The sequence below is a fragment of the Phyllostomus discolor genome, chromosome 2, assembly GCF_004126475.2.
Source record: "Phyllostomus discolor isolate MPI-MPIP mPhyDis1 chromosome 2, mPhyDis1.pri.v3, whole genome shotgun sequence".
In the NCBI taxonomy this organism is placed as follows: domain Eukaryota; kingdom Metazoa; phylum Chordata; class Mammalia; order Chiroptera; family Phyllostomidae; genus Phyllostomus; species Phyllostomus discolor.
This window is the reverse complement of record NC_040904.2, coordinates 74,211,822-74,283,910: the sequence shown is the minus strand read 5'-3', so window position 1 is coordinate 74,283,910 and position 72,089 is coordinate 74,211,822. Positions and strand designations below refer to the sequence as shown.

Genomic DNA, 72,089 nt, shown 5'->3' with positions numbered 1-72,089 from the left:
AATCTTACTCTGAATAATTATGAATAAGCATATATGAATCAGAAGTCAATAACTTATTTTGGGATATAGGAAATTATTGGGTCACTATCAGAGTTTAAAGAGCTACCTAAAATACCAATTATTCCAGTAGTCTAATAATAATATGGACATCTTTTCAAATACTTTTTTAGAAATGCCAACTCAGTTGATTGCATCAAACTCTAATATGCACTACATATTTTAAAAGCCTAACTAGTAATCCATAAAAACAATTACACATGTATTACCAATAATTTAATTATTATATGAATCAAATCTTTCTTATTCCCTTACCCTATTGTCTACATTTGAGAATTGAAAGAATTCTACATTTAATTTTGTGACTTGAATGAAGGCAGGCTAAAATGCATCTACTGACCAATGAAACTGAAACAATGCAAGCATCCAAAAAAGAGTCATTCAGTGTAACTTCATAAATAATCAAGTAAATGTATGTTCTTTATTCATTACAAAATTTTAGTTAATAAATTTAGAACTTACACTGTTATAGGCAAATACATATAATTTTACATAATTTTTAAAATATCCCCATATGTTAATTACCCTTATCTACATGAGGTTACTGAGGCTCAGATAGTTTATGTAACTGGATGTCAGGAGTTTTATTCCAATGTTATTTTCCTTTGCCTCCTTTCTAGAATAAGACCTTTGAGAATAGAGGCATACAATGGCTGTTCCAACAGTACCACTTTCTGCAACATATATGTGTAAGAAACAGCAGTTTAAGTCCCATTACCATGACTCCAACAGAAATTCATGGCACAATTTATGAACTGACAGACTGGGTCTATCACATATCTTTGATTTTATAACTTATGTTTTCAAGCTCCAGAATTTTCTGATTTTATCTTGTTTTCCAAATCAAAGAACCCTTCCCATTTCCTGAGCTTTTGAGAACTTATCCAGTACAACAGACATCTAGTCATCTGATTATTGTCTTAATAGCACAAGTTATATTTATCTAAAATTTTTAATACATGAGGTAAAAATATACCAGGATTATTCCATTTCATTAAAATGAAGCACTGAAATAAAAATATCTCAGTGTCCTCACTATCAAAGGTTATAGGGCAGTTTTCATCAGATGTTATACAGATTCAGTATAAAGACAGAAATAGTGATGACCATGTAATGGAACCTCAGTAAATATTTTTCCTTTCTGTGTCATAGCTAATTGTGAGGAATAAATCAAAGCTGTAGAAGATGCATGGAAAAGAAGCTACGGTATAAACTTATCAAAAATAATAAAAATATATAATTTCAACAAAGAACCCTACTTAATTTATTGTATGGCAAAACCAAGTGCTTTATAGGACCTAGAAACTGGGTGATATTTTCCAAGGAAATAAAGCTATTTCAATATTGTCATTGAAACATTATTTCCAATAAAGGCACTTAAAACTCAATAGTTTAAAGTACAAGCTCACATTTTCTCCCCACCACAATATGCCCACTTACTCCCATTGCTCATAGAGAATGGTACCTACCCCACATCTTGTGCCATGACATTTATAGGGGATTGAATACTACCCCCGCTCCAAATTCATGTCCACCTCAGAATGTGATCTTACTGGAACTAAGGTCTTTGCAAATGTAACGCATTAAGATGAGGCCAAAGTGGATTAACATGGACCCTAAATCCAATGGCCAGTGTCCTTATAGGAAGAGGCAGGGACTCACAGAGGCACAGGAAAGAAGGCCATGTGAAGACGAAGGCAGATGTTGAAGTGACACAACTACAAGCCCAGGAATTCCTGAGGAATTCCAGGAGCCATCAGAAGCTAGGCAGAAGCAAGGAAGGATTTTTACCTAGAGGCTTCAGAGGAAGCATGGCCTCACTCATGCCTTGATTTTTAGACTTCTAGCCCCCTCAAGTGTGAAATAATACATTTTTGTTGTTTTAAGCCACTGCAGTTGTATGATCATTATATGTTCACTGTAATACATTAGCACTCTAAATGACACTCCTTGTATCACCATGACCAGAAATAGAAAGCCCGTATAATGGACACCCAATGGCTGTGAATGCTCTTCTGAGAAATCTCTATCCCTTCCCCACCCACCCCTGCAAAATTCTGAATATTCCTTTGCCTCATGAATGCTTAGCCCCTAATTAAATAAACCTCAATAAAGGAAGCCTACTAAAGGGGGGCTTTTCTGTTTGTGGGGTAGCCCACTCTGTGTCTCACTGCTTCACTATTAAACTCACTTTCACTTTAAACTGTATGCTGGTTCAAATTTAAGTTCTTTCTTTTGTGAAGCCAGGAGCCCACTGTGGGTTGCAAACCCTCTGGTCCACATTCCCCGCAACACCTGCATCAATAACACATAACTTAGTACAAAGTCCAATAGTGATGATCTGTAATTGTTATGTACATATTTTGTCTCCCCACTAGGCTGTCAGGTTAGAGGAGAACCAGTTCTTTACAACTTAGTAATAATTTGTCTCCAAAGTCCATTCTTGTAGTTACACTTATTTGTTTAAATTTGTAATTCTTATATAATTATAAGCCCTTTAATATAGCAAGGGTGCCCTAGACATTAAAATATCCCTCCTAGACCATTTAAGTAAACTTTACTTTAAAAAAAATTCAGGAGTGGTAATTTAACCATTGTATTGGGCCCAAATAAAATTTTGTTTTAAATATATATGCAGAATGATATTTTGCCCTTTGATAGTTATGTATGTAGAAAAGTAATGAGAAAGAGAATGCTATGAAAGAAGTCCAAAGGAAAGTTTCAGAGAAATGAAATTATTTATTGCAAATGCATTATGCACCAAGCACAGCTCTAAGTATGAGGGATCTACTAGTACACAAGAAAGGAAGACAGATGGATTAAATATATGAGGTTAATCTTTTTTTTTAAGATTTTATTTATTTATTTTTTAGAGAGGGAAGGGAGGGAGATAGAGAGAGAGAAAAACATCAATGTACGGTTGCTGGGGGTTATGGCCTGCAACCCAGGCATGTACCCTGGCTGGGAACCAAACCTGCGACACTTTGGTTCACAGCCCACGCTCAACCCACTGAGCTATGCCAGCCAGGGCCCGAGGTTAATCTTATATTTGATAAAAACTTGAGCTTGGGAGGGGTCTTGAAGATGGCCGCCAAGTAGGTGGAAGTTGAGTCCACTTGCTCTTGCCCCCAGTTCAGATTCTCAGCTGATCATCCAACAGATAACATGAACAATCAAAAGTAATCACAAAAGCCCTGGACTGGATGGCTTCACAGGTGAATTTTACCAAACATTCAAAGAAGAACTAACAACTATCCTTCTGAAACTATTCCAAAAACTTCAAGAATAGGGAAGACTCCCAAACTCTTTTCGAAGGCCAGTATTATCCTAATTCCAAAACCAGGTAAAGACACAACAAAGAAAGACAACCAGGCCAATATTGCTGCTGACCATATATGCTAAATTCCTCAACAAAATGTTGGCAATCCAGATCCAGTATTCATTAAATTGATTATATACCATTATTATATACCATTATTTACCCCAGGGATACAAGGATGCTATAACATTCACAAATCTATAAATATAACACATCACATAAACAAAAGGAAAGACAAAAATCACATGGTCATATCAATAAGTGTTGGAAAAGCATTTAACAAAATCTGGCACCCATTTATGATAAAAAACACTCAGCATAGTGGGAATAAAGGGAGCATACCTCAACATAATAAAGGCCATATATGAGAAAATTACTGCCACCATCAAACTCAGTGGGCAAAAAAATAAAAGCATTTTCCTTAAGATCAGGAACAAGACAAGGATGACCACTTTCACCACCCTTATTCAACATAGTGCTGGAAGTTCTTGCCACAGTGATCAGACAAGAAAAAGAAACAAAAAGCATCCAAATTGGAAAGGAGGAAGTAAAACTGTCATATGCAGATAACACTATAGTTTACATAGAAAACCTGATAGTCTCCACCAAAAAATTATTTGACCTAATAAGTGAATTTAGCAAAGCAGCAGGATATGAAGTCAATATTCAGAAATTGATGTCATTCTTGTACACAAACAATGAAATATCAGAAAGAGAAACTAGGAAAAAATCCCATTTAATATAGCAACAAGAAAAATAAAGTACCTTGTAATAAATTTAACCCAGGAGGAATAGACCCATACTTGAAAAACTATAGTCCACTGAAGAAAGAAACTGAGGAAGATACAAATAAATGGAAGCATATAACATGTTCATGGATTGGAAGAATTAACATCATTAAAATGTCCATGCTCCCAAAGCAATGTATGAATTCAACACATTTCCTATTAAAATACCATTGGCATATTTAACAGACCTAAAACAAATATTCCAAACATTTGTATGGAACTATAAAAGACCCCAAATAGCCTCAACAATTTTGAGAAAGAAGAACAAAGTAGGAGAGATCACAACACCTGATATTAAACTATACTACAGGGCCACTATAATCAAGACAGTCTGGTACTGGCATGAGAACAGATGCATAGATCAATGGAATGCAATAATAATATGTTGGAGCCCACAATAATAACTTGGAACCCAGAAATAAACCCAAGCCTGTATGGTCAGTTAATATTCAACAAAGGGGTACAAGCATACAATGGAGGAAAACCTGTTCCTTCAATAAATGGTATTGGGAGAACTGGACTAGTACATGAAAAAAAAAAAAAGAAACTAGACCATCAACTTACAACATACACCAGAATAAACTCAAAATGGATAAAGGACTTAAATATAAATCATGACACCATGAAAGTCCTAGAGGATAATATAGTCAGGAAAACTTCAGATATCCCACACAACAATAGTTTTGCCTCTATTATCTTCTAGGGTAAGGGAAATAAGGGAAAAATAAACAAAAAAGACTACATCAAATTAAAATTTTTCTGCACTGCTATACACACCATCATCAAAATGAAAAGGGAATTGACTGTATGGGAGAACATTTGCCAATAATACATTGGACAAGGGTTTAATGTCCAGGAGGACATACAGACGACCCAGAGACATATGAAAAAATGTTCAATATCATCAGCCATCAGAGAGATGCAAATTAAAAACACAATGAGTAAAAATGGAACTGCCTTTTGACCAGCAATTCCATAGCTGCGACATATCCTAAGAATCCTAAGTCACCAATTCAAAAGAACTTAAGTACCCCTATATACGTGGCAGCATCATTTACAACAGTGAAGTGCCTGTCATTAAATAAATGGATCAAAAAACTGGTACATTTACACAATGGAGTACTACACAGCAGAAAGAAAGAAGGAACTTCTGCCATTTGCAACAGTGTGGATTGAAATGGAGAATATTATGCTCTAAGGGAAATAAGCCAGTCAGTGAAAGACAAATGCCATATGATCTCACCTATAAGAGGAATCTAATTAACAAAATAAACTAATAAGCAAAATAGAACCACGGGCATGGAAACATAGAACAAACTGACAGTGACCAGAGGGGAGTAGTAAGGGAATAGTGGTGGAAAAAGGGGAAGGGACTAGTCAAAAAACATGTATGAAGGACCCATGGAAATGGACTAAGATGTGGGGATTGAGTGTGGGAGCTTGGGGTGGGCTGGGTGGTGGAGGGCAAAAGGAGGCAATTAGGACAACTGTATATAATAACAATAAAAAACAAAAAAAAAATTAAACACAAGTAGTGGCCTTTAAAACATAGAAAAAAAACTTGAGCTTAATTTTTTGCAGAAAAGAGCCACATAATATATATGAAAAATAATGTATAAAGGTAAAAATTTATAAACATAAAACCAAAAGAAAAATAAACAAAGATTCTTCTATTTTAAAACTATTGAAGAAAATTATCTACTGAACAAGGTATTTTACCATTCTGCTGTAAAACCTGGAGATGACTAGGGTGGTCTCTTCCATAAATCTTGAAATTCACTTAAAAGAAACATATTAAACATGTCTGGTTAAAAAAAAAACTTACCTGTAATTTTACTCCTCCTGCTTTTCCTCAGAGAGTGATGATTAAAATCAATTATTTAACCTTTTTAATTACAGGAAAATAGGCAGCTTGATTACACATAATGGGGTAAAATACAGTGGGAAAGTAGCTTCAGTGGTTGGATTTGAGGTAGAAAAAGAAGCAATAAAGGCATTACAAAAAAACAATATTCATGAAACCAAATAAGTAAGCTCATAGACAAGAAGAGAAAGAAAATATTCATCTATTCTGGATTAATTTGATATTGTAATTAATTAACAAACTTAGGGAAAAACTCAAAATATCTTAAAGCTTGTTAACTAATTTTGAAGTAGAATGATGCTTCTTTTCACTAGAGTGCAAACTTTTTGACAACAGAGATATTGTCGTGCTACCTCTTCTATCCTCATCCCCTAGTACAGCCCTTGGAACTTCTGTTGCCACCAAAGAGAATTCAGTTATACAGCACCACATCCCATCTGAACCCAGAGAAGAAGCAGGAAAGTCTCAGTGCAATGAAAAAGATTACAGAAGCAACACTTAAATAAAGGTCAGTCTTTTACTCATTGGATAGCCCTTGAATCTACCTCAATGAAGAAAGTGTGGCATTTATTCATATATAAGTATTTATTACAAACCCATCATGCACTGAGCTCAACTCTAAGTACTGGGGACACAACAATACATAAGTGGAAGGCCAGCCTTAGGTGCAAGCATCCACATTAACAAGAGGGTTGGCAGGGTTTGTGGGTACAGGCGCACAAGTGCTGGATGTTTGGTTGCTTCTATATTTCCAATGAAGTAATAGGAAGCAGACTCATCAGCTAAGAGAACAAGAGAGAAGAAAGTAATGGACGTTTAAGGATAAAGAAGAAACTATGAAATAGCCATCTCAGAGAGTGGGAGAGTCAATGAGTTGGAAATAAAGTCCAACTGCCAAGAGCCCATGGAGTCCTGAATTAATGAAAAATCACTCAGCATGGTTGGTTACTTTCTTCCAACCACACTCAGTATTTAGGGGCAGGTATAGAGAGCCAGAGAGTCATACTGAACAAAAATTTTGGTTTTACCAGACAAATACCACAGATAAAGAGAAAAGCAAACAGTCAGTGGGTAACAAAAAGCAAAATAAAACAGCAACAAAAAAAACAGTCTCTCAAATGGAAAAGAATAGCTCTAACATTATGCATAATTTTACTCAACAATAAAATTTTACTAAAATAAATTTATTTTCTATTTTTAGTCATGGTTATTTATTGGCTTTTATTAATTTAACATTATTCATAGTTGACATCTGGCACCTTCTATTGTACAAGGGGACTGTCTCTATTAAAATAAGAAAATTAGCAAGTCATTTAAGGCAGAAGGCAAGTATAAGAAGAAATAAAGTTCTCCACATGAAAATCAAAGTATGATGTTTAGACATAGGTAGAAATAAAGAAAATTGAGCCAAACTGAGCCTCAAAACACTACTTCAAAATTTTTTTCCAGATTTTCAAGTTTATCAAATTCCAGAAATTAAAATGTTCAAGGCTAATTGAGAACTCAGGGTGTTGCACCCAAATCTGCCATATCTCTACTCATTGTTCATATGTAATTGTTTTTAATCAATGATAAAAGTAAAATATTTGTATTGGACCTTAGAAAAAAAGAATATTTGGACAATGGAAACAACAAGGCTGAACTGAATGACAGGAGGTTAGAGAACTACATTTTGTGGAAAAATTAAGAAAAATGACTAATTCTTGTGTGATTTAGGGCACACATGTGAGAGAGCAGGGTGATCTCTTATCAAAGTCAGTATGGGCAGAAAGTTGGGGCGAAAGATAAATTTTATAATTTACAAAAATCTTGGATACCCCAACCGTCTTTTACAAAGAGTGAAATGGCAGTTTCTGTTAATTTTATGTAGCTCATAACACCCAGAATAACATTATTTTTCCTTGGAGTTACATGATTAACACTTATGAAAATCTCATTTTTTCCCCCACAAAATGAAGGTTATTAAACTAGGTTATATGTAGGTGCTCTTAAAGCTTGAACATTCTGTGAAATGAAGGTTTTCCCAGAAAAACACAGTAAATTAACCTCTGTTCCTTCACCCCCAATCTAAAAGCAACGAACTGAGTACAGCCCAACTGGGTTTCATTGCTACATCCTTAACTGCCCTCTCTTCCCACTGGGATGTATGTCTTAATGGAGAAAGGGCAACCCTCCAGCTGTCCCCATAAGCTTGTTTTGAAGGATCATCACTGAGTCAAAAGGGCATCAGGAGGCAATCACATGGAGAGTGGCTCTCCAAAATACAAGACTCTCTGAATAAAGTCACTGACTATGTGGTCAGCACTCTCTGCTGGCCCTAACCAGTTATTTATGCCTTGAAAGTATAATTTTCATGCCTTGAGTAATTAAATGAATATAAAAACTATGTTCCAAAGGTTAATTGCATGGTACAGGAATACATGTTATATTACTGGCTCTTTGATTATCTTGGACTTTTAACACCACTTCTTGAAAATGTAAAGCTGCATATTTTCCATTACTAAGTAACAAAGAAGTTGATTAAAAGCTATGAACTTCATCTACTAGATATAGCATCTGGGTGAAGGATTTAAGAATTAAGATAGTTTCCAGGTGAAATAAAACAGATTCTTCAAGGAAAGGAATCTTATACATCTACAATATTTACAACACTTTTATCAAGACATTAAAACAGAAGCAGATGCTTTTCTGTAATTTTGAAATATTAGTTACACATGGTATAATGCATTTCAGAAAACATAATAATAATAGATAATAGCAGAAGGCCAGAGCAGTTTTCTCTTGGAGTTGGATACAGAACAGATCCCAAATATTTTTGAAGTTAAACTTAATACAGATGGAACAATTCTAAGTGTGTTGCAAAATGAATAGCATACTAGGAAGATAAGAAACAGTATCAATTATTTTAAAAGTATCAATGTTGAGGGCATAGTATTAACACTTATACTTAATGAGTATGAATTATTTAAAGCATCAATATTGTAACAATACTTAAAATTTTCTTGGTGATGTGCTTATACTATTATATTTAAAAGCCTATTCTAAATCTGTTTTGGGGGTTCAGGTAATGGAAGAACCATATAACTATGACCGGATGAGTAAGGATGGGCTCCATAGACTAAGCACTTGACCCCAGTGATTATTATCCAGGCAACACAAATTGAAATACTGCTCTGTGCCAGACACCGTATGAAATAGAGGAGATACCGAGGCACAGCTCTGTGCCCATTATAATTTGGGAGATCATTTATGAAAGGGCAAGGGGATCTCTCATCAAATTCACTATTGCCGTGAAATTAGAGCCAGAAGTAAATTCAAATTCACAGATATCTTGGGGCAGACAACTGGGCTTTCCATGAACAGCAAAATTGCAATTTGTGGAATTCTCTAATGGAGAAAACAGCCATATACTATAAGAATAAGCATATAATAATAATGTGATAAGGACTTTATTTCAGTTGTGTGTGTGCGTGTGTGTGTATTTCTGGTAAAAGTTTGCCTTAGTGTGGTTTATTTCATTCTGTATACACCCAGGAGGCCCAGCAGAGGGAGCCACAAAGCAATGGATTGCTGATAGCTCCAAACAGGTTGCCCCAGACATCACAGGTAGTGTCTGACATAGACATGAAGCAGAGTTTTTGCAGATCTACATAATACATAGAAATAAACACAAAGAGACAGCCAAAGTTTGAAGGCAGAGAAACAGTCCCTAAATGAAAGAACAAGAGGATTTTTGAGAAGAAGAGCTAAATGAAATGGAGGCAAGCACTTTATCTGATACAGAGTTTAAAGTAGTGATCATAAGGATGCTCAACAGAATGTAAAAAGACATAGAAACCACAAAAAAGACCAGTCAGAAAAAAAGAATAAATATCTGAAATACATAATACACTGGTAAGAATAAACAGTAGGTTAGATGAAGCAGAGGATCAAGTCAGTGATTTAGAATACAAGGTAAGAAAAAACACTCAAGCAGAGCAGAAAAAAAATACATTTAAAAAAGAGGAGAGTTTAAGGGACCTTTTGGGACAACATGAAGCATAATAACATCTGCATCATAAGGATGCCAGAAGGAGAAGAGTGAACAAGGGACTGAGAAACTACTTGAAGAAATAATGACTGAAATCTTCCCTAACCTGGTGAAGGAAAAAGACACATAGGTCCAGGAAGTGCAGAGAATCTCAAACAAGATGAATCCAAAGAGGCTCACACCAAGACACTATATAATTAAAATGTCAAAGCTTTAAGATGGGGAGAGAATCTTAAAAGCTACAAAAGAAAAGCAATTAGTTACCTGCAAGGGAACTATGATTGGAGTGTCATTTAGTTTCTCAACAAAAACATTTCAGACCAGAAAGGATTAGCACAAAAAGTTTATATAGAGGTTTTTGCTGGGTTCAGTCATTGTAAAGACCATACGGACTCAGCAACACAATACTCTCTTCAAGGCTTTGTCCTTGAAAATGACTCCTATTGTGTGAAATGGTGTGAAAAGAATACATTCCAAAGGACAGAGAAGGGGGTAGGCAGTGTTTGATTACTCAGGTCCAGCTTGTGGGTCAACAGGCAGTCACAGGCGCTCTATGACTTCCTTAAACAAAGAGATATTCTTCACCTGGGTATTGCCCCCCAAAAGGTCTTAAATGAATTTTCTCCATGTACTATACCAATTTCCTTAACAAGTAATACAGCCTCAGAACTGAAATATATAAAAAAAAATTATTTAAGATTCTCTCATACTAGTACCATCGACATGGAATTGTTTCATCTTGTTAATAAAAAACATTTCATTTACACTTGAGAATTATATGTATATGACATATATTTGTGTGTGTATATATATACACACACACAAATACTTGATATTTAGAAACTTTTATAGCAAGGTGATAAAGTATTTTATTTCTGTTGCATATAATTTTAAAAGTAGATGGTTGTTTTTAAATTTTCTTTTTTTCTGACATTAAAAAAATTATTACAGCAACTGTAATTGAACAATAAAATAAATTTAAAAAACATTATTTTATTGTTGTTCAATTACAGTCATTTGCATTCCCCCAGCCACCGTAGACATCTCCACCCCCCTCCCCTGATTCCACCCCACCTTGGTTTTGACCATGTGTCCCTTATAGTAGTTCCTGAAAACCCTTCTCCCCATTGTCCCCTCCCACCTCACCTCTGGTTACTGTCAGCTTGTTCTTAATTTCAATGTCTCTGTTTATATTTTGCTCTCTTGTTTGTTTTGTTGGTTAGGTTTTAGTTAAAGGTGAGATCATATGGTATTTGTTTTTCACTGCCTGGCTTATTTCACTTAGCATAATGCTCTCCAGTTCCATCCATGTTGTCTCAAAGGGTAGGAGCTCCTTTTGTCTTTCTGCTGCATAGTATTCCATTGTGTAAATGTACCACAGTGTTTTGATCCATTCATTTACTGATGGGCACTTAGGTTGCTTCCAGCACTTGACTATTGTAAATTGTGCTGCTATGGACATTGGGGTGCACAGGTTCTTTTGGACTAGTATTTCAAGGCTCTTAGGATATAATCCCAGCAGTGGAATTTCTGGTTCAAAAGGCAGATCCATTTTTAGTTTTCTGAGAAAATTCCATACTGTTTTCCACAGTGGCTGCACCAGTCTGCATTCCCACCAACAGTGCACTAGGGTTCCCATTTCTCCGCAACCTCTCCAACACTTGTTTGTTGATTTGTTTATGATTGCCATTCAGACTGGTATGAAGTGGTATCTCATTGTAGTTTTAATTTGCATCTCTCTGATGGCTAGTGATGCTGAGCATCTTTTCATATATCTCAGGGTCCTCTGTATGTCCTCCTTGGAGAATTGTCTATTCAAATCTTTTGCCCACTTTTTAATTGTGTTGTTTGTCTTCCTAGAATGGAGTCATGTGAGTTCTTTATATATTTCGGAGATATATACCCTTGTCCAAAGTACCATTGGCAAATATTTTTTCCCATATAGTTAGCACTCTTTTCATTTTAATGTTGTTTTCTTTAGCCATGCAGAAGGATTTTAATTTGATGAGGTCCCATTTGTTTCTTCTTTCCTTTATCCCCCCTGCTGTAGGGTACATATCAGTGAAGATGTTGCTGCATGGAATGTCTGATATTTTTCTGCCAATGTTTTCCTCTAGGACTTTTATGGTGTTGTGACTTATATTTAATTTGTACTATATTTTACAAAAGTATCAGTCTAAAACAAAATAGAGACATAGACATAAAAAAGCAAAGATCTGGACTTCACAAAGATAGTTTAAGAAGTTCTATTCTAGAATATGTTTTAACTTTGCCAACAGACCAAATGTTACCGATTTAGATCATCTGGACCCCTACTGAGGGGACCTAGTCCCCAGGAAATACCCTCAGCCTTTTCAAGGCTCTTTCTCCATTTGGTGTCACCAAGCCAAAAACAAAACCAAAGCTGAGCATTTAGCAGCACAAGCTTTATTCAATGGCCAGAGAATGGAGAAGCAGGAGTCAAAATCACAGATTGATATCTCCTTCTATGGGTCTTTTGTGGCCTTTCAGGCCTTGGGATGAAAGCACAGTTTCAAAGGCTTTCTTTCCCAGATAGTGGAGACCATATATAGAATTTCAAGGGCTTCCCTCCTTCCTGACTTTATTTCCCTTCTGACTGCTCATTCTACTGTAATAGAATAACAATAAAAACAAGTAGATTAAAGATAATTTTTTTTTTATTCAACCTTTCTGAAGATCTCACCAGGGTGGTGACATAGGAGGCTCCAGAATTTACCTCCTTGAATGGATGCATACAAATACGCATAGATCAATTTCCTCAGAGAAACCCAGAACTAGTGGTTCCTACACATCAAGACACTGAGAAAATACCAACATAAAAATGGGTAGGAGAGGCTAACATATACTCTTATCATTAGCCCCACCCTTTCCACAGAGCCTTTCCATTGGAAGGACCCCCAGCTTTCATTTTTTTAAAGATTTTTATTTATTTATATTTAGAGAGAAGAGGAGAGTGGGAAGAAGGAGAAAGAGAGGGAAAAAACATCAATATGTGAGAGAAATATCAATTGGTTGCTTCTCTCATACCCCCAACCATGTCCTAGCCTGTAACCCAGGCATGTGCCCTGACTGGCAATCAAACCGCCAACCTTTTAGTTTGCAGAAAAATATCCAAACCACTGAGCCACAACAGTCAGGGCAGGATCCAGAATTTTTAGCTTCTCCCTGAGGCACAAGGGATTTGGACCACACATCCAGTGCCCCAACTGTTAAGTACCCTGAGGAATGGCCCCAAATCACCTAGCTTTTAGAGCTAATGGAGCTTGCATTCACAAGTCCCACCTGACTTTAGCAAACAAAGAAGTTAACAGACACCTGAGCACTTGTCATGGCTATCCCCTCTAGGCTCAGTGCAGAAGAAGCAGACAAAACTCCCTCTCTCTGGTGTTTCCCTAAAAGAGGTTTGTTGAATAGTCACCAGCTGCTGCCTGCAGGTCTGGCTGTTAATTAGCCCACTTCTAGAAGCTGACTGAAATCCTCCCCAGAGCCCAAAAGAGCAGGTCACTCCCCCCACCTTCTTCCTCTGGCTCACTTTCTCAATAAAATCAAGTCACAAACTTCATCCTACAAGAAAGAAGCTTGTCTACACATTTAGCACCCCAACTTTTATAGCTGCCACTTGAGGGATTGGCCCTCCTATCACCTAGCTCTGATAGCCAACTGGGACTTGCATTCACAAGTCCTAAAGGACCATAGCAAACAAATAAGCAGTTGTTAAAGGATACTGCCAATGACTATTTGCTCTGGGCTAAGCATAGAGAGAACAGGAAAAAACACCCACCTCCTAGTTTTTTCCTGGAGGGGTTGGACTGTACTCTCCCAGCTGCTTCCTGCAGGGCAGTGGGCACTTTCCCTGCTCTCTCCCTCTGCTCACTCCAGCAATAAAGCCGTCTCCAGTTTCTCCTTGGAAGGAACTTGTTCATATGCCTAGTCCCTCAACTTTGGTAGCTGTCACCTGAGGGAGAGGCCCTGAAATTACCAGGCACTAATAGGCAACAGGGCTCAGTGTTCATGAGTCCCACAGGACCATATTAATTAAACAAACAAAAAACAACAGTTTTCAAACAGATATGCAAGCACTTCCTACAGATATCTCCCCTGGAGGAAGCAGAGGAAGCAGATAAAAAAGCCTACGTCCCAGTTTATCTCTGGAAGGGATTTGACCACATACATTCCCAGCTGTTGCCTGAGGGCCCTGCTTCTAATTAGCCTGCACAGGGAAGGCTGATGAGGAATCTCCAGAAGAAGCTGGATGGGCACTCCAATCTCTCTCTTCCTTACTAACTCCAATGATAAAACCAAGTTTCTCCCGGGACGAAACTTGGTCCACTACATTCAGCACCTCGACTTTTAGAGCTGCCACCGCCAGGGATGGACTCCCAAATAACCAAGCTCGTGGAGCTAACACAGACCTTGGAATTTTAACAAATCCCCTGGGACCACACAAGGTGAACAGGGCAGTGGCTTTCGGCTGTCACACCAAGCACATGAGCAGCGAATCCTCCTGGCTTAGCACAAAGAGAATAAGCAAAAACAACCAGCTTCTCCTTTCTCCCTAATAGGAAGTAGAGTATATATGTAACATTTTGACTTTCCCAGCTGCTACCCAAAAGTTGGGCTTCCAATTAGCCTGCATCAGAAAGCTGAAAGGAGAGGAAATTAGTAATCCTCTAGAAGCAAAATCAACATACAAAAATCAGTTGAATTTCTATACACTAACAGCTAATTGTTAAAAAGAAAAATTAAGAAAATAATACTATTTACAATAGTATCTACAACAATAAATAAGAATAGATTTGACCAAGAAGATGAAAGATCTGTACATGAAAAACTAGAGTACTGATGAAAGAAATTGAAGAAAAAAGAAATAAATTGAAAGATATTCCAGGTTCATGGATTATAAGAATTAATACTATTAAAATATTGGGTTCATACTACCCAAAGTGATCTACTGATTTAATGCAACCTCAATAAATGCTCCAATGGCATTTTTCATAAAAACAGAAAAAAATCCAAAAATTTGTATGGAACCACAGATGATCCTTAATAGCCAAAACAATCCTGAGAAATAAGAATAAAACTGAAGACATCACACTTCCCGATTTTGTATGATGTTACAAAGCTATATAATCAAAATAGTATATAATAAAAACAGACACATAAGTCAGTAGAAGAGAATCAAGAGCCCATAAAAATGTCCATGCTTATTTGCTCAGTTGCTGACAAAACAGCCAAGAATATACAATAAAGAAAGAATACTCTCTTCAAAAACATAGTGTTGGGAAATCTAGATATCCACATGCAAAAAAAAATTAATTAATAAAACTGAATGCCTATCTTACCCCATTCACAAGTCAACTCAAAATAGATTTAACACTTGAATAAAATACATGAAACCATAAAATTCTTAGAAGAAAATATAGGTGATAATCTGCTTGATGTCAGTCTTAGCAATATTATTCTTTTTATTTGACACCAAAAGCAAAGTCAACAACAAAAGCAAAGATAAATAAGTGGAGCTATTCAAACCAATCAACAAACTGAAAGGAATGAGAGAAAATATTTGCAAACCATGTAACCAAAAGGGGTTAAGTTAATATCTGAACTGTACAAAACTCACCATGTGACCACAATTAATGTAATAAAAATAATATAAATATAACAATAAAAAAAAGAAACTCATACAAATCAACACAAAAAATAAATAACCCATTTCATAAATGGGCAAGGTATCTTAATAGACATTTTTCTAAAGAACACATTCAAATGGCCAACAGATGTATAAAAAGATGTTCAATGTCACTAATCATAAGGGAAATTGCAAATCAATCAGAAGTACGATGAGATACCACATTACACCTATTAGTAAGTCTATCATTAAAAAGACAAGAGATAACAAATGCTGGCAAGAATGTGGAGTAAAGGGAATCCTTGTGCACTGTTGGTGGGAATGTAAACTGGGACAGCCATTATGGAGGTTCCTCAAAAATTAAGAAAAAGAAAAACTACCATATGATCTAGCAATTCTACTTCTGGGAAAACAAAAATCACTATCTCAAAAAATATCTTTACTCCCTTTTTCACTGAAGCATTATTCACAATAGCCAAAGTAAGGAAACAATCTAAGTATCTGTCAACAAATGAATTGAGTAAAGAAAATTTGTCTGCAATGGAATATTATTTGGCCTTTAAAAGGAAAGAAATCCTGCAATTTTTTTATAACATGGAGGAACCTAGAAAGCATTGTGCTAAATGAAATAAGTCAGAGAGAGAGAGACAAGTACTACATAATATCACTTATATGTCAAATCTCATACTGTAGAAAAACTATACTGACAAAGTAGTTTGTCAGTGGCTGGGGGGAAATTGGAAAAGGTGGATAAAAGTATAAAAACTTTTAGTTATAAAATGAATAACATCTGAGGATCTAATTTATAACATAATAGATAAAAATCTATTGTTCAACCAAAATTTGATTAAAGAGTAAAACTTGTGATCGCAATGGTCCTGATAGTGGGGGAGCATGTTGAGTTTCTCTAGGGCGCACCAGCAATGGGCCACATTTGCTTGACTTTGGTATGTCTTGGATGGGAAAATGCAGCCCCCTGGCAAACTTGCTGCTCTGACCTCTGTTAAACTTCAAAGATTACATAAACCAATGTATCATCAACTGAGTGACTGCAGTGATCACGTTGTCATAATTAACACAAGGCACATTGCATTTTCTGGAAACAAATGGAAACAAAAAGTATACTCTTCACATACCGGGTAAGACAGTGCTGTTGTCATGGAAAACAGGCAGTTGAAATGGATAGCTTTAATCACACCACTGACCTGATTTAAAAGAAAAATGGTTTTCAAACTTTGGCATTTAAGAAATACTAATTTTACTCATGCTACATATATAATTTACTCAATCAAAAAAAAAAAAAAAAAGCAAACCTGACTTCTGGCCAAGATGGAGGCATAGGTGGACGCAACATACCTCCACGCACAACCAAAATAGGGACAACAACAATTTAGAAACAGAATAACATCTAGAAATGACAGAAAATTGATCTGAATGGAAGTCAGACAACCAAGAAGTTGAATTAGACCCGTGCGTCCAGACCGGTAGGGACAGAGAGGAGCAGCGCTGGTCGAGGCACAGAGAGCAGAGAGCGGTAGGAATGGGCGCGTAAGGCATCCGGGGTATGCAAGACCACAGCAGGTGGGCCCTGAGTGTGCAGATGGCAGCTGGCAGACCCCTGCCCAGGGGTGGCAACTGGCAAACAGCAACCAGCAACCAGGAACTGGCAGCCCCAGTGAGGTGGCGATTGTAAAGTAAGGCAGTGCATGCAACCCAGGATCCCAGTGCTGGGAAATAGAGCCTCGGGACACTGATTGAGATCACCTATGGGAGCTGAGGAACACAAAGAGACACCCAGCCTCACAGGGGAGGTCCTTGGAGGGCCCCACAGTGTGCACAAGCCCACCGACATGGGAATTGGCACCAGAGGGGCCCAGTTTGCTTGGGGGAAGGAGCAGAGGGGACTGAGGCCCCACAGAGAATGGAGCAACCACCATTGTTCCCTCTCAACCCCACCCCCACATACAACGTCACAACCCAGCAACTGGGGTGCCTTGCCCTGGTGAACACCTAAGGCTCTGCCCCTTACTGTAACAGGTATGACCAAACCAAAAGAGAGAGAGAGAGAGAGAGAGAGAGAGATGGCTCAAACAGAACAAATCAAAACCCTGGCATCCATCATTTTAAGTGACTGAGAGATAGCCAACCTATCAGATGCACAGTTCAAAACACTGGTGATCAGGATGCTCACAGAATTGGTTGATTTTGGTCGCAAATTAGATGAACAAATGCAGGCTATGATAAGAGAAATGAAGGAAAATGCACAGGGAACCAATAGTGATGGGAAGGAAACTGGGACTCAAAACAATAGAGTGGACCAGAAGGAAAAAGAAACAACCAAACAGGAAAGAATGGAGAAATAAGAATTCAAAAAATGAGGAGAAGCTTAGAAACTTCCAGGACATCTTTAAATGTTCCAACATCCGAATTATAGGGGTACCAGAAGGAGAAGAGGAAGAGCCAGAAATTGAAAACTTATTTAAAAAAATAATAAAGGAGAACTTCCCCATTCTGGCAAAGGAAATAGACTTCCAAGAAGTCCAGGAAGCTCAGAGAGTCCCAGAGAAGTTGGACCCAAGAAGGAACACACCAAGGCACATCATAATTACATTAGCCAAGGTAAAAATGAAGGAGAGAATCTTAGAAGCAGCAAGAGATAAAGAGACAGTAACCTACAAAGGAGTTCCCATCAGACTATCAGCTGATTTCTTAAAAGAGACCTTACAGGCAAGAAGGGGCTAGAAAGTATTCCAAGTCATGAAAGGCAAGGACCTACATCCAAAATTGCTCTATCCAGCAAAGCTTTCATTTAGAATGGAAGGGCAGATAAAGTGCTTCTCAGATAAGGCCAAGTTAAAGGAGTTCATCATCACTAAGCCCTTATTTTATGAAATGTTAAAGGGACTTATCTAAGAAAAGAAGATTAAAAATACATGTATAATAAAATGGCAGAAAACTCACAATTATTAACAACCACACCTAAAACAAAACCAAAAGAAACTAAGCAAACAACTAGAAAAAGGAACAGAACCACAGAAAGGGAGACCACATGGAGGGTTAGCAACAGGGGAGTAGGAGGAGAAGAGAATAGGAAAAGGTACAGAGAATAAGTAGCACAGACAGTAGGTAGAAAATAGACAGGAGGAGGGCAAGAATAGTATGGAAAATGTAGAAGCTAAAGAACTTATGACAAATGGACATGAACTAAAGGGGGGGAATGTGGGTGGGAGAGGGTATACAGGGTGGAGGGGAGTGAAGGCGGGAAATAGGACAACTGTAATAGCATAATCAATAAAATATATTTATAAATAAATAAATAAATAAATAAATACAAATAGGTACTTCTTTATAAGAGCCATGGGGTTGTAAAGAACAGTATAGGAAATGTGTGACCCATGGACATGAACAATGGTGTGGAGATTGCCTGAGGGAGTGCTGGGTGCTGGGTAGAGGGGGAGCAAAGGGGTTGGGACAACTGTAATAGCATAATCAATAAAATATAATTTACAAAAAGGTAAAAAAGGTAAAACTTGTGTTCTCACAAAAAAAAATAAAGTAAATATGTGAGGTGATGAATGTGTTAATTAACCCGATTGTGGAAATCCTTTCACAATATATACATACATCAGATCGCCATGTTGTATACTTTAAACATATTACAATTTTATTTGTAAATAAATGAATGAAATGATTTTTCTGGTAACTCAAAGATATGAATTCCAGCCCTGCTCTAATCAGTGATTTTACATCAAATTGTTGCTCCAGATTTTATTAATAAGAATCCATTAGCAGATTGTTATTTTTAAGATAAATAGATCTCTTTAAATCCAATAAAGAAGGTACACTGACTTCCATCTCCTTGTGTTTTAAAAATTAAATGAAGTCAATTGCAGACTGTATAGTGTCCATTTTTGGGGGTGACCTCATGATAGATTGACCAAATACACTAGGGTATCTGGTTCACTCATTGGGTAGATGTCACCGGTGTCCTATCTGCTTTTCTATCCTGTAATTCTGTCTATCCTAGAGGATTATGTTAGGAAAGATATCACCATTAATTGAATTCCTAGCAAAAATCCAGACATTTACTCTGATTTTTCCAGCTTAGGTCTCATGCCCACAACTAAACAAGAGGAATGAAACATGATGGTTAATTAAAATCAGCTTCCCCCAAACATCATAGCTGTGAAAATCAGTATAAAAAAAAAAAAGAGGAAACAATTGGATGCTAGGGAGACAATCAAATAATGTCCTTTACTCAAATATTTCCTAAACATAGGCTATAAGCATCTTGAGAGCAGGTACTTATCTAATTCACTATCATATTTCCAGATCATATACAGAGCCGGTAACACTGCAGGCCCTCCAGGGATGTCTTACATCATGTAGATATCAAGCATACATGGGTAGATGGATGGATGATGGAATAATAAGACTTTTTATGTCCATCCACGATAAAATGTTTTTCAAAAACCTAGTTTAAAAAACACTTGATAAATCATGTTTCATCATTACAATTAGTTGACCTTTTCTGCTACTAGTAGAAAATAATCAAATGATATATTTCCCATAACTAAATTTAGACATAAGTAAACTTAGAATTAATGTCCCTACTCAGTGGTTTATATAAGTTAACATTAGCCAAGATCATGGTCCATTACCCTACTTATACTCTACCTTATATTGTACAGTCTTTTATTTCATTATCGGTCATGTGTCTAACTAAACAAGAGACATAAACCATACCCTGTGATAAGTTCAGAAATTTCCTTATATGAGTAGTGTTAGAAAGCATCGTGTTTTTCGAAGGAGGAAGGATCACATCTGAGGAAGATCAGTGGTGATTTCTGTTTAATTTTAACCATCATGAGACTGTGCCATATAGAAACAGGCAATTCTATTTTCACTAAAGGATTAAACTTCCGTTAAATAACTAGAAAATTGGCAAAACAGGCCACATGGCTGTTTTTCTCTGGGCCACCTTCAGTATCCCAAATATCTTTAAATTACTTTAGAATATAAGGAACCAGAAAATATCTATTTGGTGAATATGATACTCTTTTCTCCTTAACTTCTCATTAAAACTGAGACCTTCATGAACATTGTGGTAACCTTATATAAGAAAGAGAATATAGCACTAGATTAGTAGATAATTGGTTTTAATATCTTGTTTAAGATAAGGTACTCAAAGTACCTTGCCTGGATAATAGCAGCTGAAGATTTTAACTTAAAGTAAAATGGACATAATAGAATATTTCTTTTTAGTCCTTCATATACCCTTGAAACAGAATATTTAATACTGAAGGAAACAATTTATAAGCTTAGTTCTAAATTATAACATTGAAGAGTATGTTAGGTCTAGTTCCCACTCCAGGCACCAGTTTGGAAAATTTCTCTGCGCAGAGCAAATGGAAGGAAAACACTTCGATGTGGATGTGAGGGTGTCAGATTCCACATAAACTATTTCGGCACCCTCACAGTGATAGGAATGTGGGTTTATTTCCTGTAATCAACATGTGTGGAAATTATGTGAGCCTGAGAGCCCTAAGGTAGACAGAAAGGTTAGAGAGGAGCTGAACCTTCAGGTGGACACTTCTCAGGCCTCAGGAAGAGGGGGCTACATCCAGGGTTTAAATAGATAGCTAATTACATTATTCACAGGGTCCTGAAGTTATGCTCTCTTCCTCACTGAAAAACCATACCATATTTACGATTCACCTTCATAAGTCACATGACAAAATCCTATTTCCTCTGCAATAATCTATGTTCTATTAACTTAATTTAAACTTTTATACTTGACCCAGGCACCCTGTAATAAAGAACAATGTAAGAACTCTGGAGATAGAGGCTAGAGAAATACTTATACTTTGCTTTGATCCCCAGAGCAGGGGAGACCTTAGCTGAGAATAAACAGATCAAGGTTTAGAAGCCCCTCCAGATTCCTGGAGCAAAGCCCTACTGGTCAGAACTTGCCTGACCCTAAAACTCAATTTTAGTGCCACTGACTGAAATTCACATAGTTGCTCATTTACTTTTCATCTTTCTATTCAGTGGTTCGGCACCTCTTCCCCCTTAGTTTCTTGGCCTTACTTTGTCTCTAAGCATTCACTGTATTGAAAATTAAACAGCCCATTCCAATGAGCAGAGCGCAAGTGATTTTTATGGCCCTTCAATAACTAGTGTCTTAAAGCTCACCACCAGCACAACTTGAGTTCTACTTCTTCCGTCTGGTGGGAGGCAGATCAAGGGGTTAACCTTATGACTACATGACATTTAAATAATCTCAAAAATATTATTATACATACGTTTTATGTATAATTATAGATATTATTATAAGTAGTATATACTAGTCCTAAGAACAAATAAATGGTTTTCTTATATGTAACTTTTCCTTTTATACATGAAAATATTAAATTATAAGATTTCTATATTTAGCAAATACATAAAACATTAAAATCTATAATACCCATATATTTAAAAAGTCTTAATTTATATCTCTAATTCTAGGATTATTCCTCTTGATGTTTATGAAAAAAATCTTATACAAAAATAAGAGTTGCAAGCTGCTAAATGGAATAACAATTTTGAGCCTAAGAAAATATTTAAAATCATTAATTTCTTTTTTTTTAATATTTTATTTATTTATTTGTAGGGAGGAAAGGAAGGGAGAGAGAGAGAGAGAGAAAGGAAGGGAGAGAGAGAGACAGAGAAACATCAATGTGCGGTTGCTGGGGGTTATGGCCTGCAATCCAGGAATGTACCCTGGCTGGGAATCGAACCTGGGACATTTTGGTTCCCAGCCCGTGCTCAATCCACTGAGCTATGCCAGCCAGGGCTTAAAATCATTAATTTCATTTGGTTTCTAACACCACGGAAGAGCTTGCCTTAAGTGTTTAATTTGAGCCTGAGGAATAATAAAGTCAACCATCTTTATCCTTTTAAGTTTCTGTGTGTGTATGTGTGTGTTCACATAAACAGAAAGTATAGGCAAGTAAATGAAATAAAGATTCACTCACACATGGAGAAAAACTTAGAGGAAATTATCATATTTTATATATTGAAAGAATAGAACTAATGTTTATGAATGAAAAGCATTATTACTAAATATGTAATCCCTATTCATCTTCCCTATACAATATAACTGAATCAATATAGTTATACCAAATCCATTGCTTTTTAACTAAAAATAAAACAGGCTTTTTAAATGAATAGTATCAACATCTTGAAGAACTTCTATGGAAATCTGTTGCGTGCCTTAATTTTAATTAAAAAATACAAATGAATAGCATAATTGGAGCAAAGAATCAACATTAATCTTTAAATCAAAAGGATTTACAATGAGATTATAATTAATTACATGCCAAAAAATATCTTATTGAATAGGGTGGTGACCTCAGTTACTTTGTTTAATCACTAAACCAATTCAATCTTCAAATAAGAATTTGGATCAGTTCCAAATATATTCAATTAAGATTATCAGTTCACTAAGAACAGTGACAATAAACCTCAAAATTAAACTCTTTAAAAACTTTTTTCTTTTTGATTAATGTGTCTTCACTAATTTTTATTAGTACTTAAGTCCTTGAGGAAAACAATCCTTGGCAGTAGGACCCTGCTGCCCCCAACATGCCTGGGTACAAACATTTCCATAAATAATCATGCTGAGATTTCTGTTCTCTTACTGAGCACATCAGCTGTCACATTTTAGACCCATTTTGAGCAGACCAAAGTCAAAGAAGTCCATTCTTGTTATCTTAAATACATTCTGGAAAGAAGCAGATTAACAGAATTTTCTCTTAGGTATTTGGAAAATGTACAATTTTGATATATTTCTATGTGCATGATTGTATGCTTCTAATTCAAACATCTTTTTTCTCTCAGGTTGCAGAGCAACATCATAGGATGCTCTAAACAGTACTTGTATTGCCAAATGATCATAATTCATTTCTCGGGATACTTATAAATGATTTACATAGAGATGACTCAAAAACTGAAAATAAGAATTAATCATTTCTGGCATTGTGTAAATGAAAATGTACTTTACTGATAATATCATTTTCTATTTATCATTGAGTGACCTCGAAATTATGAGAGAACATTATTTTTTCAAATGTCTGTTGTTTTCCACATGAAATGACAAGGGCTTCTTTAGCATTCTAATTGCTGCAAAATGCTGAGTCTATTATAAAAGTTTCCCAAACAGCCTCTTCAATGAACTTCAAATGGAAACTAAAGTAAGTTTTCTCTAAATAAGACTAAAATGAACTAAACCCTCCTATTTTTCTTTTATACTTGGTGATATATGTTACATATCTTTGAGACTTTCCCTGCTTTTGTAAATCTTAATTAATATCCTCAACTAGTCAAAAAGTGAATATTTCTTGAGTTTCTCTCTGTGCACAGCACCCTCACAACATTCATCGTCTTCCCAGAATATTACCAAACCTTCTCTTTGATTTCAGCTTCAGCTTGGCATTGTTTGGACCATCATAGAACTAAAGGACTATTGACATTCCTGAAGTTGTGCATAATTAATTACAGGTGTTTGATAAGTCATCAACATATCCAATCAGCTTAACAATGAGTATAATCAGTATTATAAATAAGTTGTCATTCAGATTTATTGTCATGCTCTCAAAATTTACATTCAAATATACATAAGACCATTCTAGAAGTAACCTGAACAGCAACAAAAGAAAACCTGATATGCTTTATATGTTGAAATTCTGTCACTCAGCTGGAGTACAATTCATTACTACTATCAAAAGTAATTGCAGATATGATAATCAGTGATAGATAATAAAGGCTGGAAAGCTGGTTAAAATGTAAGAAATTTCCAATAGTTGAATAGAAAATAGACTGATAGCTAAATTAATATTGAGAGAGTTCACTGATTAAATAAACTTAGAAAAAAACACATTCATTTGAGGATAAGAAATGCTCATAAAAGATAAATAATAATACAGAGTTTATTAATAGAGATTAGAATAAAGCTGTGTCCATCTAAGTTTAATCATAAAATGAGGGTCATTATGAGAATTATGGAAGTAAGGAGTGTAATGTAGGAATCAGGACTTACATGATTGTAGTGGTTTCTGGGGAGTGAAGGTCTGGAAGGATGAAGCCAAGAGATAAGGAACAATTACCAGTGACGTCAGCCTGAGGCACTGGACTATGGAGAAGCTGCAGCTTGCATGGACCACTTTTGAGACCCGTTTGAGAAACCACTATCACTATGACCACAATGCAAGGGTTTATAAAATGGTCTGCAAAGCAATCATGTCCAAACATGGCAACTCAAGAACATGGTTTCCACTTAACTTCCTTTCTCCATTCTCATGCAAATTACTCATTGAGACTCGAACCAAAATCATAGAGCAAAGGGGATTCTGAAAAGCCTGCTTCTCAGCCTTAGGTTGTAGAATCTTGGAGTCAAGTGAAGAACCATCCACCATAACCTATGTAATCTTAGTAGAATTACTAATTGTATAAGCAATTAAAATATGAAATCAATTAACCATGAAGAATTGTATAAAATTAACAGGTTACCTAATTCCAGGAAGCCTTAAACATTTTAAGAAGAAGATACTCTTGAAAAAGTTTCAGTTTATGAGGATAAATTAAAATCAGAATGTAAATTTTGCCACACAGACATTGCATAAAAAGAAAAAAAAAATCCAAAATAAAGAATGTAACTTGAAAAAGAAAAAGAGGGAAGTGTTTAAGAAAAACAGATTCCCCAATTACATTTCATTCTCACTGATAAAACTTTAAAATGATAGTAAGAATGTTTTAAGATTTGTTTAGGAAGTCTGACAGCTCAAATTAAAGAAACCACATCCATCCAGACTGAGCTGGCAAGGCAGTGCCACATCTGAAACTCCATCCACCTGGCTAATACCGTTTAACCCACCCTGGAGATCCCAGAGACTCTGCCCCATCTAATTATGGGCCCACCCAAGCTGCTTTTCCATATGAATGGCTGGTCTTGGCTCTTGCTTCACAACTTCCTAAATCCTCTCAAACAAGCAACAGTTGGCTTCAGTGAGCCCCAGGCCCGGCAACAGTAGCAACCAGCCTGGTTTCACATCTTTGCTTCACCTGGGAATCTCCAAGCCCAACAAAAGTAGCAGTCACCTCAGATAGCGTTATGGCTCAGGCAGGGCAGCAACAGGCAAACACAGGTGGGGGCTGAACTTAGTCTGTACCACCTGGGAAACCCCAGGGCCAACACACCCAGTGGACAGCTACACACCATGTCAGAGAACCACCACAGCTGCCCCCTGCCCCTGCACCACCACAACTGCACCTGCCCTCTGCCCCTGCACAGTTGATCCTCCACAGATGGCAGAGGTTGGTGTTCAGCAATCACAGCCAGTCCTTACAGCCGACTGGCCTGGGTAAATTCCATTGATCTGCCAACCGCAACCAAGGCTCAACTACAAGAGAGGAAGGTGTACTCAGCCTCCTGGAAAGACACACTTCGAATACCCAGCTTGGATGATAGGGGAGGCTATGCCACTGGACCCTACAGGACTCCTACTACATTAGACCACACTACCAAGACACAGAGTTAAAGCAGCTCTACCTAATACATAGAAACAAATACAGAGAGGCTGCCAAAATGAGGAGACAAAGAAACATGGACCAAGTGAAATAATAGATCAAGACTCCAGAAAAAGAGCTAAACAAAATGGAGATAGTCAATCTATCAGATGCACAGTTCATCACACTGGTTATAAGGATGCTCAAGGAATTTAGTGAGGACCTCAGCAGCATTAAAAAGATCAAGTCAGAAATGAAGGATACACTAATTTAAATAAAAGACTATTTACATGGAAACAACAGTAGAGTGGATGAAGCCAAGAATCAAATCAATGATTTGTAACATAAGGAAGCAAAACACAACCAATCATAACAACAACAAGAAAAAAGAATCCAAAAGAAAGAGGACAGTATAAACTGCCTGTGGGACAACTTCATGGGGTCCAACATTCACATCATAGGGATGCTAGAAAAAGAAGAGAAAGAACAAGAAATTCGAAATTTATTTTAAAAATAATGAAAGAAAAATTCCCTAATTTGATGAAGAAAATATACATGCAAGTCCAGGGAGCACAGAGAATCTCAAACAAGATGGAAGCAAAGAGGCCCACACCAAGACACATCATAATTAAAACCCAAAAATTTAAAGATAAAGAGAAAATCTTAAAAGCAGCAAGAGAAAAAAAGTTAGTTACCTACAGGGGAGTTCCCATAAGACTGTCAACTAATTTCTCAAAAGAAACTTTGCAGGCTAGAAGGGATTGGCAAGAAATATTCCAAGTCATGAAAAGTGAACAACTACAGCCAAGATTGCTCTACACAGCAAAGCTATCATTTAGATGTAAAGGGAAAATAGAGTTTTCCAGACAAGAAAAAAACCAAAGGAGTTCATCATCATGAAACCATTATTATATGAAATATTAAAGGGATTTATTCAAAAAAAAGATCAAAACTCTGAAAAATAAAATGTCAATAAATACAAATCTATCAACAATTGAATCTAAAACACTAACTAAGCAAACAAGAAGAAAAGAGATAGAATCATGGATAGGGAGAGCATTTTGATGGTGCCAGATGGGAGGGCAGTGTGGGAGAATGGTTGAAGAGGTGAGGAGATTAAGAAGTACAGACAGGTAGTTACAGAATAGCCATGGGGATGTAAAGTACAGTATGGGAAATGGTATAGCCAAAGAATTTATATGCATGACTCATGGACATGAACAATGGTGGGGGTATTGCTTGAGGGAGTTGGGGGTGCTGGGTGAAGGGGGAACAAAGGGGGAAATATCAGGACAACTGTAATAGCATAGTCAATAAAATATTTTTAAAAGTTTATTTAAAAATTAAACAAAAACTAATTTAAATTATTTCTATGCATATATTGAAGATAAAGCTTTTTAAAAATTTGCCTTAAGTTCATTTTATAAAATGTAATTAACAAAAATTTTTTGAATTTTATTCTGCTGGATACAGAAAGATTATAGATATTACTAAATGTGCCAGTTGAAAGCAAGCATTGCATTTAATACATCATACATATGACCAGAGTGACTCATTGAACCATCCTACAACTAAGAGATTAGAGAAACTACCATTCTGGGCCCACATATCTGATTTTCAAAATTTGACTCTCAGAAGCCAAAGAACTTTCATGCATGACCCATGGACATGAACTGGGCAGGGGAGGCTAGAGGGAAGGGGGGGATACCAGGCAGAGGGGGGCAAAGGGAAAAAAATTGGGACAAACTATAAAAGCATGATCAATAAAATACACTTAAAAAATAACCTTGGCTGGTGTGGCTCAGTGGATTGGACCAAAATAGCCTGTGAATCAAAGGGTTACCAGTTTGATTTCCAGTCTAGGGCATATGCTTGTGTTATGGGCCAGGTCCCCAGTGTGTGTGCATGAGAGGCAACCACACATAGATGTTTGTCTTCCTCTTTTCCTCCCTCCCTTCTTCTCTCTAAAAGATAAACAAATGAAATTTAAAAAAAAATAAATAAAATAAAATAAAATTTGACTCCCCAAAATTTTAATAATCATAGTATTTAACAAATTTTAAGTAAAAATTTCAGATCTATTTTTATATTTCACAAGTTCTGTCATGGCAATATTTGCTTGCACTTGATATTGGCCTTGGGAAACTATTGATTTTATTACCCCCATTATTGATTTTGGCAAAAAAAAAAATACATCTTAGGGCACCTCTTTAAAATCATATCAACACAGTTCAACAAGATTTTTTTGGTGTTTTACATATGTACAAATTTCCTGCATTTACAAAAAAAATGGAATAATTTCAAGGTCACTACCTCATGACACCTTCCCTCAACCATATGACCAGAGCTACTCTCAGAATTCTCTCTTTTCTATAATTATTATAATCACTTGTCTGTTTTCTCTAATAATGTGAAAAATATTCAATGGGAAGGATATTTGTTTTTGTGTTTTTTCAATCTCCAAAAAGAGTCACAAATAAGGAACTTTCATGGTAAATTCAGTGTTCAAACACCTTTTATGTAGTTGGCATGGTGTGTGTGTGTGTTTCCTTTTTGTACTTGTTTTTGTTTGTTTTTTTTTACTGAATTTATTGGGGTAACATTGGTTAATAAAATTATATAGGTTTTCAGGTGTCCAATCCTATAATAAATTACCTGTATATTGTATTGTGTGTCCACCACACCAAGTCAAGTCTGCTTTCAACACCATTTATCCTCCCTCTACCCTCTCCTACCCTTCCCCATCTCACTTCCCCACTGGTAATCACCATGCTGTTGTCTTTTTTTTTCTTCGTCCCTCACCTTTTTCACCCAGCCCCACAAACCCCTCCCCTCTAACAGCTGTCAGTCTGTTCTTTAATTATGAGCCTGTCTCTATTTTGCTTGTTTGTTCAGTTTGTTCATTAGATTCTACATATGAGTGAAATCATATGGTACTTGTCTTTCTCTGATTGGCTTATTTCACTTAACATAATTCTCTCCAGGTCCATCCATGCTGTCACAAAGGGTAAGACTGCCTTCTTTTTTATACTGAGTAGTATTCTGTTGTGTAAATGTACTACTGTACAGATTTTTATCCACTCATCTGTTGATGGACACTTGGGCTGCTTCCAAGTCTTGGGTATTATAAATAAAACTAAATTAACACAGGAGTGCACATATTCTTTAAAATTAGTGTTTTGGGTTTCTTCATATATTTTCCCAGAAGTGGAATTGCTGGGTCATAAGACACTTTAATTTTTAATTTTTTGAGGTAACTCAGTACTGCTTTTCATAGTGACTGCACCAATCTGCATGCCCACCAACAGTGCACAAGGGTTTGCTTTTCTCCACATTCTCACCAACACTTGTTATTTGTTGATTTATTAATGACAGCCATTCTGATAGGTGTGAAATTACATGTCAATGTAGTTTTAATTTGCATTTCTTTGATGATTAGTGACATTGAGCATCTTTTCATATATCTATTGGCCATCTGTATGTCCTCTTGGGAGAAGTGTCTATTCAAGTCCTTTGCCCACTTTTAATTGGATTAAGTTTTTTTGGTGTTGAGTTTTATAAGTTCTTTATAAAATTTGGATATTAAACTTTTATCAGATGTATCATTGATGAACATGTTTTCCCAGTCAGTGGGTTGTCTTCCATTTTGTTGATAGTTTCCTTTGCTGTGCAAAAGCTTTTGGTTTGATGTGGTCCCATTTGTTTATTTTTCTCTTTTGTTTCCCTTACTTGAGTAGATACATCAAAAAATATATTGCTACAAGAAATATCTGAGATTTTACTGAACATGTTTTCTTCAAGGACTTTTATGGTTTTGAGTCTAACTTTTAAGTCTTTAATCCATTTTGAGTTTACTTTTGTGTATGGTATTAGAAAGTTGTCTAGTTTCATTTTTTTGCACGTCTCTACAGTTTTCCCAACACCACTTATTGAATAGTCTATCTTTATTTCATTGTATGTTTTTGCCTCCTTTGTCAAATATTAATTGACCATAAAAGTGTGGGTTTACTTCTAGGTTCTCTATTCTGTTCTACACATCTATTTTTATGCCGCTACCCTGCTATTTGATTACTCTGGCCTTGTAGTACAGCTTGATATCAGGTAGCATAATTCTTCAACTCTGTTCTTCCTTCTCAATATTTCTGTAGCTGTTTGGGATTTTTTATGGTTCCATATAAATTTTTATAATATTTTTTTAGCTCTGTGAAATATGACATTGGTATCTTCGCAGGAATTGCATGGACATTTTAATGACACTACATCTTCCCATCCGTGAACATGGGATATGCTTCCATTTATTTGTATCTTCTTCAGTTTCTTTCCTCATTGTCTTATAGCTTTTCTAGTACAGGTCTTTTACACATTTGATTAAATTTATTCCTAGGTATTTTATTCTTTTTGAAGCAATTGTGAATAGGATTGTTTTCTTAGCTTCCCTTTCTGATAGTTCATTACTCATGTATAAAAATGCATCTGATTTCTGGGTATTTGTTTGTATCCTGCTAATTTACTGAATTTATTTGTCAGTTCTAGTAGTTTTCTGGAAGAATCTTTAAGGTTCTCTCTATACAGTATCATGTCATCTGCAAATAATGACAGTTTTACTATTTCCTTTCCAACTTGGATACCCCTTATTTCTTCTTCTTGTCTGATTGTTGTAGTTAGGACTTCCAATACTATGTTGAATAAGAGTGGTGCAAGCAGACATCCCTCACTTGTCACTAATCATAAGGGAAATGTTTGTAGTTTTGACCATTGAGTATAATGTTGGCTGTGGGTTTGTCATATAAGGCCTTTATTACATTGAGGTATGTTTTTTCTATCCCCATTTTGCACAGAGTTTTTATCATAAATGGGTGCTAGATTTTATCATGGTTTCACTACAACTATGCATATGATCATGTAATTTTTATCCTCCATTTTTGTTGTGTTGTGCATCACATTTTTGAGTTGCAGATATTGTACCAACTTGGCATCCCCAAATCAATCCCACTTATCATGGTGGATGGTTTTCTTAATGTATTGTTGTATCTAGTTTGCTAATATTTTGTTGAGGATTTTAGCATTTATACTCATCAGGGATATTGGCCTATCATTTTCTTTCTTTATAGTGTCTCTATCTGGGTTTAGAATTAGGTTAATGCTGGCCTCTTGAAATAAGCTTGCAAGTCTTTCCTCCTCTTGAAATCTTTGGAATAGAGAAGGATAGGTGTTAGTTCTTCTTTGACTGATTTTAAAATTCACCTGTGTAGCAATCCAGTCCAGGACATCTGCTTGCTGGGAGTTTTTGATTACTGCTTCAATTGCACTAATTTTAATCTGTCTATTCAGATTTTCTGTTTCTTCCTGATTCAGAATTAAAAGATTATATGTTTATAGGAATTTATCTATTTTGTCCAGATTTTCCAATTTGTTGGCATATGTTGTTAGTAATATTTTCTTACAAACTTTTGCATTTCTTTGGTGTTGGTTTTTACTCTCCTCTTTCATTCCCGATTTTATTTATTGTGGTCTTCTCTCTTTTTTCTTGGTGAGTCTGGTTAAATGTATGTCAATTTCATTTATCTTTTCAAAGATCCTGCTGTTGATTTCAGTGATATTTTGAATTTTTTAGACTTTATTTTGTTTATTTCACCTGTGATCTTTATTATTTCTTCCTTCTACTCTTTTCAGTTTTGATTGTTGTTCTTTTTCAAGTTCCTTTAAGGGTTAAGTTAAATTTTTTACTTGAGGGTTTTCTTGTTTCCTCAGATAGGCCTGTAATTCTATGAATTTTCCTCTTAAGACTGCTTTCACTGAGTCCCATAGGTTTGGGGTAGTTGTGTTCTCATTTTCACCTTTTTCAAGGTATCTTTTGATCTCTTCCTTGATGTAATTGTTAAACCATTCATTGTTTATCAACATGTTATTTAGTCTTTATGTCTTTGTGTGTTTTTCAGAGTTTTTTCTTGTGATCGATTTCTAGTTTTATATCATTATGGTCATAGAAGATGCTTGGTATTATTTCAATATTTTCTTCTTAAATTGGGTGTATAAAAGTTCACAAGTGTTATATTCTCTTGTTGGATTGCTCTCTTTATCATTATGTAGTGTTCTTCTTTGTCTCTTACTACAGCCTTTGTTTTAAAGTCTATTTTTTAGATACAAATATTGCTACCCTAGCCTTTATTTTTACTTTCCTTTTACATGAACTATCTTTTCTCATCACTTTACTTTTAGTCTGTGTGTATCATTTTTTCTGAAGTGGATCTCTTGTAGACAACATGTATGTGGGTGTTTTCTTGTCCATTTGGCTACCTATGTCTTTTGATTGGAGCATTTAAGCCATTTACATTTAAAGTGATTATTGATAGCTACATTATTGTTATTTTATGCTTTATAACTATGTTCTCTGTTTCTTCTTCTTAAAGAAGACCCTTTAACATTTCTTGTAATACTAGTTTGATGGTTATGAACTCCTTTAGCTTTTTCTCATATTGGGAAGCTTTTTATCTCTTCTTCAAATTTCAATGATAGCCTTGCTGGGTAAAGAATTTTTTGTTGTAGGCCTTTGTTCTTCATCACTTTGAATGTTGCATGCCAATTTCTTGTGGTCTGAATGCTTCTGTTGATAATCAGCTGACAGTCTCATGGGAGCTTCGTTGTAGGCAGCTGACTCTTCAGCAGGGCAAAAGCTATGCTTGGGGTGGGCAGTGAGAAGGAGTCCAGAGGGAGGAGCTTCTGCTTTCCCCAGGCTGTTGCCACATGAAGGGGAGTATACCACCCAACAGAGATGGTGTCTGTGGTATGGGCAAATTATTTGACATACAGATCCTGGAGGCTCTCCCTTCAGCTCTCTCTCCAGAACAACAAACCTCAGACTCTCTTCATCTGACTCTAGTTTGTACTGCTTCCCTATCCCAGAGCCCAGGTGAGTGGCTGAGAACAAAATTTGGTGTGCTGGTCCTTTAAGACAGTGCCTATATTTCTAGTGGATGTATGTCTCTCCTGGACTGACAGAATCCTCACTTATTTCACAGCCAGTTGTTGTGTGTGTGTGCCTCTTCCCAGTTCTGGTGTTCTGGGGTATGGAGCCGGCTTGGGGTTGGGTCTCTATCCCTTTCAGGGGGTACATCCCTGCCACTGAGATATCCTCCGAACCTCAGCAGTTGCCCATGGGAATGTCAGCCAGTGCTTTTCACCTCTCCGCTCTTCCTACCAGTTGATATGTCTCCTTCTCCAAATCCTTGGTTATAACACTCCTCTTCAGCTGGTTCATTATTCAGGATCAATGTTCTATAATTTAGTTGTAATTCCAGTTTGGTTCTGGGAGGAGGTGAGTGTAGCTTCCATCTACTACTGCCATCTTGGATCTCTATGCAGTTGTTTTTTAAGCATATTGAGGTAATTGTGTAACCATCATCCCACTCTAGTTTTAGAACAATTTCATCATTCTAGAAAGTAATCTGCTCCCATCCCCTACAGCTCTAGAAAACCACTAATGTATTTTCTGTTTTTATAGATTTGACTACTCTGGCTATTTCACAATTTAATCCTACCATATGGATTCATATGTCACTGTCTTCTTTCACTGAGCATAATGTTTTCAAGATCCCCTTACATTATATCATTATATCAGTACTTCATTATCTTTTATTACAAAGTAATATTGTTTATTGACAGACCACATTCTACTTATCTGTTCATCAGTTGATAGACATTTGGGCTGTTTCTACTTTTTGGCTATTATCAATAATGCTGCTATGAACACCCATGTATGAATTCTTGTGTGGGCATGTGTTCATTTCTCTTGGGTATATACTTAAGAGTGGAACAGTGGGTCATATGGTAGTTCTATGATTAAACTTTTGAAAAACTGCCAGACTGATTTATAGTGTGAACCATTTTAGATTCCCACCTGCAGTATGATGGTTCCAAATTCTTCAAATCCTCACCAACTCTTGTATTACCTGCCTTTTTTTATTCTAACCATCTTAGTGTGTGTAAAGTGGTATCTCACTGCGATCTGGATTTTCACTTCCTTAATGATTAATAAAGTTAAACATGTTTTTATGTGTTATTGGACATCTATATACTTTCCTAAAAATTTTAAATTTAGATTCTTTGTCTAGTTTTTTATTCAATTGTTTGTCTTTTTTATATTGAGTTGCAGTAACTGTGTATGTGTATGCGTGCATGTCTGTGTGTGTGTGTGTGTGTGTGTATTTCTTATCAAGGAGACTACCAAAAAACAGAATTATCTTATCTTCTGGAGGGCAAGCCCCTTGTAGTACAGGCTTCCCCCGTTAGGTGAGTGTACCCATCTGTATCAGTGTACCAGTTGGTGTTGTCAGAGGCTACATTCTGATTCAGTGATTTTTTTTTTGAAGACTCTTTCAAGGCATTTGCCCATCTCATGATGGCTGATTTGTGGGCACACCTGCCCACACCACACTGAGCATTTGGCTTTTTTTTTTTTTTTTTTTTACCAAAAGAGCATGACACCCATGCCCTACCCTCCCTGTTCACATGATCTCACCCAAGCAATTATTTTTTTTTTGTTTCCCCAGCTGAAAGAGAAGCATTTTGCCAATGTAGAAGAGGTGAAACAAAAATAGCAGAAGCACTAAAAGACATCAAAATCAGTGAGTTCAAAAACTGTTTTTGAGCAGTGGAAAAAAACATCCTGATAAGTGTATTGCTGTCACAGTCACCAACTAGCAGTGACTGCGGAACGCTGCAGATGGCTCATCGAAACTCCAGAAAGACGTACACAGAGACAAACAGGTCCTGTGGGGAAGTAGGAATGAAATGGCCACTCTCTCTGGTGGGGAGAGCGCCCCATTCCCCCTCTGGAGAGGCTTTTTATTGGTTTCATTTACATAAGAATTCAGGTTAACCTCATTAAACATTGCTGAGAAGTAAGGATCAAACAATAGATAACAAGGAAGTCTGAGGGCCCATGTTGAGTCAGAATCAAAGAGCTATAAAACTTTAAGGAACACACTTACTTTTTCCTTGGGCCCTTATCATTCAACTGAGAGCATTCTAAACAAAGCAGGTTTCACAGGATTTTACATATTCTTTCTTAGGCCTGATCACCAGGGGAACCCACCCTTTTCAGCACAGAGCTGCACCACCCTGTCATTGTTTCAGGCGTAGGTGGAGCAAAGGAACTAAGGCAACCAAGAGATAAGGAGATTTTCTCCCAGACGATGAGGACTCAGGCTATATCAAAGCCAAAGACCGAGGGTCCATCACCCCCTTTTGCTGTAGCCCCCAAAGTCCTTTCTTGGGGGCCTCCCACATGATCATGCCTGTCTTAGGTTGTTTCCCCCTTGGGGAATCTGACCCGTCATTGGCTAACCGACCAAGCATTGGGGTTCAGTTACGAATGAAGCAGAAGAAGCAGCGCTCTTGGCCAGGGAGATAAGCTTTTGTCTCCTTGCTGGCTTACGGTCCAAGGCCACTCCCTCAGCCTTAGCTTTGGTGGGGGTTACAGCTTCTGATACCAGGCAGAGTGGTCCCCAACATATTGCATCAAATGGAGAGTACTTTGAAGGTGACTAAAGTTTAAACATGTAAGAATAAATACATATCTTTTTAGAAATAAATTCTGGTTCTGGGGTGTTCTTGATGCAAGTCTCTTTCTTACCAGACACATGATTTACAAGTATTTTCTCCCTTTCTGTGGGTTGTCCTATTACTTTCTCCTTTTTTAATGATTTTATTAACTTGTTTTTAGATAGAGGGGAGGGGAGAAAGAAAAAGATGGAGAGAAACATCAATGTGTGGTTGCATTTCGTGGGACCCCACTGGGGACCTGGCTTGCAACCCAGGCATGTGCCCTGACTGGGAATTGAACTGGTGACCTTTTGGTTCACAGGTCAGTGCTCAATCCATTGAGCCACCCCAGCCAGGGCCTATTACTTTCTTAATAGTATAATTTGCAACACAATTTTAAAAAATTTTGATAAGGTCCAGTGTATCTAATTTTTTGCTTTGTAACTTATGTTTTTGGTGTTATAGCCACTAAAATATTGATTAACCTAAAGCAACAGAGCTTATCTCTCATATTTTTTTCCTGAGAGTTTTAAAAGTTTTAACTCTTTTATCCAGGTCTGTGATTCACTTAGTTAATTTTGTCTATGATGTGAGCTAGGAGTCTAATGTCATCCCTTTACATGTAAATATCTAGTTGTCCCAACACCATTTGTTGGAAGACTATCTCCATGGAATTGTCTTGTCACTCTTGTCAAAAATCAATTGACCAAAATGTGAGAGTTTATTTTTGTACTCTCAATTCTAGTTAATGACCTATATGCCCATTCTTATACAAGTGCCACAGTCTTGAATACTGGAGCTTTGTGGTAAGTATTGAAATCAGAAATATGAGTCCTCATTCTTTGTTACTCTTTTTCAAGATTTTTGGGCTGTTCCAGATACCTTGCATTTCCATAGGAATTTTAGAATTAGTTTGTCAGTTTTGTAGTCAGCTGGCATTTTGATTACTGTAGATCAGTTCAGGGAATATTACTATCTTAAGAATATTGTGTTCTGGTACATTAACATGTGATATCTTTTCATTATTTAAGAATTAATTTTTTTCAGTGATTTTTCATTTACAAATATTAAACTTTAAAAAAATTATGCCTACATATTTTATTCATTTTGGTGGTATTTAAATAAAAATCTTTTAACTTTATTTTTAGATTGTTCATTAAAAATATATAGCCGTATAATTGATTTTTGTGTATTAATCTGGGATTCTGTAACTTTTCTAGAAACTCATTTATTATTCCTTATAGTTTTTTTTTTCACTGAACTCCTTAGGATATTCTGTATAGAAGATTATGTCATTTACAAATAGGTACAGTTTTGCTTCTTTCTGTCCCATCTGGCTGCCTTTTTTCTTGTCCTTGACTAATTACCCTGGCTAGAATCACAACAATGATGTTGAATGGAATGACATACTGTTTTAAAATCAAGAAATTTCACATGTACAATAAACCTAAAAATCTGTATTCTTTTGAAAAGCCAGAAGACCTGGAAAATATTGGACCTAACAGGAGATGAGTGGTAGCTGCTTATTTAGGTGGGCATGTGCTTTCCACCTAACAAAGCCCCTCCCATTCTCTGTTCCCTGATACTTGGCCAACTTCACTAACCTGTTCACTCTGGTCCTCTGGGCATCTAGGTTTGTAAATTTGGCCTTGTAAAGATTAACATGGCATCTTATTCATGTTAGATATTTAGTGTATATTTATTAACTGATGCACAAGAAGATTGCGGTGAACAAATGAACTAATCAACAAATGAGTTTATCTTTCCAAGCATAAGCCTCATTTCCCCTAAACACAATCTCCCAAGCAACTAGATCTGATCATAATTCCTCATTCTTCATTCTACCACACATTTCTTATTAGATTCATAGCTTAGTGTTAGTCCATTATGACAATTTCATTACTATCTTCTCTTCCTTTGTATTATTTCAAACTGAACTGAGACAGTATTATTTTTTAATATAAATTTTCTTTTATTTTGAAATTGAAACAGTAAAATGAAGTGTTTTGTGGCTGAAGAAACTTTCATGAGAAAGAAAACTAGAGTGCTAATCCATCAAAACAAAATAAAACAAAAACAAAAACAAAACTCCAAATATCTGAATCAGTTGCCCTGTCTCCTGGGACAACACAGAGAATAGATTAAAGCATGGGAGGAATGATCCAATCATAATCAGGGTACCAATGGATGGCAGATTTCCAGTGCAACTATTTTCAAAGATACCACAATTACAGAACCCTGTTGCACTTATTAGTTTTAAAAACTATCTCAAACAGGAGCACCCCCTTCCAGATGTCACCCTGATTCCCTTCATAGAAACGTACTTTTTGCTGTCCTGAATAAGTGATGTATGAGAACTGGAGACAGAAGCCTCTTTTAACTTATTTTGGTTCCTGGGGTCAGGATCAAAGTTATAGAGAAACAAGGCAATCCAAGTAGTGATACAAGATGTTTATTCATTATCCTGATTCATTAGCGATTTAAATTCATTTTGAACATTTTCACATAGCAGAGGGTTATATAAAATTTGCACTAATGAGTGAGGGACCCTAGAAGGCCTCCTACTCCCTAAAGATAAACTTTCTGTGGTATGAGTCTCAATCACTTCTCCTGGCTGGGATTTACATACCTATGCATTCCTGCCTTTCATTCTAATTTTATTGTAAGACTTGAGGTAATTAATCCACTTATGCAAGTGCATCCATCACCTATGATTACTCAGAAAAAAATGCTTCCAAAGAATTTCCCGTTATTTCATTGAGGAAGGAAAAGAAAGTTTTATTTGCTTGTTTTGTCAGCCCAAATTCAATCATACTAGAGTGCTAGTCAAAGCCATCAGACTCTGCCTCAAGTTGGTGCCCAGGTTAAGGGTTGAGGCTTTCGCCCTCACCCTCTAACTCCACCTACAGTCACCAGGCCTCCTCCCTCTCCTGTACCCAGATGCAGAAGCTCTGGTATGCAAAAGAAAGAAATGGAAGTATTCAGAAGATGGTCCTCCAAATATAAATACAAGAGAAACATCCTGGATCTAAATCATCAAGGTATTTAAAAGTTAAATTGCTTTTATATTCCCTGACACTGATGCAGGTTTTTCTAAGTCTTCTGGAATTACTGTGTCAGGTTGTGCTGTATTTTATTCTACCAGTTTTCAACCAACAGGCATTTAGTTGCATGATTTCAATGTCAAAGTCACTAGGATCTCCCCATAAACAGTTTGCTTTGGGAAAGGAGAGTCTCCACTCCTGGATGAGAGGTGGAAGGAAAGAGTTGAATACAAGTACCAGCTTCTCGTGTGAGTCTGGAAGCTCAGGCAGTCAGCTGGGGGCTCAGTAAGGCACCCAGCACTACTGGTTCCCGATTTGGCTAGGGGCTCATGTGTCCAGCATGGGAGGTGAAAGGGTCTGAAGGCACTCTTGAAAGCTGACTGATATCTCCCCTCATTGTACAATATCGTTTTTCCTACCTGAGTAGAATCTTCCTGGTGAAACTACAAATGAATACTGTTTTCTTAAACAAGCTACTATGGAAATCCTCATAGTGCCTTGACGATCCAGTTCCCCAAACATATGTTTGAAATTATTATTTCATTCTTTGGGGATAGGACAAATTGTTCACTGTAGATTTGATACTTAAAACACATTTGTTTTACCTGAGTCACATCTTTATGGAAACTTTCCAAGGACTGAATTTGCAAGAATCCATGACTGGCATTTATCATAGTTATTAAGCATAATGAAATCCAAACCAATACTAGTTCATCTACTATATCAGCCTCAAGGGCTCCATTTCGTATTCCAAAGATCCTGATTATAAATACTGTGTGTAGTTCTGACCCAGTTACTATCAATTAGAGATTCCAGTTGAGGGAAGTTACCTGAGTTTATTTCAAAGCCATTTTAAGTTCAAATGGTCAGTTTCTGCTTCATTTAAAATAAAACTGTTCCAAAACGATTGAACTTTAAATCCTTAAAGATTGTACTTTTTAGAAAATAAAATGGTCAGTGCTATACTTAATAAAATCATTGTCATTCTAAAACATCACAAGGGAAAAAAACATCATTTTCTTTTTTTTTCCTGTTGTTGGTATCCATATCAGCTGATGGATGTGAACTAAATTTCTTGTCCTAATCATTTCACAGTGTAAATCAAATCATTATGCTGTATAATTTAAATTTACACAGTGCTGTACAATAATTATATCTCAACAAAACTGAGGGAGGAGGAATTATACTTCATTATTTAGGTATAATCTTATAAAGGAATGGAATCCCAAAAATCTACAGCTGGCCGATACTAAGTATACTTTAAAGCAGGGTTTCTCAACAGTGGCATTACTGACACTTGGAGAAGAATGATTTTTGGTTGTAAGGGACTTTCCTGTACATTGTGATTGTCTGGCAGCATCACTGTCTGTACCCATTAGATGCCTGTGACACTCCCTGTCCAGTGTGACGAGAAATGTCTTTAGACACTGGCAAATGTCTCTGAGGGCTCAAAATAACCCATGATGAGTAAACTTGTCTAAAGAGAGAATAATATCAAGACTATCTCAGGGTAAAAGTCCAACCATATTCATGAACAATGTCCCACTTTAAAGGCCTATCTTGGAATAACATTCTAGCAGACACCTCTCAACAGGACTGGGTCACTTGTCTAGTCTGGATGGCTCCTCCAGAGTCTAAGAACTCCAGGAAGATGAAATAGTTCCAGATCCTCACCTCCAAGGAAATTGATAGACCTCAGGGAAAGTTAGAAAACATTTACCAGGATTAGTGTACTCATTTCTTCTGCTGAAAGCTATTCCCTAGTGATGTGTGGGTCACCGGCCAGCAGTGATCACGGAACGCTGTGGATGGTTCATCGAAAACACGCAAGAAAAAACATGCACAGAGACAGACTAGTTTCTGTGGAGAAGTAGGGACGGAATGGGCACCCCCTCTAGTGGGGAACACGCTGATTTACCGTTCAAACCTGCTTTCATTGGGCTCATTTTGCATAATAATTCAGGTAAAGTACATTTCCTTCCTCATTACGAGGAAGTAAGGAACAATAGGTAACAAGGAACTCTGTGGGTCTATTTTGAGTCAGGGTCAAAGAGCTGTAAGACTTTGAGGAACAAGCTAACTTCCTCCTTGGACCCTTCTCATTCAACTGAGAGCATTCTAAACAAAGATTTCACAGGAATTTACATGTTCTTTCTTAGGCCTGATCACCCAGGCAATCCGCCCTTTTCAGCACAGAGCTGCACCACCCTGTCATTGTTTCAGGTTTAGGTGGAGCAAGGGAACTAAGGCAACCAAGAGATGAGGAGATTTTCTCCCAGACAGTGAGGACTCAGGCTATGTCAAAGCTGAGGAGCGAGGGTCCATCACCCCCTTTTGCTGTAGCCCCCAAGTCCTTCTTTTGGGGGCCTCCCACGTGATCGTGCCTGTCTTAGATCATTCCCCCCTTGGGGAATCTTACCCATCTTTGGCTAACCGACCAAGCTTTGGGGTTCAGTTATGAATGAAGCAGCAGAAGCAGCACTCCTGCCAAGGAGATAAACTTTTGTCTCCTTGCTCGCTTATGGTCCCAAGGGCGTTCCCGTAGCCTTAGCCTGGGGCGGGGGGGGGGGGGGGGCAGGGGTTACAGCTTCTGATACCAGGCAGGGCAGTTCCCAACACCCTAGACCAAAAGTTGTTCTCACACTTTTTGTTAATGGGCAAGAAAGTGTTATGTCTTATGTGACCAAAAACTGGGTCCTACATTATGAATCTTTTCATTCATCCCAGAGATAGAGTTTTCACAGTGGTTCTTTAAGTGTCCTGCACTCTAAAATATACTAACAACTACAACATCTGCCAAAAAAAAACCCCACAGAAAATGTGTCAGATATAGTCACTACCTTCAAGGAGCCAATAATCAACTAATGAACTATTTTAGCCTGGTTTCCTTTCCAGCATCACCCTACCTAAATAACCTTCATCCTCCGCTGCCCTTTGACAGATTCCAGCCTTCCACAAAGGGACATATTCCTATGGCAGTTGTCCATTTATTCTGAAAGACAGAATTTGTTTTTCTGACATATTGTTCCAACTTCAGTTGACCCACAGGTCACTTAACCTCACTGAGCCATCATGATCCTGTACTTATTTCAATCCTTCTCACCACTAAAAAGTGAATCCCTTACTATATCCATCTTCTGGTTTATGTTCTTGTGTAATGGTGAGCATGGAGAGCATTTGAAAAAAGTTAGAAAAGTGAAATTGATCATAACAGTCAGAATCCAGCCTTAGACTTTAGGTTTGTGTGTCAATCAGTTAAGTGTTAGTAGCTTTCTGGAGTATTGTGTTGAAAAGGCTTCTCTGGTAAAACAAAACAGGTTAAGTTTCTGGCATGTGCAGAATGCTATGAGAACTCAGAAGAGGGAGTCTTTGTCTCCACAGGAGATGTGAAGGACAGTCTTGCAAAAGCATGACAATTCAAACAGTTCCATCTCTCTAGGAGAGACTGGAGAACATTCCAGACAGAAGGGAAATGCATTTGCAAAAAATTCCAGCAAGTTCAAGCAGTAATTCAAGGCATGTGAGCTGGGTTTGGGGGCAGGGGTGAGAATGTTATTGGGAAGGGAGACCAGAAGTTAGAAATTTAAAAAAGAGAGAATCCAGATTTTTAAAATCTTCCACTCTGGCAGCAGTGTGGAAGATGAACTGAAGAAATAATGTCTTTCTTTCTTTTTTCTTTTTTCTTTTTTTCTTCTTTTTCTTTCTTTCTCTTTCCTTCCTCTCTTTTTCTTTTTTGTGATGACCATGTTACTTGCCTTCTTAACGAGAATCTACCTAGGAGGATAGTGCAATAAACTCAGAAATTGAAGATCAGAATTTCAACAGGATCTAAATTGATAGAATTTCCCATTTACATATAAAAAGGAAGTACACAAAACCTGCTCTAATGACAAGAGCTAAGTATGAGGATGGTGCTAATGATGAACATGATAAAGATGATAACAGAAAATATTTATCTGAACTATTACTATATGCCAGTCACTGATTCCAAGCACTTTACTCTCAGCACTACTGTCACCTCATTCTCACGTGGCAAATTTGAAAAAAGCCACAAATCCTACCCATCCTTGAATGTATGTAGGCTCCTTTCCAGGGTGCATTTGTATTCCTCCTAACAAGGATTCTCTCCCTCCTCCCCCTAAATCTGGGCTTGACCCTGTGATTTGCTTTAGTCAAGAGGCATTAAGCAAACATGATGCAAACAGAGGCTTGAAAATGGACTTGTTCTTCCCCTGGCCAGGTGGCTCAGTTGGTTGGAGCATTATCCCATGCACCCAAAGTTTGTGGGTTTGATTCCCTGTCCAGGGTGTGTATGGGAAGCAAATGGATGTTTCTCACATTGATGTTTCTCTCTCTCTCTCTCTCTCTCTGTCATCAATAACCATATCCTTAGGTGAGGATTTAAAAAAAAACAAACAATGAACTCACTCTCTTTTGCTGCCTTGAGAGGACCATGTGAAGAAGCGTGGGCCAGCCTGTTTGATGGTGAGAGACACACTGCCCACCTGACAGAAGATATCCACCCATCTGGCATACATGAGGTGAATGCCTCCCTATACTTCCAACCTATGACAGGCAAATAAAACCATCCAAAACTATTCATCTCCAGCCAAGCCTCTCCAGATCAGAAGAACCTCCAGGCCAATCCATAGACATAGGCATAATAAGTATTTATTATGTTAAGCCACCACTTTCTAAGTAGTTTGTTACACAGCAGAAGCTTACCAATAAAATTCACTTCAATTCTAGCAGAAGGTACAATTTTTATTCCTATTTTAAGGGAAAGTTGAAACCTATAGTGACTAAGTACCGCAACTTTTCCATGTTTATAGAGTTAACAAATGGTGAAAACCAGGATTCAAACCTAGGCTCTAGATTAATGAATTTATTATTATTATTATTATTATTATTATTATTAGGCATTTGGTCTGTTTAGCTAGAAGAATCTATGTAATGTTTTCTCTGTTAAACTAAGATTTTGTTCTTACTTATAAGAAAATGGGAGCAGGGAAGAAATATTAGAATGAGAACTCCTGGGATAACGTAATTTACTAGGTTTGTCACTAAGGAATACATAAGTTAAAGAGAAGAATGACAACTGTATTGCAGTGATTGTCAAAAACTCTAACTCACAGCCCATCAGTCAGCTACAATACTCAGTAGCTTACAGGGACTCCTAGGTGGTCCACCTACCTGCCAGTCCATGGAACTATTAACATGTATGATATTATGATCTGGCATGGATGTATTTATTACATACCTCCATGAAATAATATCAAAGTGCCTCACAGTCCTCCACATTCACTCTTTCTTTCTTATTTGGTGGTGGCAAGTGAGAGGAATTTATTACCATGCCAAACCCAAAAGGTCTGAGATCCAACAAATCCAAGCATACGGCAGACACACCCCCGCCAAAAAAATCCCAACCTGCTGGAGCAGGAAGCAAGAAGTTTCATGGCAATGAAAAAGATAGCAGTGGGAATGTTGTGAAGCGTAGGCATCTCACAGAACACAGTTATGTTGTAAAGGTAAAACAGAGCAAATTTTGATTTATTGAGCTGTAATTCCATTGAGGGTTTCTGGTGACTCCAGCTTCACACTTGCGGTTATAGTATTCCCCAAACCCCTGAATGGAGTGATTTCCTGAAATGCACAGCTGCCTCTTATTTATTTTATTAACTTTACATAAAAACCATGGGAGCACAGCTTTTACGGTATTTGACTGTGATTGGCCTTGTCTTTTCAAGTTTGAGATAGAATGGGAAAAAAACATACAATGCAATGAGAACAACATTTAAAAACCAAAACTTTCAAAGAAGTTATAAGTAGAAAGACTTTTTGCTTGGGGTTATAATTTAGCAATACAATTTCCTCAGACTAGTTTATGGTAATTGATTATATTTCAAAACAGATCAAAATCTAGATTTTATACCATGAAGGACAGTTGTAAAATATGCAAATACCTAGACTAAAAGAAAATAGGAAAACTGCTGAACTTCTTGGTCATAACCATCTTATTGTAAGGAGTAAGCTAGTGTAATTGTTACAGAACCTTTAATGAATCACTCAATTTTTTTCAAATGTCTAGATTACATCTAAAAAGATCCTTTGATGTAATCATCATTATTCAAAAATTTCATCTCAAAAACTATTATCTTTTTTTTAAAAAAGCTATTAGATTCCAATACCAGATTCTAGAACTAAAACACTAGAATGAAAGAATCAGTTCACTGAAAAGAAAAATTTGAGTTAAAAATATATTTGTTCACTAAACAAATAACCTTTTATAGTTTTAGAGTAAATTTGCATACTTTAGCACATTCCTAAAGAAACTCTTTAAAATGAGTGTTTTAACCATTTAATATAATTATAAAATATTAAGTGCAAGTAAATCATGATATATTGTTAATGCCAAAGCATTTTCTTACTTAAGCGAACAAGGATATAATCAGAAATTCCTCAGAAAGTCCAACATATGGAGCTTATAGCTCTTCAATTATGCCAACATTTATTAGTTAAATAGGAATCACAAATCTTCCTTAAGGAAGTGAGCCCAGATGCCTGCAATTAATATTTCTCAGCCCCACAGAAGATATTATAACTTAATTCCCAGTGTCTTTACTTTCAAGGACTAAAAACTCACAAATTATGTCATTAGAAACAGCAATAGCTAACCAGAGGTTTGTTGTAATGTATTTATGTTAGCTGAAGCTAATTGGAGCCAAATGAGTAGAACAATGTTGTGAGGGCACGTAGAAAAATCCCAGGTCTTTAGGAACTGAAATAAATGAGGGTAATCAGCGATGTATGCTGAATACACTGCATTCAATTAATATAAATAGGTTGGTAGTCAGCTGGGAAGTGCCACAGTTCATGACGGTTTTGGTGGACAGCAGATGTCTTATTACACTGCATGAACACAAGCAACATGCCAGGCTGAACCAGATCAAATAATGGGGGGTCCAGGAACCAGGAGCTCAAATGGAGGTCTCTGCAAATTTCTCTGGCGCAGTTCTACAAAGAATGGTCTGGCCTACATTCTCAGTCTGTGTGTTTTGACTGGAAGGAGATAGAATACACAGAGTTTCTCTTTGGAAAGAGAAAAAAGGTAGCTCAGGCAAATAAAGTTACTACTGTATTTCAACCATGGAAACAATTATTTTTACCCACACACCTATATGATAAGCATAAGAATATTTAAACTCATATTTGATTGTTACAGTAAATTTTGATGTAAAATGTAATAAAATACGATCTATGTTAGCATAGGAAAATTCTCTTTTTATAAAATGAATATTTTTATGAGTTCCCTTTTCAAAATAAAATAACATTCAGCTCACAATTTGAAGCTATTTTGAGCACAGCATATATAAATTTATCTTATATATTGGACTTGTGACTTTCTCTTCTATTTTAAATATTTTGATTTAAAGATGGCATTCCTGTTGTCATCATTGAGCATGTACATATTAGGTATTGTTTCCAATAGCCGCTGAAATAAAGCATTGGAATTTCAAACTAGTTCATATTGTGATCATAAAGGTCATTGTATAGTGAGAATCTGGGATTCGCCACTAACTCTGGGACTTCTTAGGTTGCCTTGATTGAGTGTCAGCTTCTCTGGGTTTCAGTTTATTCTCCTTAAGATAAAGGACTTGCATGAGTAAATGTGAAGGTTTTTCCAGCTCTCAGGAATTGTGTCAATTGAGAATCAGTCAAACCGCACGAAACCACTAATAATTCCAGCAGAATGGTCATTTGTATTGTAATTATGGCTAAGAATATATCTGAGGCTTCTCAGTTATTACAGAAAGTCATGGAGATGTCATGGAGCTTGCCAAATTACATATAGTTATTGCATAAAAATTACAAAATACAAGCAAGAAGAAAGAAGAAACTATAATCCAGATATAATCTTAACTCCAATACAGTGACATCCTTAAGATTTTAGTAGGCAGAGGAGGGGAGGAGGACAAAAGAGTGGTGAAGCACATGGTGGGGGAAGAAGAGGCAGACAGGACAGTAAAGCTAATAAATGATGAAGCTGGTATAAATGTGAATAGGTGGACACAAATGATGTAAGCCTATATAACATGCAATTCCCATTTTGGAACTTGATTTGACACTTGAAAATAAATATTTTCTTAGATTACTAAGTATTTTCCAGGGGCAACATGATTGGGACTATTATACATGCTATATATGCTATATATAGGTGTATACCACATAAAATGTGAGTCTATATATGTATATCTTCATTAATTTTTATAATTTTATTTTTTAAAATCTTATAGCTAAATTTTTACATATATCCATAATTTTTAGGTACAATTCCTAGACATAAAAAAAGTATAGGAATTCTATGCAAAATTTTAAGACATAACAACAATTAATAAGTCAAGCATTAATTAAAACTTTACTAAGGATGTTAGACACAGTCAGAGTAAATTTATGTTGTCTGTAGTAAAAAGGGAAGTGGGAAGTAAGGAAGCCCCTTGTCTTCCTGACCATAACAGTTTCAGATGAGAGGTCTCTCTCTTAAAAGGAGTTTCAGGAATGACCAGGCTCAGGTATGAGAAGTCAAGGTCATTTGTGAAGTGTCCTGATACAGGGCAATAGCAGCTGTCCTCATTTAATTCATCACCATCCAGTTCTAGATGTGAGTGAGGCGGTCAGTCAGAGGCAGGGCACTCACTGAATGGAAGCAGAACAAGGCCATGGAGAGCAATATCTACAGTATTACCTTAGGAGTTCTTCATTTCCTTCCAAAGAAGAAAGCAACAAAGATAACAAAGGCAAGGACTCTGTAAGAATGTAGATAGGCCTTTTAATAAATTCACAAAAGGAAGCTACACTCTTGATTTTTCATTTTCAGGTTCCTTGCTCCCCATTATACAATGAATAGCTTCTCAAACTCAGCTCTTGAGTTTCATGCTTCATCTTTGGTGGCTTCTATGGCTGTCAAAGAGGCATGTTCATTGACATTTATTTTTCTGATTTTTAAATATCAAATATGAAGACATTATCTGATTTAAAGGCCATCAGTTATAACAATTTTGCGCTGCAGGGATGAGAGTAGAAACATAGAGAATACTGTTCACCTGGGAGAGGCTTGTTGAGGGCTTCTAGTTTCTGGGGACCACAACCCCACGTTGAGGGCTCAGCCTCTCATGCTGCACTAGAGATCCAGGGTCTTACCTTCATTTCCTTGGACTAACATGTGTCCGTGAGCATTGCAGAGGTGGGGTGTTGAAGATGGGCAACAGTCCTGTTTTTTCCTCCTACTCTTCTCATGTCCCTTAAAACTTTTCTAAGCACTGAATTCTTTTCCTTTTGAAACCAGTTCTATACACCTAATTTTCCTCAGTAAGAGTTTAAAACTTCCTTTCCTGTAAGGCAGGAATAAACTTTAGTATTACCCAGATTGCCTATGTAGCTCCTTGAGAAAGCACGTGCGTTGTCATTCACTGAAAGATGTGTACAAGTTGGAAGTCTGTATATTTATGGAAGCTACCAGGTCTGTCTGGCAAGGGATTCAGAGATGTTGAGTTCCTCAAGGACAAAAATAGAAGCAGAGCTTTAAAGGAGTGCAGAGTAAGCCAGTTTCTGAGAAAGAAAGATAAAAAAAGAAGACCCTGTTCATGGACAAGCTCTTGGGCATTAAGAGACAACAGCAGTAATCAGATGCTTTACCTTACATAAGGGAAGAAGGTTGAGAAGGTGGACTGGGTGGGGTGAGATGCATGAATTATTTTAAGATCTTTATTCTTCCACAAGAGTTGTAATCACTGGCTCCAGCTGAGCGGGGCTGTAGATGCCTAACGTGCTAGACATATTTCTGTAGGAAACCTTAGAAAAGTCACAGTAAGGCTGTAAGGTCCTTGCCAGGTAGCTCGGTTGGTTAGAGTGTCATCCCCTACATTAAGGTTGTGGGCTTGACCCCTGGTCATGGCACATATAAGAATTAACCAATGAATGCTTAAATAAGTGAAACAACAGATTGATGTCTCTCAATCTCTCTCTTTCTTCCTCTCTCTCTAATATCAGTAAATATATATTGTTTTAAAGTCACAGTAAGCAAAGGAAACTCTACTAACCACTCGTGGGAAATAAAGAGCAAAGTGGCTGTACAAGGACAGGATGATGGGAAAAGTCCACCTGCAAAAGCCATGTGGCCAATTTCATCCCTGCAGCCCACACAACTCTGGAAAGATTTCCTTTTAATCAAGAATGAAATCTGTAAGTACTTATTATAGGACCCAGGCAGTGTAAGACAATAGACTTTAGAAAGCTGTATTTCCTTTTTCTCTTGTATGTGTATACTATTAATTCTAAATACAGATTTGCATCAAAGCATTATAACCAGCTGCATGCATGTAGAGAAGCTGGAAATCTGCTAAAGTGTCTAATTTCCAGGAAAAAGACCATTCTAGGCTTTTCAGGAAGGACTGACAATTAAGAGGTATTTTAGTTCCAACAAAAAATTAACACACATGGTCTTCATGTCAATGGCATTTTTGTCACAAAAGCTGACAGAAATTCAACATAATCAGAAGGGAAAATAAAATATAAAAAAAAACAAATACCTATACAATTTTCTGATATGAAGGACTTAACTCTGTGTAGCAGTGAAAGGAAACTATGGATCATACAGGTTATAACAGGGAATTTGTTAAGCAAGATGGGTAATACACTGTAATGACTCAAAAGAGTAACTGTCAAAGTTACCACCTGGATTGCGGAGACACAATGTGACTGCTCTTAAAAAACAGACAAACTTGAGAATCATGATATAATGGTGACTGGAAACAAGGGAATATTACACATCTTTGTGTATAGCTCTGTGCTGCAAGCAATTGAAATCTCATCCAAAGGTAACTTAAATAGAAGGATTCTTTTACCCCACCTCACATAAGAAGTCTGCAGACAGGACTATATCAATAGCATGATGATGTCATAAAAAAATCCAGGTTCTTTCCATTTGTTCTCTTCTTATTGGCCAAAAATGACTGTTGAAGTTCCAGGGGTTACATGTATTCACATTCAGAGGTACAAAATGCAGTGTAGAGCCCTACCTGATGTGGGTCAGTCGGTTGAGTATTGTCCTGTAAACCAAAATGTCAACAGTTCAATTCCTGTCAGAGCACATGCCTGAGTTGTGGGCCACGTCCCTGGCTGGGGGCTGGCAATCAATGTTTCTCTCCCCCTCTTTCTCCACCCCCGTCCTCCCTCTCTAAAAATAAATAAAAACAAAATCTTTAAAAAAAGAAAAAGGCAGCACAGATTCTTTCATTGCTTTTCATGAGTGAAGACACCATGTCCCAGAAACTCCCTGTGGCAGTCTGGATCTAACCACGAGAAAAATTCCACCCAGTGTCCCCACATCCATAGCTTAGGTTGCAAACTGCAGGAAGCCTCTTTCTCCTGCAGTGTCTCTCCAGCACCCTCTACTGAGAAAACATAACCTCATACGCAGGAAGATGCCTGAGAAGGAGCTTAGGCAGACGACTAACAGTGTGTGCTATCTGTGCCTTCTGAGCCCATGGTCAGAACATAAATGACAGAAACCTAGAGACCATTTTATCCTTAAAAAATAAGAAAATGGTCTCTGAAACAAAATAATACAGCAAAAGCATCTGAAATGAGAGCAGAATCTTGTAACATTTAAGTAGCTGGATTAGAAGTCTATATAACTTTTTCATGAGGTAAAAATTACCATTGTCTAGAAACTAAAGTCTTCTTATAGAAAGGGAAAACATTAATCTTTGCAATGCTGGTGTAGGCAGCTAGATATTAATAAAGGAAGAAAGCAAAGGAAATCAGACATTCATAAATTAGGGAACACAGGCCTGCTTGTTTCACCAGGAAGTTACAGCTTCACACACTGCAGGAGATGCCAACCTTGCCCCACAAAGGACTGGTTTTTCAATCTCTCTTGCCCTCTCACCCAGACTAGGTGGGGAAGTTAGCCCATGTGCAGTACAAGTCAAAATGGCACAGGGGGAAGTGTTTCAATGAGGCATAAGCAATAGGAGCCAGAAAGGCAACCATAGAGGCCTGTCGATCCAGCCTGGAAGAACAAGGAATTGTTTGGGAGGTGGATCCATTAGAAGCCCATGAAAGCTTAGAAAGTTGATTGATTATTCTGAAAAATGCCCAGTCCACTCCAAGCCCAAGATAATACAACCCAATTAATGAAGGTTGTTCCCTCTCTCTCTCTCTCTCTCTCTCACACACACACACACACACACATGCATATCCCCTCCATTTACACATTCTTCCCACATTATCCATATGGGTCTAGCAACCACACAAACTCCAAATGCAGGATTCAGGCAGGAGCCTGGGAACAGCAGCTGCTGGCAGGGAACAATGCTAAGCGACCGAGATGGGGTACTGAAATAGCTAATGCCAGAGCAGTGATGGACACTGGCCTTTGTTTCAGCCTTGATGAAGACATGTTTGGAGTTTTTCCATGTCAGGATGGATGGAGTTGGGACACAGGCGAAGCCTTCTATTTCCACCCAAATAAATCTTTCCACACCACAGTCTCTTGTGCAAGGGTCCATGAAATGTTTTGCTTGCAATCACATGAGAGAACCCCACCTTCACTAGCAACAGCTTGATATGAAAAGAGATTTGGAGAAAACTTTGAGTAGCCTATCAATAAAAATTTCTCTAATCCTTGCTCACAGAATCCTTCTAAACTATTTCATTACTTAATCACCATCACCCTACCCCTCTGAAGTACCTAGCTTTTTTATTTATTACTTGTTTATCTCCCCTGCTCTGTTGAATGTCACCTACATGACTGTCTTGAGTGACCACATCTTCCTGTTCCTTGCCATGCTTCCTCTTCCACATGGAGGGGAAGCAGAGTGTTTACCATCTCAAAAAATGCCTCTTTGGAGATACTGTAATGGGGTACTGAGCAAGCCCCCCCCCCAAATTCCCCACAGCCCATGGGGGAAGTGGATGATAGGCTTAAAATACTTTTCATATGTATGGCAAGCTGATGGTTAGCTAATAGCTGTGCTACTGCCCGAGGGCAAAAGTTGTGTATTTGACTTTCAGAGTGTATGGTGACAAAGCTAGGGGTTTGTACAGCACTAGTGCAAGAGGGAGGGAGGTGGTTCCACCTGCACCACTGAGTCACTCTTGCCCAGACTAAAGGAGGCAGCCAAGAGAATGTAAACAATACTAGAAACTGGCAAATGTAGCTCACTGTGGGAGGAGCCCAGTAGGGGGTTATGTAGGAACCCTGCGTCAGGATTTAAACTAAGGGTGGGCAGAGTCGGGTGGGGGCTAGTCCACCATGAGGACTGAGAGAGTAGGTAGCAGCCATGTGAGGGAGATTCAGCCATGCTGCCAGTAGTAAGATAGGACGAGAGACCTTTCTGGTCTCTTGGGGTTTGGGACATAAGGAGAGGCCACTCTGTTGGGACTTGTGCTTTTTCCAGATTTCACCATGATCCAGTGTGACCCAGCATGTGCTTTCCTGGACTATCACATGGAACCTGGGGATGACGTACCCCAAATCCTGAAGGTGAGAGCTTTAGCAAGAAGATGGTGACTTTGAGGCCCAAGAGTATACTTTCCAGAGGAACTGGAGAACTGTTTGTGCAGGGGCCTCCAGATAAGGGTATGGGGAACTATTGGGCTTGGTTTTGCCTTAGCCTTTTAGAGAGCAAGGGAAGTGCTGGGTCTCAGGAAGAACAGGGCTCTGAGCACAAGTACTCTCAGCCCCTCCAAGGTTGGAATCTTGTATATAAAAACTTGTTTCTCTCAACACTGATTGTTGGGTCATGCACCAAGGTGCCATGTGAATGGGCCCATTTGTTTGGTTACAATACTGATTATTTTAGGGTGGTCAATTTTAAGAAACAGCAGATGTAGTAGAAGTTCAGCAGATCAAACAGAATTTTCCCATTTAAAAGGCCATTTCCATTTGTAAGGGAAATCTCCGTTTGTAAGGGTGTCTTTCTCATTATACCTTGCTTGTTGTCTTCCCTATGAAAAGAGAAAGCAAAAACTTACCCTTGTTTACTATGCTTTTTCTGGCAACCTCCCATAACTGACCCCACCCCCTGCACCCCACCGGCACCCAATATCTACTTTTGTCTTCATCTGAATGTGGTATTTAAGGTAATGGCTTCCACCATTTTAGCAAGTTACTAGGCTTTTCTGGATGTCTTCATAGATACAGGAAGTATACCAGTTATAAAACTTCAATTTGATTTTCTCCTCCTAAATCTGTCTTATGTCAATTTATTAGACCAGTCAAAAATCTTTGAAAGGTTTAGGAAATTTTTTCTCCTAGACAATATGATAAATTCACATTAACCACCCTGCACATTTATAGCCATACCTTCTATCCCCATTCAAAAGGAGTTACACCAAAGGCATAATTGAGGGTATCAACGTAAGAACATCCAAACCTTCAGAGAATTTATAAGAGTTTATCTGAACCAAAATTGATGACAATTGCTAAGAAGCGGTATCTCAAAGCTCCACAATATAATAGTCTTGCATTTTCTTTTATGCATTTGAAATTAAGGAAGGAACAAGGAAGATTACATGACAGTGAGAGCAACAAGGCAGGGATTGGATTATAGGATAGTTAACAAGATTATGTACCCTCTTGAGGGTGGTTATTTTAAATGTGTGTTAAACTAAAGCACCAGAACAATATGAAGCTGGAAAAGCCAGTGTCCAAGCTGCCTGTCACTACCAGAACCAGTAAGCAGAGACAGGGATTGAATCTTTATGGGTGTGTTATTCAAATGGCTAGTAATCTGAGAAGACTCCTACCAGACTGTCTCAAATTCCATTTTTAACTAACCCCTTTTTAAGGAAAAGTGTAGGTAACAGGTTTGGAATTCAGGGGGAAAGTTTATCAGATAAAACCTGCAGCAGAGTCCTGGGGGTGGGCATGTCTCATCCTGGAGTGCGATGGCTCAGATACCATCTTGGTTGCCTGCAGTCCTCCTGAGGCACAAAAGTGAAACTACTTACGGTCTCCTGGAATCAACGTGGGTCATACCTTAAGCTCCTGGAGCAATAACTTTTGACATGCATTGATTACTAAGTTTATTAGCTACTACCTAAACTAAAATTTTCCTACTCTTCAGTCCCTCATCAAATGGACAGAGTTTATGTAAGGCAAAGATAAGGCTCTTATTAAAGAAGTTATATGCCTAGGATTTGACTAACCACCATGGCCTGCTCAGTTAGGAACATAAGATCAAACCACCTTGTGAAGTTACTTTCTGTAGAATCCCTTTTCCTACAAAATGGTGAGAGTGTTGTTGTTTACAAAAAGTATTATTTTAAAAATTATATCCCTTAATCTGAAACATTAATTGAAAACATTATTTAGCGAGTAATGTCTTGCCTTTAAAGAGAAATGAATGCATGGAAATGTTGTTTGTGGAAATTAGTCTCTTCCACAGGTCACAAGGAATTTCAAGGACCCATGCATGAGAGATTGTAGTGTAGTGTAGTTTATTTGGGTAGAAATAGATCTGCCCCCTGGGTTTTCAATATACCATCTCCTTCTGTCACACCATGGAAAAGTCCAACCTTGTCCTCAGCAAGGCTAAAACAAAGACAGTGTACAGAGTTTTTGCTTCATGTTAAAGTGCACTCCAGTCCAACATCCACCTAGCTTAGTGCTGTCCATTTCAGGCTCCTCCTGCAGCCTGCATATGGAGCCTGCATAGCCATGGGCCAAGCAGCTGCTAGGGCCACATGGCTAAGAAAAGAACAGGTGCACCATGCAAGAGAGTTACCAGGTGGGCAAGAGAGAGTTCTTTGTTTCCTTAGCATTATATTAGCTAAGATTTGGGATGGATCAGGTGCCTTTTTAAAAGAACCAATCAACTACTCAAACTTTCACAGGCTTTAGATGGGTTCATGCCGCTTAGTTAGACTGACAGACCTCTTTGGTCCAACACCTTCCCATGCACCCCCCAACAATCTGGTACTGAAGTAGGGGAGAGGGAGGAGTGTTAATCCCCTTGGCAGAACACAAGGCTGTAATCCCCTGGAGTGTGAAAAGCTGTAGCATCCTGGTGAAGCAAACAGGCTCCCACTTCCCAGTTTATTAAGCTCAATGTCTAACTCCCTTCCCTCCCCTTTTCTAGCTAAATACTGAGGGTAACAGAACAGACATTATATTCTATATACAATTTCATTCTTTAAAAGATATTTTAATTTCACATATTGTCACTTTCAAAGGGATAAAGTCAACCTTACATAAAAATTTTTAAGTTGCTTTTCCTTTTAAAGAATTATCTCATGCCAACTTAAACAGAAGTCACCTACAATGCATAATGTTTCACCTGATGGGAATAACCCCTTAGAGACAGTTACAAAAATTCTCCATTGAGAGTCATATTTCTGGTTAAAACATAACAAAGTTTTAGTAGCAGTTCAGTGTCATTTACGTCAAGATTAATGTGGATATTGCTGTTAGGATCATTCAAAAGCTGCCAAGATCTTCCTGAAAAATAGTATCACACTTATATTTCAGTGGTTATACCTACATTTGGGGGTGTATTATGCATAAATTTGGCTATGAATATTAAGTTGATTATATGCAACACTACAAAGCTTAGCAATTAAGTTATATTTGAATGGGTTACTTAATATTCAGACCTCACATAATGCATAACTAAAATGTATAGGAAACTCTAAGTAAAATTGGCCTCAGAGGTTTTACATTGGAGCACATAGGAAGTTGTAAATGCATCCTAGAACCGTTTTAGATTCAGTACATCAATCGGTGTACTATAGAAGATGAGGGTCAGATCTAGACTGAGAGATGAAAGGGAAACCTTCCTTGGTTCATCCTTTCAAGGAACCACCTTCTTCCCTTAGGCTTTCATTTATATGCCCCATCTGGGAACTGCTCCCAGTTCTAAAATTTTCCTTCATTTTCCTCCTAAGAGTCAAGAACTCCAACATAGCCTTTCTCAACCAGATATTGTAAGGACACAAACACATGAGTATTGGGAGTGTGGGGCGGTACTGTCCGCTTTAAGGTAATCAGACAGCCTTTGTCACATAGCTGAGCAGTTAAAAACACAAGCTATGTGACTCTCTGAATTCAAACCCCTGTTTCATCAGGTGTTAGATGTCCAATCTTAACAATATACTTGAACTTCTTTGTGTTTCAGTTTGCTCTTCCGTATAATGCAGATAAAAATCATACCTATTTAACATGGTCATTCTTAGATTAAATGATTAAGATACACATGAAGCCCTTAGAATAATGTGTGGGACAAAGCAAATGTATATCAAGTCAATGCAGAAGGTTTTTTCAAAATTGAGGGATAAAAAAATTCCTTAAAATATACATAAAGTTTAAATAATGTGACTGTAAATAATTTATGGATATAAAAGCTTTCACTAATTTTGACAGGAAAAAATACTCAATTAAATGACTGAAACACTGATTTATATATTACATTAAGAAAATTTTAAATTGCACATAATTATGTGTAGTTTTAAGCATGTGTTTCTATAAAATTCTAAATAAATTAAATGTTTGTGAATTGTACAATTCAATTAATTTTACTGAACACTACTATGGTAAAATTGTTCTAGTTATCTATTATTATGGAAAACCTCTCCAACACTTAGTGACACAAAACAATAGCTATTTTGCTCATTATATTGAGGATCAGGAATTCAGGCTACACTCAGGGGTAGTAGTTTGTCTCTGCTTTTTAACAACTAGGGTCTTAGTTGAGCTGAATGGTTGAGACAGTTCAACTAAAGCCATAATTAGAGAGCCTCATTTCTGGTTGTCAGCTGAGTTTTTCCATACTTCTCAAAACATCTGCCAAAGCTGCAATGTTCAGTAGGGCTTTGCCACTCCAGGACTCTTTCTTACACTGGGATGGTTGGGTCACCAGGCCTTCCAGTTATCTCTTGATTCATGTAGCCTCTCTATGTGGCTAGCTTGGGTTTCCTTCCAGCATGGCCATCTCAGTTCTCAGACATTTTATATGACAGTTCAGAGGTTCAAGAGCAAGTATTCCAAGAATCTCAACTGGAAATTGCAAGGTTTTTAATTACTTATCCTCAGAAGCCCCGGAATATCACTTTATATCATTATATATGTATATCTATATTATATTAGTAGTAATATAATATCAGTAGCAACATTGTATCAGTAGCCATATTATATCAGTAGTAAATCACTAAAGCAACCTTAAAACCAAGGGTAGGAAAATTAGACACCACTTCTCAGTGGGACAATTAGCAAATAATTTGTGTCCTTTAATCTATCTCTTAAATCCTTAAGTCATTGGCGTTATAACTCTTTCTAGCTATTGCCCTTAACCATGAACTTTCTCAAAACAATTATTTACTCAGGCTGTGTCCACTCACTCCTTAACTGCTTTTAATCTGGCATTAGCTCCCATTATTTTGCTGAAACTCTTAAACTCTTTTCACAAAAGCCTTTAACGACCTCTATGATAGCAAACATAATGGGAAAAATTCAGTATCCTTTTTCTTGATTTCTAAAGGGCTTTGACACAGCTGAACATTTTCAATAAATCCTCTCTCCCCAAGGCTTTTTGACAACATACTCTCCGGTTTTCCTCCTTTCTGGTTATTTCTTCTTTGATCCTTCCCTTTTTGCCACCCATGTTCCTCTTCCTCATCATCTCCACATTTTCCACACACACCATATCAATTGTTATGTTTAACTAGAATTCATTCATCTATATTTATTTCTACTGTTGCTTAGTCAAAACCAAAACTCTGTTGTACCTGATCCCTTGCAGTAACATCCTAATTGGTCTTCACACACACCCTCTTTCCCCTTCTAATCTTTGATTTAAATAAAAACATGAATAATGATTTAAAGATTGTAGATCCTTGGATTATTTTCCAATGAACTTAAAATGAAACTTAAAATTTTACAAAGTCCTCCCTCATCAAATTTTATGCCACTCTCCCCTTTTCTGTCCTCCTTTTTCAGTTCCTCAGCCTACCATGCTTTTTCTGCTTAAGATCTGTCTCAACTCCCAAACTCTTTTTATGAGGCTAGGCTCATAAAACCCAAAACCAGATAAAGACACACACACAAAAAGGAAAACTACAGGACAATATCACTGATGAACATAGATGCTAAAATCCGCAACAAAATATTGGCAAGTCACATCCAGCAATACATTAAAAAGGCCATACACCATGATCAAGTGGGACTCATCCCTGAGATACAAGGATGGTGCAATATTCACAAATCAATACATGTAATACATCACATAAACAAAAGGAAAGACAAAAATCACATAATCATATCAAAAGATGGTGAAAAAGTATTGATAAACTATAGCATCCATTTATGATAAAAACGCTCAGAAAGAAGTAGAGGGAGCAGACTTCAACATAATAAAGGCCATATATGAGAAACTTACAGCCAACATCATACTAAGATTAGGAACAAGATGAGGGTGTCCACTTTCACCAGTTCTATTCAACGTAGTATTAGAAGTTAGCCACAACAATCAGATAAGAAAATGAAATAAAAGGTATCCAACTTGGAAAGTAAAGAGTAAAAGTGTCATTGTTTGCAGATGATATGATAGTATACATAGAAAACCCTATAGACTCCACCAAGAAAAAAACTACTCGACCTAATAAGTGAATTTGGCAAAATAGTGGGGTATAAAGTCAATATTCAGAAATTGAAGGCATTTTTGTACACCAACAATGAGGTATCAGAAACAGAAATCAGGAAAAAAAATCCCATTGGCTATAGCAACAAGAAAAATAAAGTACCTAGGGATAAACCTAACCAAGGAGGTCAAAGACCTGTACTCAAAAAACTACACAACACTGAAGAAAGAAATTAAGGAAGACACAAATAAATTGAAGTATATACCATGTTCATGTATTGGAAGAATTAACATCATCAAAATGTCCATACTACCCAAAGCAATCTATAGATTCAATTCAATCCTTATCAAAATACCAATGACATATTCCATAGATATAGAACAAATATTTCAAAACTTTATATACAGCCATAAATTACCCTGAATAGCCACAGCAATTTTGAGAAAGAAGAACAAAGTAGGAGGGATAACCATACCTGACGTCAAACAATATTACAAGGCTACTGTAATCAAAACAGTCTGGTACTAGCATAAGAACAAACACATAGATCAATGAAACAGAGAGCGCAGAAATAAAACTATGTCTCTATGGACAATTAATATTCAACAAAGGGGGCAGGGCATAAAATGGGGTAATAATACCCTCTTCAACAAATGGTATTGGGAGACCTGGACAGCTGCATGTGAAAAAAAAAAAAAAAGAAACTTGCATCACACACAAAAATAAACTCAAAATGGATAAAAGACTTAAATATAAGTCGTGATCCCATAAAAGTCCTAGAAGAAAACATTGGCGGGAAAATCTCAGATATCCCATGCAGCAATATTTTCACTGATATGTCCCCTAGAGCAAGAGACATAAAGGAAAGAATAAACAAATAGGACTTCTTCAAAATAAAAAGCTTCTGCATGGCTAAAGAAAATATCAGCAAAATGAAAAGGAAACCAACCGTATGGGAAAATATATTTGCCAATGACACCATGGACAAGGGTTTGAGCTCCAAAATATATAAAGAACTCACACAACTCCACACTAGGAAGATAAACAATCCAATGAAAACATGGGAAAAGGACCTGAATAGATGCTTCTTCAAGAAGGACATACTGAGGACCCAGAGACATAAGAAAGGATGCTCAGCATCACTAGCCATCAGAGATGCAAATTAAAACCACAATGAGATACCACTTCACACCAGTCAGAATGGCCATCATAACCAAATCAACAAACAAGTGCTGGCGAGGTTGTGGAGAAAAGAGAACCCTAGTACACTGTTGGTGGGAATGCAGACTGGTGCAGCCACTGTGCAAAACAGTATGGAATGTCCCAAAAAAACTAAAAGTGGAACTGCCTTTTGACCCAGCAATTTCACTGCTGGGGTTATACACTCAGAACCGTGAAACACCAATTCAAAACGACCTATGCCCTTGGATGTTCATAGAAGCACAATTTACAATAGCCAAGTGCTAGAAACAGACTAAGAGCCCATCAGTAAATAAATGGATCAAAAAACTGTGGTACATTTACACAATGGAATAGTACACAGAAGAAAGAAAGAAGGAACTCCTACCCTCCATGACAGCACAGATGGAACTGAAAAGCATTATGCTAAATCAAATAAGCCAGAGTGTGAAAGAAAAATACCATATGATCTCACCTATAAGTGGAACCTAATCAAAAAACAAACAAATGAGCAAAATAGAATCAGAGACATGGAAATAAAGAACAAACTGACAATGACCCGAGGGGAGTGGGGAGGGGATAATGGTGGAAAAAAGAGGAAGGGTCAAGTCAAGGAACATGTATAAAGGACCCATGGACAAAGACAATGGTGTGGGACAGGATTGAATGTGGGAGATGGGTGGTGGGTAGGGCAGAGAAGAGTAATGGTGACAACTGTAATTGAACAATTTAAAAAAAGAAATAATAATAATAATAAAAAAAATCTGTCTCAATACTCATTTCTCCAGATAGAAAACTCGATTCTTCTCTTCCTCCCTCACACTTAATGTACCTAAAGTCTCAACTTCAAAATTATGGCCTCAGAGACAACTCCACTCACCCATATACCTAAATTAGGTTTTCCCTAAATTCTTTCTGCCAGAAAATTATCATTTTTCTTCATAAGATAATATATTACTAATTATAATTATCTATTTACTTATTTATGTTTTTTATGTTGTCTCTAGTAGGCAGGACATAAGTATAATGAGGGCAGGAGTGATATTTTTTTCTTTCACTATTTTTAGTATAATGGTGATAGATTTTTCCTCTGGATTCAGACTATCTGATGTAATTCTGTATTGAGAAATAGCTGTGACTTTGGGCAAGTTATTTAATGTCTTAAGCTTCAGTCCCCTCATCACAAAAATGTGGACAAAAATAGTAGCTACCTAATAGAGCTGTGGTAAAGACTTAGTGAAATAATGCGTGTTAAGAGCTTAGCAAATGCTCTGGCATGTAGCAGCTGCTCAATGTATACTTCCCATTGGTATTTCCATTATTGTCTCCTGCACAGTGCCAGGGACATAGTTGGTACTCAGTAAGTTTTCAATGATTGAATGAATGAATAGCAAAAGTCAACAACTGCTTTAGAGAAAGGAAGTATATTTCTATGAGATGTTCTGTATTTTAGATACATTTTATATATTTTAAAAGATATATTTTGAAGGATAGAGTAGTATGTGAAATAAGTAAAATAAATTATTATCTTCATATAAGGCTAAATATTTCTCTTGCCTTAATGCCAGCTTCATATAATAAAATATCTTAATAGATCATACAAAAGTTAATTCCAATTAGTTCAAGTTGAATGTTTATACATTTTGAATTAATGACATTCTGATTAATGAGTTTTTTCTGTACTTATGGATTATTCTAAACTACAAGTAAATTATACTTGCTGATAAATCATTAAATGTCTTTCACATAAGCATTTTTAAAATGAGATCACTGAATAAAATTTCTCATGAATAAGAATATGTTCATAGTACTATATACTATCAGAAATATTTTATAAGAAAAAAATTGACCTTTGAAATTAAAACAAAAAGTAACCTCTTTAAGAATGAAAAGGAGAAGGAAGAATAAGAGTTCTGTTCCTTCATGGCATAATTAATGTTATCAATTTAAAATATAATTTGCTTTTGGCTTTAATATTTTAAAAAAATTATAGATAATAATCAGGCAAGATTCATAGGGACAAATATAACAATACTCCATTTAAAAAAAGACAATAAAAACTGATGATACTCATATAATATTCCTTAAAAATAACAAATTGAATCTCATTAAAATTAGTTTGTCTTATATTATAATCATGTGTAACACCCATTATAATAAACAGGTTCCAGTAATCCTTAATTCTCCAACTCTCAAGTTTTTTAATAATAACTTTTGTCCTTTTCACTTAACATCATGTTTCCTATGAGAAAATAGAAATGGAAATTCACTCAATTTTAGCTCAATAATTTAAATATTTTCAAATTAATTATTCATTCACTGCTAAGCAGAAAAAGATTAGATTTCTATTTATGGTTAAATTCAGAAACTGATTTGCTCATTTTAGTAATTCAATTTCATAATTTCTTTCAGAATGAAACTTTCATTAACATTCCCAAAGGATATATTCATGGGATTGAGTCATGTGTGTGCATGTCAATGTGTCTTATGTGGAGCTTTGTTAAATTATAATAGTTTAATTTGTATAATCAACTATAATCTGCCCAATATTTTTGCAAAAGTTCTTGCTATGAGAGTTTTTTAATAACAGTCATAAGAACACAATGTGTATGTGGGGTTGGAGCATTGTTACTAAGGAAATCTTAAAGAAGGCCCACTAATTTTTTAGGAAAAGTTTTCTTAAGAAAGCAATAGTTTCTAATTCACTGTTGTTGTTTTTCTCTTAAACCATACAAAATCATGACAATCCATGGTTTCATCCTCATGTTTCTCCTCGAAAATATCTAAGAATGGTAAACGTTTTTATTTCATTACAATCCCTTGGCCAACATGTATGCAATGTAATGGCATTATAAAAGTACTTGCATAAAAATACTGGTGATTCTCTGACTCAAAATTTACCAAAAATGTTTCTGCATCCATTTTTTAAATATTATCTTAAGTTAATTTTACTGTGATTCTTCAAAAATTATTAATTTTTGAATTATTAACTATGATTCAATCAGCTATTCTGGACTTGGAAATAGAGTTTATTTTGCTTTTCTGCTACAATTTATTTTTTTTTATTTAAATCAACTTAAAATGAGACAGGAAGGTACCTAACACACCGAACAGGAAGAACAATTCCATTCGGTCTGTCTTGTATACAGGACTGCACTGCAACCCACAGAGTCACTGTCCCATTGCTGACATTACACAGACATGGCAGGAAAGATCACTAAGATGTCACCCTTCCCCCAAGGGTTCCTCCACCTAACCCCCAGAGGCTGTGATATGATGGAATATCACTTCTGTGATTATGTTATGCTGTGACACAGTTGTAAAATGGGGAGATTATCCAGGTGGGTGTGATCCGATCACATGAGCTTATGATAGCAGAGAGCTTTCCCCAGATAATGGCAGAAGAGGGTGTCAGAGAGATCTGAAATGTGAGGAAGATTTGCTGCTTGTGAGGATGGAAGGAGCCACTTAAGAAAGAATGAAGATGGCCTTCAAGCAATAAGAGTAGCCACCCACTGCTGAACAACAAGGAAATAGAGACACGGCTGTTACAACTACAAGCAACTGACTTCTGCCAATAGCAGGAGTCATGGGGAGGCACTGAGCTTCAGATGAGAATAAAAGTAGGCGATACCCTCCAGTCAGCCTTGTGAGACACTCAGCAGAAACCCAGCTACACCATCTTGGACTTCCAATTCACAGAAATGTGAGTAAAATATGGGTTTTGTTTTAAATTGCCAAGTTGTGGTAATTTGTTATATAGCAATAGAAAACTAATATAGCAGGAAACAATCCTAGCATCCATTGAATGAGCCACTGAACCTACATTATGATTTAAATCTCAAGCAAAGTTCTTAGATTTGTCTTATGTTGATACCCAAGCCACTAAACCAACATGCACATTAACACAATTGTAAATTACATTGGTCTTTTAAGTTCCTTTTCAAAACAAAAATGTTACCATCATTTGAAAAAAAAAAACTTTGAACAAAATTTTTGTCACTATATTCTAACGAAACAATCTACAAATAATATATTTGAAGGTTGAGGAAACACTGATTGAAGGTACTTTCTTACAAGGGAGATTGCATTTCTACCCCAGACAGACCCATATTTGGCATTATTTTTTATAGTTTGATAATACTGCTTGTCAGCAACAGTATACATTCTTGTTCTAAAACACACTCCTATCATCTAAAATATTATTCATGATTACCCACATATGCCTGCCACACATCTGTTTTTAGCTTTTCTATTCCCTACTCCTAGATTTCACTCTAGCTTTTCAATGCACTGGTTTCTAAAAATTTCATCAACCACAAATTAACCACCCTGCCACCCCCTCCTTGCATTTCCAAATGATTATGCACACCTGAAGGCTTTTCAACTTCACAGTACTTCTCTGCTTGCCTGGCATTTCTTTTAAGACTATTTTCAATAATCCCAACATCTTAAAACAATTTAATAAATAGACATGGATGTGAATGTCCTATTAGCAGAGGGATTGAAAGAAATTAACAATTGATTTAGTATGGAAAACGAATAGAGAAAGAAAGTAAAACTAACAGCAAGAGTAGACAACTTGAAGAAAGATGAAGCCAATAACAAAAAAGAAATACAGAAAAAGTAAATCTGAGAGGAAATGTAATTGATTTTTGATATATTGACATATTTATTCAAATACTGAGAGATTTGTACCATAAAATTTAAAATGTAACCTTATTTTACAATTTTAGACTAAATCCTAATCTCTCTTGAATTTTGGATTCTCCAACCCTTTATTGTTAGGTAAACCTGTATTAGTCGTTATACCTTGAAACTTATTTTCATTTGTACATAATAAATTATTCTTAATGTGAGTATAGGCCTATATTCTCATTTAAGAAATTATTTTCTATTATGTTTCTCTTTGTAATTCAGGGAGTAACAATTTTCTTCAGGGAATATTCTTTCAAACATTATAGCTAGTTTGCTATTATAACCAAGCAGGGAAATTTTACTTCCAAGTATAACCACAAACCCAGCTACTTTCCTCTGTAAACTATTGTTCCAACATATTTCAGCCTGAAATTTTCCAGCTGTGCTCAAGGGCTTCTCACAACCACATGGAAACTATTTCTTGGGGCTTATTTTTAATTATAGCCTTTACTCTCCTTTGGTTCTTCAGATATTTCTGCTCCCAAGGTTACATGATGCTCCAGAGACATAATATTTGTGACACCACCACTGTATGATATTCTGTAATAATGAATGTCATAGGACAGATGGAAGCATTACCACAGAATTTGGATGTGTTTTTGTAGTTTATTCAGAAAGATGTCCATACTACCATTAATGTGTGTGCTTTGAACTCATCAGAGGTTATTTATCCAGTTAGATGCCTCTAAATATACCACACAACTAGGATCCCACAAAATGTCATGCTAAGCATGATCCATACCCTTAATGACAGAAGTGGTAACACACATTACACAACTAAAGCACATTGTGTAACAAGTCTGTCTTGAAAAGCAACCTTCTGAAGACTGATGCATCTTACTGGCAAAAGCATCCAAGCAAACTCTCATGGGAAGTCATGTTCATTTCTCACAAATGGCCAAAAGTAAACCAAAGCCCAAAAACATGGATATAAATGTTTTTAGTTCAGTCTGAAATCACCATGGTGGATATATTTATAATTCTGTCTCAAATGATTAAATTATCAAAATTCTGGTTAATTCTAAAGTGCATAAAGCCAGAATTTGTATATTCCAAGAAGGGGTTAAAAGATTCAACATGGTTTTCTACCTACCAGACCTATTCCCCAGAACTCAAAAATGACTGTACTTCTTAGGGACTATTCCAGAATTGACCAAGAAGATTAAAATGATTATTATGCTCCAGATCCTCTGATAAAGGGTCTTCCAGTGACTTTTGCCTTAATTGTTTAGAGCTGTTTAGTTCAAAGGTGTCCATACATTGTTGTCAGTATAATTTTTTTTCAGTGAAATCTGTATGAAGAAAGAGGTAAACTAAAATTAGTGTTATTATTAAATATTAATTAGTTAATTTGTGTTACTTTATAAGGTAGCTAATCATATATGATAATTCCCTTTCTACAGATGATGAATCTAAGATTCAGAGACAAAAAGACCTTTTAGAAAGGATTGAGTAAGATCTAAACCAAGGAGTTTTGTTCTATTTTCATTTTGTTCCCGTTTCTGTACTTCTTTGACTATACCACATGATCATCTCATATTATAAAATTATTAATAAATGTTTTGTTTGAAAAACCGCTTTTGGCAGAGTTAAACAGCATTAAACAGCACAAATAAATATACTACAAAACAATGATTCTCAAGGTATGGTTTCAGAACTAGCAACAGCTGTGCCATCTGGAAAATTGTTAAAATGCACAATCTCATGCCATGGTCAAACCTAATGAATTAAAGTTTCAGGGATTCAGCCTTGGTAATCTGTGTTTTAACAAGGCTTCCAGTTGATTCTGATACATATTCAAGTTTGAGCTCTACAATAGTAATTCTCAACATTTGATATGCATCATTGTCACCAGTGTAACTTTTTAAAATCCCATACACTCCCTATACTTGTGTCTGTGTAATTCTCATTTTCAAAAAAGGTTGAGTGACATTGCAGTAAGACATTCAAAATCAGTGAAATTCAATTGTTGAGCAAATAGTTTCATTATTTTCACATTGGTTGGTCTGAGGTGTGTCCACCTTTTGGTGTCTCTGCACCACACTGGATAAACAAGAGTTGTCTTGGGCCACACATTAAATACAGCATGACATGTAGTCACACGCAAAAAAAATCTCATGTTTTAAGTAAATTTATGATTTTGTGTTAAGATGCATTCATAGCTATCCTGGGTCACATGATAAGGATTTCATGTCAGATTCTAATTGAATATAATTTTTAGATTTGGGGGCTGTGATTGGAACCACAGTATAAGTTAATATATTTAGGTTAACAAAATCAATATATCTTGCCTTGTATTCAATAGACACATATGTAGACTTGCCTTCTAAATGTCCAGAATGTGTATTCTAGATAGATATGTCAGAAGGCAAATCTTAATATTAATATCATCCACATATTTAAAAAATTAAGTAGTTACAAACTTTTAATTGTACAAACGTAAATTAAAATGATTTGTGCTTCAGCCCAAAAATGAATAACTGAGAAAAAAACAAGTAGAAAACTCAAAAAAATATGATACAACTCTTGAGACAACAGACTCCAAGCAGAGGAACCAAAATGAGTCCTACAACTGCATTAGATTCTGTCTGCAGTTTCCCACTGCAGCCCAGGCAGAAAACACAGATGGAGTGATGGCCTCACTGAGGTGAGAGAACATAGGTTGGTGTTCAGGATACCAAAAAACCTAGAATTCAGGAGACAGAGGCTGAAAGAGAATGGGCTCCAGAAATCTACTTAGGGTTTTCCTAAAGTCTTTCAATAAAGAATAACATGAACATGTGAAAGGTGAAACTCTACAGAACTATGCAAAAAAAAAAAAAAAGAAAGAAAAATCAAACTTAAAATAAAAAAAGATTACTGAGTACCCCATTAGACAAAAATTTTTTGACAGCTCATACAAGTCTGAGTATTATTCATTCACTGCCCACGAGCCAGGGTACAGATACCTCACTAAATATACTGAATGCTAGGGACTAAATTGTGTCCCACAGTATTCACATGTTGAAGCCCTAATCACCATTGTGACTGTGCATGAAGACAGGGCTTTTTGGGAGATAATAAAGGCTAACTGAATCAATAAGAGTCACACTGTAATCTGATGGGACTGTTGTCCTCATGTATAAGAAGAGGAAAAAACAGACAGCACACAGAGACATTGGCTCATGCACAGAGACAAGAGCATGTCCATGTATGATCCACAAAGAGAAGCCTCACCAGAAACCAACCTTGTCAGCACCTTGATCTTGGATTTCTAGGTTCTAGAACTGTGACAAAAAAAATATTATTTAAGCCACCCAGTCTGTGGTATTCTGTTATGGTAGCCCAAGCAGATTAATACACTAGGAATCTTGGAGTACCCAGAAAACACTGCTCTCTATATTGGAAATGAACTAGTCCTAGGCAATGTCTACATTTGCTTACCCAAAAATGGCTTAAAGCAAGTCTTGCATGAACTATACTTATTTGTAAGTAATACAACTGCCTGTCAGAACAAAATATACAATTTATTAAAGTAGTGCAACAAAATCTAGATACAACAGTGAGAAATTTACAATATCTAGCATCCAATCAAAAATTACTAAACATGTCAAGCAGAAAAAGAATATAAACCTTACCCTGGAAAAAATACGATCAATATAAACTGACCAAGGAATGACAGAGATAATGGGATTAATGGATAAAGACTTTTAAACAGCTATAATAAATATTGTAAATATGCTCAAATTAAAAAAAAAAAAAAAACATAAATAGCCATGGCCATCTAGCTCAACTGGCTAGAGCATTGTCCTGATATGCCAAGGTTGTAGTTTCAATCCTTGGTCAGGGCACATACAAGAATTTATAGTAGACTGTTCTCCGTGGTGTGGGCCCAGCTCCCACTTGGAGATGCACAGGACTCACGCCCATGGATAGGTTCTCCCATGGGGAATCAGGCCTTCAATGTACCTAAGGCTGCTATGAGTCTTGCTTTTTGCTAAAACTCCCTCACCCTGAATTGAGGACATTTACTGCAAAGTAACTTCCTAAAATCCATGCTAAACCTTCCAAGGATGAGTGTAACTAGTCTAACTACTTTTGCCTTTTCATTTGCAAATATCCTTCTTCTGTAATGTGATTAGCAGCATTGGCTCCTTTGTTTTCTGTAAAAGGTAACCACCTAAAGCCAGCCTGTGCACAGTTAATGAGGACCTTCTTATAAGGTGCTCAGCAAGACAATAAAAGCTCATTGGAGCAAGGGCCAAAGCTTTTGCTCCCCTTGAGAGAAAAGCCCTGCTGTCCCTTTTCCTCCACCAGATTTGGTAACCCGTGTGAATGTATCATTTTATCCATAATGACACGGACCTCACGAGCCAGGGCCCACATCAAGAATTAACCAATGGATGCATAAGTAAGTGGAACAAGAAATCAGTGCTTCTCTCTCTTCTGCTTCCTTTCTCTCTCCCTAAGATTAATTGAAAAAAACAAAACCATAATGAGGAAATAACTGAAGGACATAAAAAATAATAAAATGAGACTTCCAGACATGAAAAATACATTGTTTGTCATGAAAATTTCACTGTACCTGGTTGCCAGCAAATTAAACACTTCAGGGGCAGGAAGTGGGGAGGAGAAGTGAACTGAAAGACATAGAAATAAAAACTGTTCAAAATCAAGCAGGGAGAAAATAAAATTTTAAAAAATTAACAGAGCCTCACTGTCCTATGGGACAATACCATGCAGCTTAATTTATGTGTCATTGGAGTCTCAGCAGCAGGGGAAAATGTGGGAGGGAAGAGTAGAATACACACATACACACACGTACATGAAATGATGGCTGAAACTTTTCCAAATTTGATAAAACTGTAAGCTCACAGACTCAAAAAGCTTAGCAAATCCCAGCCATGATTTTTCAAAAATCTACACTGAAAACAACATAATTAAATTTTTGAGAACAAGTGATAAAGAAAAGAAGCAACAAGATACACTGTGTACAATAGGCAAAGGTAAGAATCACTTTAGACTTCTAATTGTCCGATGAAAGAAAATGAAGAAACATCTTTGAAATTCAGAAAGAATACAGAATGTCAACCTAGAATTCTGTACCTAGAGTACAGAAGAAATTCATAGTTAGCAGACCTGAATCAGGAAAAAAATGATAAAAAAAGTCCATAGGCATAAGAAAAATGATACCAGATGAAAGTTCAAATCTACACAAGGGTAAGGACATCAAAAAATAGTGTGTGGGCCCTGGCCAGGAAGCTCAGTTGGTTAGAGCATTATCCCAATATGCCCAGGTTCCAGATTTAATCCTCAGTCAGGTTACATGTAAGAATCAACCAACAAATGAATCTATCAGTGGAGCAACAAACCAATGGATCTCTCTCTCTCCCCCCACCCCTTTCTCAAATCAAAAAATTAATTTTTTTAAAAAAATGACATGTGGGCAAATACAAAATACCATCATCTCCAATTTAATTTTTTAAATGACATTAAAAAAAAACTTTAAGCAAATTATTCTCTCCAGATCTATATATTTTTCCAAAAAGTTTCCCATGAATCTATTTCTGTAAAAAGTCTACTTTCTATTGTAACTGTGGATTACAAGTGTAGTTCATTTGAGAAAATTCTGTATCTTAATTTTGTCCCTATAATTAATATCCACTCTTCATCATTCAGATTCTTTTCCCTTTACATTGTAGTTGGTGAGTATAGATGATATTTAATTTATTAAAATATGTGTAGCCAATTCTGATGCAACTTCAGTCATTTTGGCACATAATCACTTTCTAAGACATACTATGGGAATTGTAGGTGCTGGAATTCTCAGAATTACACACACACACTATATGGTTTATATAGTGACATAACAAATTTATTTACTAGGAAGAAACTAGATTTCCTTAATGCCTACCAAAAGATACTCAGCTCTATTCAAAGGATCTACATTCATCCAAATTATTTTTGAACTCAAAGAAACCCGGTATTTGGGATTTTATTTTATGTTCTTTTTTCTCCTCTAAGTAATACATTTAATAAACATTGCTAAAATATAGTTTAGTAGTTTAATGATCCCAATTTTTTTCAAATAAAGGTAAATTTATTTCAACTATCAAATTACACAAACCCACTGCTGACTAGAGAATTATGTTGCAATATAAAAGTAGACTATAATCAGCAGAATCAAATATATTTTCAAAAGATTTTTTTTTACCCTAAACACTCTAGACCTTAAACTTCAAGCATCCCTTCTCCAAGATATTTTCTGGGAAAAGAAATAAAAAATTGAAGGAAAAAGAACTAGAAAAAAAATTCTTAAATACTGTAGTTAGAATTGGAATTTACATAGTATTATCTTCTTACCATCTTTCCTACAAATCCTCCAAAGGCTTCCCACAGAACTTGGAACAAAATCTATAATTCTTGTCATTTCAGTCACCTGCCCAAATGTTTTGGCCCCTGCTGGCGTGGCAGGTCATCTCCTGCCACTCTCACCCCACCCTCCTCAACATGTTCAGTCAAGCCCTATTAACCTGCTAATACTGTGAGTTGACGTTGCTGAACTTCCTCCACAGGACCTGTAAATGCTGTTCCCTCTGACTGGAAACACTTTCTGCCTGGAGAACTTGTCACCTTCCCTCTTCCTCTCTTCCCATCTGAATCAGCTTATAACATTTCATTATATTCTTTATTTTGCCTTCATTACATTTATCTCACATAGTAATTATGTATTCGTGTATCTCTTTAACATCACTCTATTTTATTTCTCTCTGCATACCAGGAGTGTTGCTTGGCACAGAGTAAGCACTTCACAGTTGTGCAATGAATTAACAGCAAGATTTGCCCATGATATCATGAATGCTTCTTACAAAGGATGCCATTTCATTCTCAAATGAAACCCACAAACTGTGGTGGCATTTGCTATTATTTTATATGCTCTAGTGGGTCTTTTAAGAACACTGTATATTGAAATTGGTTCATTTAGCATTACAGAAATTCCTAGCTGTGGTATGGAGAATCAGTTAAAAGCCTCATATTATATGTGAACATTTAGGGATACCAGATGCATAGAAATTCTAATGTTTTATCCAGAAAGAAAAGTGTGCCACACACCTTTATGAACTTATACTAGAAAAAGGAAGCACTAAGTTACGATAAGATGTAAAGTGGAAAGGAAAAGCAGTGCAGGCACTGGAAATCCCTGTTCCAACGTGATTAGAAAATGCATTCCTCTGGCGTGGCAATGTGAATCTGTGTCGCAACATCTCCACACTGTGGCCAAAATCGGAATTGTTTATGACTCTGTGGGAAAGCATGGTTTTAAGGGCGACGCACCCAAGCATTTATTCAATGCTCATTTGAAGTCATTTGAATGGTTTCCTTAAAATCCATCTTAGTCCATAATTTTACTTGTATCCCTTAATCATCATGGCTTATTATCACGCAGGCACAGTCCACTGTGGTTGTTTTCCTAATGCCCTGCTTCTCTCCTTTCCACCCTACATATCCAAAAGGATTCTAAAAATAATCAAATACATTATTTAGAAAGAAAAACTGAATAAGCTATACTACATCCCCTTCTAAATTTTAGCAGCAAGTTCCTTTATTAATTATCTCTTTCACACAAAATTTATCTAATATACAATAACCTGAGATGCTAATCTGAGTTGTTTAATATTTATGGAACTTTTTCAAAACTTTGTAGAATTACCTGGCTGGCGTAGCTCAGTGGATTGAGCGCGGGCTGGGAACCAA

General features: G+C 36.6%; 1 long non-coding RNA gene across 1 annotated transcript; it reads right to left on the bottom strand.

Annotated features, from left to right (window-relative positions):
* Positions 1–65,018: 65,018 nt before the first annotated feature.
* LOC118498871 lies at positions 65,019–71,085 on the bottom strand. Its single transcript, XR_004901359.1, has 2 exons — positions 68,920–71,085; positions 65,019–65,647 (listed from the first exon to the last, which is right to left on the bottom strand). It is a non-coding gene; the product is annotated as an uncharacterized LOC118498871 (long non-coding RNA).
* Between the last annotated feature and the right edge of the window lie 1,004 nt (positions 71,086–72,089).